This window comes from Gigantopelta aegis, chromosome 9 (genome assembly GCF_016097555.1).
Source record: "Gigantopelta aegis isolate Gae_Host chromosome 9, Gae_host_genome, whole genome shotgun sequence".
Taxonomy (NCBI): Eukaryota; Metazoa; Mollusca; class Gastropoda; order Neomphalida; family Peltospiridae; genus Gigantopelta; species Gigantopelta aegis.
The window spans coordinates 57,112,165-57,184,253 of record NC_054707.1 but is presented as its reverse complement, the minus strand read 5'-3'; the positions used below and the strand labels follow the sequence as shown (position 1 = coordinate 57,184,253).

The following is a 72,089-nucleotide window of genomic DNA, read 5'->3' as shown; positions in this document are numbered from 1 at the left end:
CCTTTTATAAAACTCGGCGTTAGATGAATTTTTTTTTAGGTTATTCGGAAATATGAGACATAACTCTCACGTTTATGCATTCGGCAGTTATCGCTTCGCAAATAAACCGACTAGGTTTTTTGTGAATGTCCGATACGATCAAATACATGCGAGATGTTCCAAATAGTTGTAACCAACGTATTATTTAACTGTATCGCACAGGAGATTAGGGTCGTTAGACGGGCTTTTAATTACGACTACCGTAGTTGCTTAGTAGAAGGGCTGTAATACTTATGTGTGTCAACCGTAAATCCTCCATAAATCACTACCATGAACCTTATCTTCGATTCGTTCGTGGAACGGGGCCATGCATTGTTTTAAATTTACTGTTTGATAAGGTCAGCATTACTTTTATTATTGAGACCTGTTAAAATTGATCGATTTTTAGGCTTTAGGTTATTCCACAAACGTATTTGGTAAAAGCTGCAATATGGGGTGGGACATAGCCCAGTGGTAAAGCGCTCGCATGACGCGCAGTCGGTTTAGGATCGTCGGTGGGCCCACTGAGCTATTTCTCGCTGCAGCAAGTGCACCACGACTGGTATACCAATGGCCGCGGCATGTGGGATGGTGCATATAAAATATCCCTTGTAAAAAGACCGAGAATACTAAATGAGTGACCCTTCGATACCATTTAACGTATAACTAATTTTCACTGGAAAAAGTCTTTGATAGTACTGGTTACTACAATAGTTGTGAGAAATTCCACGATAACACATGCGACATTTAGACATGTCTATCACCCTCTACTGAAAAATTGCGATATATCAAGGCGTTCTTGTGTGCTTTATGATAAAGTATACTGGCTACCCTAGTTACATGTCCCCAACATATTAGACATTGGTGAAGGGTTGGGCAAAAAAGTCCCAAAAAGGTCGGTAACACATGTGACGTGGAATTGGATTGTCATGGATTTCATTCAAAAACTCTGTGAAGTGTACCCTGAGCATAAGTTGATGTTAAAGTGTGTTCATAGATGGAAAGATAGTCTACCAGTACCAGCCTAAATAAATATTTATTCATAGTCTCCCTAGATTCTGAGCCTGAGTTGATGGTAGCACACGTGGCATATGGTAACACACGTGACATTGTCCGAAAATGTCAACAGAGCCACTTAAAAATGAATCCGAAGCATTCTATTATTTTTATTTTTATTTTAAAATAATATTTTCAGGGAATTTCAGACATTTTTATTCAATTCTAAAATGTTAATAAAGAGTAGTCGCTACTCTATTTTCAACTGTTCAGCGTCGGTAATCAAAATTTTAAAAACAAAATTTCCCCCGGTTTCTTCATTATAATATTTAAAGTTTTATATGCATGAAATGAGTTCTTTTTAACAAACAGTGAAAAGGGTGAAAGTCATTTTATAGGGAAGACAACAATAAATGGAAATATCTCTTTTAAGAAAGACAACAATGTTTTGTAGATATTCCGACTAACTTCCTTTAAACATTACCTCAACCCTTAAGCGTATTTTTCAAGCAACGAAAAGTTACAGTTTGTTTTGTTTAGTGACATCACTAAAGCACATTGATTTATTAATCATTGGCTATTGGACGTCAACGACTTGATAATTTTGAAATGTAGTCCTAGTGAAAACCTGCTACATTTTCCCATTATCTGCATATGATCTTTTATAGCCACTTTCAAATATACAACACATACCATGACCTTTGATATACTAGTTGTGGGAGTACTATTAGATATACATGTAGGCCCAAACAAAATCACTCAGCATTGATTAGTCCTGTATCCTCAAAGCAAATTCAAGGTGGTCCACCCAACCCTTTAGTTTCCAGATTACCCGCCAATGCAGGATTGTTTGATAAGAACCTTACCAGCATGACATCATCAAAGGGACATCAATTTAAAAAAAACAAAATACCCAAACCCATCTATTCTAAGCAGTCCAAGCATATAGCTACAATAAGAGGAACTAATGCTATTATAAATCTGGACAAGACAAATAAATGTTGTCCACAATGTCACGTGTGTTACACATTAAGTCACGTGTGTTATACGTTAAGTCACGTGTGTTACCTTGTGTGTCACGTGTGTTACCATGGGTTGTGGGAAAAGAGTTCATAATTAATTATTCATCTCTTGCACATGAAGCTTTCACCAGACGCCAACAGAGAATCCAATTTGGCACCGAATTTTCTCTTAGCTTTGTGCATGAAAAGCTGTTTATACAGTTTTGAAGACTGATATTTAGCCCATTGTTGAGCACTACTAATTTGCAATGTGCTTTTTTTCTGTCCACTCAAGATAATATTAAATAGCTGAAATTGTGGGTAACAGGTTATATTTTTAAATTATGCAATACGGTTTAGTTATCTGGGTCTTTGGCCTTGCAAAATAACAATAAACCACAATCAGAAAGTATGTTTTGGATTTCACCCTGAGGTTGCCTTTTTCGAAATGGTAAAAGGCGTATCCGAAATATTTTCTAGAAAACATTTTTGTAAACTACCTTATTAAGAAGATTCAGGATTTAGGCTGAAGCCCATAAAATAATAGCAATTAAGACAAACACAAACACCAGATTCCATGCTACTAATAGAAAATGTAGCGGGTTTCCTCTGTACAACTATATATGACCAAACGTTTGACATTTAATAGACGATGATTAAAGCCGCATACCCTAGTTCCATCCAGCGAAAATAAATTATAATTTGGTTAATCTACAAACCTGTAACACTTAGATCACGTTTTTATCAAATGGAGTGAAAAAGCAGGTTTTATATCGATAAATACCATGGGAATCCCCATGTCCCAATTGCTTGAAATAATTTTGAAAGTTAGTATTCTGATGTCACCGGTAGATGTCGCTCGAAGCACAACAATGCCTACGTCACGACAAATTTCACAGAGTGCGCACAGACTTGGGGTGCGTTCTTTTCACCTCTCCTGGACATGTTCCAACTGTTCTGTCCTGGTTGTATCCCCTCTCCAGATATCGTAAGACTTAGCAAAAGTATTGGTTTTAAGGGTTTGTAACGTTTTGTATTGAGACACTTACTTGTCTGAACTTTATTGTTACTGAAAATGTTCACGAACTGTGAAGAAAAATCTCACAAATGAACAACAACAAATCGGATGTTGATTGCGCGAACCGTGCACGAGAAAACAAACCGAACCAAAATGATAACGGTCGCGTGGTATACCAACATCTGTGACATTTACACAGGAAGATTCCCTCTAAAAATAGATTGGACCTCGCTTGCTTAACGGTTTTTTCTCGAAAGCACGTCTTGTGAAAAAATTGAAAAAATGCATTTCGTGGTTTTACAAACATCAGGATTACCAAAAAGCACTTCAGGTGAATGGAAATGTGTATTCTAAATAATAAAATGTAAGTAAAGTGCAATTTTATTTGTGAAAAATGGGGTTTAATAGCGAAAAACAACGCCGTAATGGTTAACAAATAGCCGTAACTAGGGTATGCCCCTTTAATTAGTAATCAAAACGAAACAAACTCCTTTTTTTTGTTTTCTGAGTAGTTACATGCATGGAACGTGCTGACACAAATAGCTACATATAGAAGCACATGTATTTAACAATATCTTGGTGGAGACGTGCATCAAAGATTAATACCAGTAATTATTTTGTTTTCTTCAAGTCGGGCGTTATTAGTCCTTTGAAACAGACACAATACGTTGGTTAGACACGTGTATTACAAAAATGTAATTGGGAAACGAATACCAGAGACAAATACAATTATAATTATGTTTGCTGTGGTTATTTGCACTGGCCTTTCACGAAGGATGAAGATATATTATTTTTATAAGCTGGTTTCAGCTAGCTGAATTTTCAAAGAGTGGCGGTCTTCTTTGAACCGACTGTGTTGCCCATATTAAGTAAGAACGATGTTAGCAAAGGTTGGAGTGATCTGACCTAATAGTACCAATCTGATGCTGAATCGTTTAAGGAATGGTAGCGCAAATTACTACATTTGTGTTGAAGATTCTAAATGTATGTCTAAATGATCATCAATGAAAAACTGAAGCTGCAAGTAATTATGATAGGGACTAACTAACCTGACATTTTCCAGACCTATAATAAACATCAGTAACCATACAATCAGCAGCAGCAGCAACGACAATGGTAGCATTAATAGCAGCAGCAGCAACAGCAGCAGCAGCAGCAGCAATAACACCACCACCAACAACACCCACATTTCCCCAGAACATCCAAACAACTCCAGCCTTAAATAGTGTATGGGAAAAACTGGTGTAGCATACGGGTCATGCCCTAAAATTACACAATGTTTTTCCCCCACCACCTTTTGCATTTGAGTGGCTCCACGTCAGCAATGGGAAAGATCCTCCTCCAATGTAAAAGCATGGCTACTCCAGATTAAAACCTGTTCAACCGATTCGCGCAGTCTTTTAACAGTTTGTGACCTTAACTTCACGGCCAAATAAGAGAACAAGGTAAGGTAAAGATTTATCTTGCTAATCAGAATAAGTTATTTAAGCACGCCCGTCGTGGGCTCATTCCCTGGTCTACATCAGCGTATGTGTTCAAGTCGGATCTTAAGAATTAAACCATTTAGCATAAAACAATGTAAAGTATTCGGAAAGGCATTAATATGAAGATATTTGGTTACTGAATGTCACAAAACCATGAATGATATCATGCCAGTACCCTAAAATAATTAGGAATTGCGAAATGACGCTGCGAAATGTGTATTTTAACAAAATCACGAAAATGTAAGCACACGAAAATGAAGCATTTGATACTAAGTTGCCATCTTGTGCAGTTGTAAGAACACTGAATAAAAATGTTTTCCCCTATATTCAACTGATAGTTTTTTCTCGTTCTAATCAGTGCATCACAACTGGTCAAAGTCCGTGGTATGTTACTTTTCTGTCTATGGGAAAGTAAACATAAAAGATCCTTTGCTGCAATGGGAACAATGTAGTGAGTTTTGTCTTATAACTACGTGTCAGAATTACCAAATGTTTGACATCCACTAGTCGATGATTAATTAATCAATGCGCTCTAGTGGTGTTGTTAAACAAAACAAACTTGAACTATTCAAATAAATTTCTTCTCAAAAATTTTGTCAACCAAAAAGTCACCCCACTATTTATGTTATACGAAGAATTGAGGAAGGTAGCAGCCGAATAAAGTATTCACAGAAGAATGGTTTATTACTAGGCACGCATTACTTCAGGGACACAATCAAAATGATCATTTTTAGTATACATATTTACGTTAACAGATTATGTTAGAAATGGAATTATGTGTAATTGGATCATTCTATTAAAATATTTTGGAGTATTTAGAAATGAGCGATGTTTGGATAACACATACTTATATGTAGTTAAATTGGCTCTCACAACAAATTCAAATTAGACAATACGATTAATATTTACAAACATGGACACAAAAAAACCATACAATTTTTTATCAAGAGGCTAAACTTATTAATTTTTAAAGAAAAACTTATTCAGGTTTTGGGGTATTGTTGGATATTTTGAGGATTTTTGTTTTTGTTTAGTTGGGGGGAGGGGGGCTATTATTGGGTGGGGCTCTTAGTTCTTTTGGGGGGGGGGTTGTGGGTTACCTTGTCTTTTTTTCTTGTTTAGTTGGGGGGACTGTTATTGGGTGGGGCTCTTAGTTCTTTTGGGGGGGGGGTTGTGGTTTACCGTATCATTTTTTCTTGTTTAGTTGGGGGGACTATTATTGGGTGGGGCTCTTAGTTCTTTGGGGGGGGGGGTTGTGGGTTACCTTATCTTTTTTTCTTGTTTTGATTTAAGGGTTTCTGTACATACTTGTATGAACCAGAATGTTTTTTTTTTATGTAGGACATATATTGACCCCCCCCCACCCCTCTTCTCTTTTCCCCACCACCTTTTATATCTGCTTGTCGCCCCAAAACACGATCAATAAACAGTGTGGGTGCCTCCCCCCTCCGTCACCTCCGATAAAATCCTGACTGCGCAAATGAGGACAGATCTTTTATACAATTGGTGGCTTTAATGTTATCAATCGATAATTTTCATATGAAGTAATATGTCCTCTGATATTCTTAGACATCGTGTCTTTGTGTATCGACTGTTTACAAAACACAACAATGAGCTATGAAGTATTTCAGGTAACATGTAACAAGTCCAAATTACCTGATCATCAACTAGTCTGTGTGTAGACTAATTATCGTCTGTCCATCCTTAATTAGTTGATGCACCCACGCTATTGCTGGTGAAAAAACCCACCTATATTTGTGAACTTTTGAACGATTTGGGAGGGGGGGGGGGGGGGAAGCACTGACGGATCGGGTACAAACTCTATATCAGATTTTGGTGAAAATGGCAAACATTAATGTGTAACAAAACAAAACAAAAATAGGCTCACAAGTAGGGGGGTGGGGATGGGCATGTGCTCCCCGTCCCCCTCTCTGGTTCCTACAGACCTCCTGTGAGTCAATTTCTAATAATAAAACATATTAAATTGTTTTGTTTTTAACTAAACTGGGTGAGTAATTCAATTATACCCTGTTGTTATATAAACACTAACTGATGACTTACAGGACTATTACCCATTCCAACCAGTGCATCATAACCTGTACATCAACGACAGTGCTAATTATTCATTCATTCATTCATCAGAGGAAAGCCGCAACATTTTCCCCAATGCAACAAGGGATATTTTATTTGCACTATTCCACAGAAAGGAACACACATACCACATATTAAAAAATTATCTTGTCTTGTGAACTAACGTTTTCCCGCATATTTTAGCCACAATTAGTTAAAATTACAAAACAAAATGCACTATTATACTTTAATTCAACGTATTTTCGACACAGTCATAATTTATTTATTTATTTACTGGATTTGCCATAATTGATAAAAATAATTTTAAGTTGTAAGTAATGTTTAAGTTAACGATAAAAAGCACAAATAGCCGAACATATTTTAGACTGCCAAACACGTAGATGCAGGGGCTTTAATTTTGCCGCTGTGTAATGCAGACGGATTACACACCTAGCTGCCAAAATTACCCTGCTTCGGTTATGGAGCCAAGAAATTACGGTTATGGCCCGCGAAGTCGACAACTTGTATAACTGATATTAAAATTGTATCTACTTAGCGGGACAAGCTGAAATGTACCAGTGATGATCTGTCGATTTCCCGGTACTCATTAATTGCCGTTTTACCTGGTTGACGGTGTGCGCAGTCAAAAGGTAACAACGAGAGATGATACTGTACCGCAGCTATTACTACTACTATTACTACAATTCAATTTCTGTTCAATTTATTTATTTGCCAAAGTCAGCATGACTATAAACACAAAACAGACAAGAATACAGTTATAAAACAGAAACAGTTGTGTAATAGGTTACAGTATACAAATACAGGAAAAAAAAAATTAAACGTAAGAATTAGGATAATAAAAATATAAACATATAGTTGTTATATATATGTAGTTACAAATTAAAAAGTGCGGTATTTGCGTTTTCGTGCCGGAGCTCGCCAGTGACCATCCAATTGGTGCAATTTTACTTCCATTACAGACTGCTCACGTTTTAGAGGCCCTACCACCTCAAAAATGTTCGGATGACTCTTCTGGACAATTTTGTTTATTTTATGATGCCATCCTTCCAAGTGGTTATTGGTACGGTGACTATCATTGCCAAAATGGTTCCACATTTCTGGTGACCATAGTCCTTCTATCCACGTGTTCGTAACCTAGTCCCACAGTTGTGTCATTAGTGCACCGTGGGGACTGTCGGCAATTGTGTCAGCCCAAACGTCCTCAATTTTATCCAATGGAACCATCGGAAGGGCTGAAGCACGTCTTACTACTTTTTGTATTTCATCGTTCTAAGAATATTCTGTTGCCAGGCCTACCTTTTGTGTACGGCGCCAAATACACTGAGTAGCGTTATGGGCCGATCTTTCGAAATCCATCTGAAAGGTCCTCGGATTTAAATGGAAACCCAGATCATGGCAAGCCTCTTGAAGGTATTGAAATGTCCGTACATATGTGTCTTCTGTGCTGTTTGGGAGCAGTGAATACACAAGAGAAAACATATGACCTTGGGACTCGGCATGTATGGTGTACAACTGATCGAAACAGTTTGGGTGCTGAAGAAAATGTTCCATCTGATAATACAACATTATTTGTGCTGGTTGTAATACAAATGTCGTCCGCCTCTTAACGTGTCAATAAAAGTCACTCTAACTTGTGCAGCTGCAATATTGTTAAATGTGAAATAGTTTTCCATTTTGATATAAAACTTTATATAGATTAAACCGGGAAAAGAACCAATGCACAAGCGCCTGCTCAATATAAGAGAAAGATAAATTTACTACCCAAAACAGTAATCCTTTAAATTGGTAGAGCATAATACGAGCAAATAAACAAAAAACAAAAACGCACAGGTACCTACTCAAATTAATGGAAGCGTAATTACAAATTCTACCCAGGACAGTAATCACATAACATTCTATACCGTTGAAACAAACACGGTTCATACCACAAAGCAGAACATGCAAACCAATTAGATCCGTCTACTTCAGGGTTCTCATCTCGTTGTTAACAAAAAAGGCGGCTCCAAACTGCAGCGCAGAACTTACAAACCAATTGGATATGTCTACGTCCCGGGACTTTTATTATTCTACGTCCCGGTACTAAACAAAATAGATTTGTCGACTTCCCGGGCCGACACCGAAATTACTTAGCCTATCTCATGACAGATCTGCTAATAATAGACCAACGCGGAGTGGCCGTCGTATCTGATTTCTACCAGATTGGCATATCGCAATGTATTACATGTTTCCCATGAAAATAATTTGTCATTAAGTAAATCACAGTGCAATTTGGTGTTGATAAAGATACGAAATTAAAATAGGAACCGATACATAGTATTGGTATTGTGAATTGTAATAGCAGTAGTACTGTTTTGATACTGGCCCTTAACTTTCTATGACTAGTATACGTTGTTATGTTACCTTTTTCACAAAAAGGCCACCGAAAGGATCAACAGTATAGAACTCAACTAGGGTGCGATAAATCATATTTTTTTACCCCAATTTCCAAAGCGATTATAAAATATGTTTTGCTGCTTTTCTGAGGAATAGCCTATGCAACTACAGCGAGTTTCGTCCGTCTCTCTCTCTCTCTCTCTCTCTCTCTCTCTCTCTCTCTCTCTCTCTCTCTCTCTGTCTGTCTGTCTTTCTCTCTGTCTCTTTCTCTCTCTCTCTCTCTCTGTCTTTATTTCTTTGTCTTTTTCTCTTGCTCTTTCCCTTTTTCTGTCTCTGTCTTGGGGCGAGATGTAACCCAGTGATAAAGCGCTTGCTTGATGTACGGTCAGTTTGGGATATATCACTGTCAGTGAGCCCATTGGGCTATTTCCCGCTCCAGCCAGTGCACCACGACTGGTACATCAAAAGCCGTGGTATGTGCTAACCTGTCTATGGGATGGTGCATATTAAAGATCCCTTGCTGCTGATCGAAAAGAGTAGCTCATGAAGTGGCGACAGCGAGTTTCCTCCATCCATATCTGTGTGGTCCTTAACCATATGTCCGACGCCATATAACCGTAAATAAATCATTTCCTTCCTTCCTTCCTTCCTCTCTCTCTCTCTCTCTCTCTCTCTCTCTCTCTCTCTCTCTCACACACACACACACACACACACAAACAAACCCCCCCCCCCCCACACACAAACACCCCCCCACACACACACACCTACCCCCCCCCCCCCAACACACACACAGACAGACTATATTCTACCGCAGTAGACACTAAAATAACCGTAGTGTATCTAAGGCGCGGAGATGGAGCATACAAAAGATCCCGTGCTACTAATGGAAAAATGTAGCGGGTTTCCTCTCTAAGACTATATTTTAAAATTACCAGATATTTGACATCCAATAGCTTTAAGACAAACTAATATTTATTCGTCAATTAATTTTCTGAAGAAACATATCTACGAAATATCGATACTCGACAATTCTGAAAAATATACCAATATAGAACCAAATAGCAATATTTCACGTTTTACTTAATTCTTATCTGACACCATGGGATCCATTACTGTCAAACTACAAGTGCTTAAATTGTCGCCCAAGTTTAAGATAAACTCTGTTTGAATGAACCTTTTATGAATGAAACGGTGTAACTGTGTTAGTGTGTCTGAACAACGGGCTTGTGTCGATTGAATATCGATCCCAATGGAGCAATATGCCCCATTCAGTAATTTTAACTTCATGCGTTATTTATTGACTCTCGTTATCTTAAATGGTTATGCGATTCGGAACTCAGATAGCACACTAGGGTTATCTTTTCTATTATCGACATAAATTGCAAAATCTAATTATTTGTCTGTGTTGTGGGCGAACTTAATCTTTTTTCTTCTTTTTTTAATATTTACCAAAAATGTAACGCCTGATTCTTAGTTAAGTGTTAGCTCACAGACCATTTAAACACATTGTTTAATGCATTCCCTATAGTATAGGCTTTTCTTCGGGTTTCAATTTTCATTGGGGGGGGGGGGAGGGGGGACGTAGCCCAATGGTAAAGCGCTCGTCTGATGCGCGGTCAGTCTAGGATCGATCCCAGTAAGTGGGCCCATTGGGCTATTTCTCGTTCCAACCAGTGCACCACGACTGGTATATCAAAGGCCGTGGTAAGATGCATATAAAATACCTGCTACAAATGGAAAAATGTAGCGGGTTTCCTCTCTAAAGCTATATGTTAGAATTACCAAATGACGTTAAACAAAACAAACTTTAACTTTCTTTCGGATTTCTTTTTCGTTTTATATTTTTCATGGGTTTTTTCCGTTGTTTGTTTCCTCTTCTTTTTTGTCGGAGGTTTTTCGTTGTGTTTTTTTTGCGATATTTATTATTATTATTATTATTATTATTTATTATTATTATTATTATTAACCAGTTACATTATTCACATTAATTATCTTCCAATCACACGATATAATTGTTGCATTGCTTGTGGCTATAGTCACATAATTATAGATTATTACCCATATGGTTAAAAATATCTTGGTACATATGAAAGTGATACGTCTCACTTGGCGTTACAACAAGTGGGACGTAACACTTCGACGTTATCGATTGACGCACTACAAACTTACAGGAACGTCAAACCAAAGGAGTTAGTGATATAGATTAAAGGGACATTCCTGAGTTTGATGCAAGTTTTAAGATGTTATCGACTAACAGTGACTTTTTAACGATTGTAATTACATATCAAATATATTTTTCTGCATAAAATATTAGTGGCTGTATATTAAACGTGTTTTTGATCGTTCTAATATTTGTACTAAGTTAAATTTCATTTTATTTCCTAAAATATAGTTTTTTTCGTACATACGAAATTATTTGAAGACAAAATCCAGTTTGGGCTTCTTACAAATATTAAGACGAATATACATACACTGATATTCGAAATAAGAAAATATATTTAATATGTAAGTTTAATCATAGAAATATTTTATTAGTCGGAAACATCTTACACTGCAGCAAACTCAGGAATGTCCCTTTAAAATCAATTATGGGTAATAATTAAGATATTAAACTCGCTACCATTTCTTGACATCTTTATGTCCCTCGTGAAATAATTTTCATTATCACTTGCTAAAAAGCTCGTGACAATTAAACATTATTTCACTCAGGACATAAACATGATGTGAAATGGAAGCTCGTTTAATATCCTATAATTATGGACCGAAAAAATTATATTTCTTCGATCCATAAATATACAGAACTTCACATATGTTGTTTTCGCTTCTTATTTATTGCATGAGTTTATTTTTAGCAATAATATATACCACGAGACGGCGTATGTTCTTTCGCAAAATAAACGACTGCAATAAATAGGAAGCGAAAACAACGTATGTGAAGTTCTGTATTTATTAAATATCTTCTTTTATGTTTTACAAAAACGGTTTTTCATGTAACGTTTTAAAACCACTTTGTTAAATCTATGATCAAAACTATGAATTTGCTTAACGTTAAAAACCATGCTCTGCAGCAGCCTTGTGCAATGTTTCAAATACGATGTGACGTAATTTGTAAATCATATATGACGTCAGTAAATAAAAAGCTCTAACTGCTTTAAAAATAAAAAGGGAATTCCCCCAAGTATGTGCGCTACAAACTAAATTTATCAGACGGTTTCAAAATGTCTTTATCATTTACGAATAATTGACTGATTCACTGACTGACAGACAGACAGAGTGACTGAATGCATGAATGATGAATAGATGAATGAATGAATGAATGAATGAATGAATGAATAACTGACTGATTAACTGAAGGGTGTATACTACCAAATCAAATCCCATAGACGACAAATAGTAACATATGTGGCTAAAACTCCTACCTGCAGCGTATCAATCAACATAAACACCACGGATATAAATACTACCACCCCTCACACTTAAAGTGAATCAGAAAAAATTGGGGGTCACGCTGCTCGTTTCTGAGATAACGAGAAGCGTCTGTGACTACCCTAGTTCCGCACAAAATTCGAGTACTTTTTTTTTACAGGTACCCCATACATGTTTTAAGCATAAGGCTACTTGACACATTGGTACAAGATGAAATAAAATAGCATTTTTTAAAATCCCCAGAATGAAACTATTATTTTTTTTACAACCAACACACTCACATTTATAACCAATCACAGGACTTGTGGTGTTCACTTCTCTATCAAAAGTTCGGTGCCCCTCGAACTTTGACCCAGCCGGAAGTTATTTGGTTTAATACTACCTGAACGAACGAACAACGAACGAACGAAAGAACGAACGAACGAACGAACGAACGAATGAATGTTTAACAACATCACCAATCAGATTAAAATTAGTTCTACCGGTCTACCAGTAGATCTAACAGAACTGCGTGGACTCGCATGTCCAGGCGACATTTCATCTACAATTTAAATATCGACCAATTACACTTCGCCTTTTATAGTGTTATTCGGGAGCATACAAATTCCAAAAATAGGCCTATCAGGCGAGACTATGCAATAGGCGAACTTGTTGGTCTATTTCAACATTTAAAAACAGGGGGCAAAATGCAGTAATAAACTCTGGATTGTATACTAGTATAAACAAATTTTATGGCTATACCATCACGGGTTTTTTTCGTCTTGAAACGAATTTTATATAAAAATTTATAGTGAAATTAGTTTCCGGCATACTTCGTAATTCACCCGAATCATTTCGTATACCCTCGACATGTATCCGGGTGTTCACTTCGGTAACAGACATAATCCCGAATGTTTTAAAATTCTTTTCAAATCAATAGCATGATTTTGTAAGTAAGGTTTTGATTGGTTGAATGAAAGGTCAACTGGATATGGGTTCCAACGGGGTGCTGTTAGATCCACAGTTAATAGTAATTAACCAGTGGAGCTAATTTTAATTAGATTGCAACATCGCAAAACATCTGCTATTGGGTGCCAAAAAAAGAAAAATATATGAAAAAACTCATGATGAACATCACTAAAAAAAATTTTTAAAACTTAAATGCATTAGTAACTGATGTAATAATGTTGTAAAGCGAGACTAACCTTAATATAAGTTATCTGGTAGCTACCAAATTCGTAGCTCGGAACATGTTCCCACCCTGTATGTTCGATGTTCAGTGTAGAGACACATGACCGAATTCTCTTTCTCTCACATTAGAGGGACTATCCTGAGTTTGTAGCCATTTTAAAAACGAAATTTCAAATAATTCGGTCAAGGATCATTCCAAATGTATTTGTCCGTATAATGCTTAACATTTAAAACATGATAAGGTAAGATAGTGTTTTAAAAAAAACCCCCAAAAACCAAAAAAACCCCAACCCCAAACAGGATGTGTTTTTATTTTGCTTGGGGAACAAACAGAAGTCTTGCTACGGCTCAAAATTTGGGATAGTTGAAATATCGGCATGGACCTTAAATGTTTATAAACATCAGATGCGGGTCCACCAAGGTGTGTGTGTGTGTGTGTGTGTGTGTGGTGTGTGTGTCTGTGATGTGTATGTGTGTGTGGTGTGTGCGTGTGTGTGGTATATGTGTGTGTGTGTGTGTGTGTGTGTGTGTGTGTGAAATGATACATCGGGTAAATACAAGGAAGTCTGTCGGCAGTGCAGATGAAAAGACAAGTGATCAGAACGATCAGAAACTGTAACTACTACTACTACTACTACTACTACTACTACTACTACTACTACTACTACTATTATAATTACTATTATTACTATTACTACTATTATTATTATTATTATTATTATTATTAATATTATTATTATTGTCTTTGTCTTTCACCAGGGTGAATGTGGTGGCCTTGGACACCGATGTCGACATATAACTCCCGGATCTTGTGTCCGCGCATGCGTCAATGGCCGGTTACGCCGCGTGTGTAGATTTCGTCAAAGTGGTCCAAACGACAGACGTTGTATCCTTAGAAGACTAACTTGATTGGTCGCTCGTCTGCTTCGTCGTCAGGTGGAAAGTACTACTTGTAGGAGCCTCTCATTTGTCGTGCACGCGCATGCGTGAACGACGTGAGCATGTGATATTCCGGCTGTATTGGTAAAATATCGCAATGTCTTTCACAAAAAAACAAACAAAAAAACCCCAATCAAAAACTAATAAAAAAGAAACATCTACCCCCCAAAAAAACCAACAACAAAACAAACAAACAACAACAACAAACAAACAAAACAAAACAAAACCCAACAACACCCCCACAACAATCACAACAACAACAACAAATAAACAAAATTAAACCAACCCACAAAAAGACATAAAACAAACAATTAAACAAACACAGCTACAAATAACGCTCCCCCAACCCACCCCCACCAAAAAAACCTACAATTAAATCCATAAACAACATACAAACAAAAAACAACACAAAATAAACAACAACATAACCCCGAACAAACATCAAAAAAGTTTCTTTAAACCACGTATTATTTGATGGGTTTGTTTGTTATCTATTACTTTATGTCTATATTATAATATGCTATTAATTCATTGATCAACAGTGACTCTTTATTTTTGTTGCTAATGCGCTGAGTGTGTATGTATGTGTGTGTGCGTGTGTGTGCGTGCGCGCGCATGTGCGCGCGTGTGTGTCTATGTGCATGAATGTTTGTAGAAAGTGGGGGAAATATTCAACAGAAATATTTGGTAACCATGTGGACGAAGCAACTAGAAGTTCATTGTCGTTAAAAAGAAGCTGATTTTAAACAACGGGCCATTTTGACTAGCCAAACTTTAATTAATATTTTAATAAGAAAAACATAATATATTGTCCGTCTCTTAGTGGCACCCTTGACGTATGCCCATTAACCATGTTCCCTGTAGGGGTTAAGCTTTCGTACCGAAGGCTGGCAGGTGGTGGGTTCGCATCTTAGTTGTTACGGCTCAATAATTGGGTGCAAGACTACTGCATCAACGTGTCTCCCACTAACAGCTAAACATTAACCTACGGTCCGGATATGATATAAGCAGGCTTCCATTTTCTATCAGGTGTGTGTACCGAGTTAGACATACTTGATTTGCCACCCTCTTTAACTAGGATAATTAGTTTACGAAGGACATAAACTTTAAATGAAATGTTAGCGAGTTTAATATCATGTTTATTGCCTAGTGTTCCCCAATTGAGGACGAACATGTGCGTTTTTTGTTTTGATCTACTCTGTACAGCTAAAGATACAAACTTTGCTGCTGGCTCGTGCCCCCCGCCCACTCCTGATATCGTTCCTTCGGGACCGAAACTGCTTTCCTTAGGACAGTGTTAAAATTAAAACGAACGTGACGTAGGAATAGCGACGAAGCCGGTTTTAATGTGGGTCAAACCGACAAGCTTGTAATATGATCGAGTATTGATTGGGACTACTTTCAGACCTGTGCTACCCAGTCCTCGCAGTGGGTACTGACGGTAGCACTAAACCAAATGACGTCTCTCCCAGTTGAAAAGTTCAAACATATAATAAAGCAGTTAAAACTACCAGTTCTGCAATTGGTGGTAAATGAGACAAGTTCAAGTTCAAGTTCTTTATTGCGTTACGTTTTCCAACTTATCAGCATTATAACAATGAAATACAATATTATGTACAATAGTGCGGAACAATGGTGGAGAATGACTTACAGAAATACATACACATATACCGATAAAACAATCCATCTATATCTATATATAAACAATCGGCAATATGGGTTAAACAAATATAGATATATTAAGTTGTTTGTAGTAATAGCATATCCCTCATTTTGTTCGCCTGTATTAAGTATTTGCCAAGGTTATTTATCTCCTTATTGTTTGTAGACGAATGCTGGTTTTTTTTATTTGAGTAATAAATGTATGCAATTGTATTCCATCCAGTACCACTGTGTCAAGTAATCATGTGCTTAAAACATGTATGTGGTACCTGTAAAAATTATACCTGTTACAATTTTGTGCGAAACTAGTGGTGTTGTAAAAACATCCGGTTATATCTAAAATGAGTCATGAAAAATTCCGCTTTTTAAAATTAATTCGTTTGCGGAGGGTTGGTAGTATTCGTATTTATAGGACATAATGTGATTGATTTCTTGCGTTAACATTGTCGCCTATGGGATTTTATTTGGTTTAGTCCAACAAGAAGAGTGGGGGAATCATCTTTATTCCCCATCTTTCAGTAGGCTCAAACTAAAGTAGCAAGCCGTGTTCAGTATGGCTGACTTTGTTCTTGAAATTGTTACGTCTTTACGTTTTTAACCGCACAATTCCTAAACAAAGATGAACTTTCTAAAACATTTACGACACAATCGATTGCTATTACCGATACACCGACCACACAACTGAACATCTTGTCAGTGCTAAAGGGTCGAGTCAGCCAGGTCACGTGACAAGCTATGGTCTGCTAATAACAGTTTGGGACTGCTTTAAATATAAAATGACAGGAACGGATCCAGGATTTTCTAAAGGGGGGGGGGGGGTGTCCACAAAATTCCAAAAACGGCAAGTTTGAGTTTGTCGAAGGCAAAAAGCCAAATTGTCAAACAATGCGAGATTTGTATGGTGGGGTGGGGGTGGGGGAGTTCGAGGCCATGCTTCCCTCTGGATCCGCCAATGGGTGACTATAACTGGTAAATACAAACGGTGGTTGTAGGATAAAATAGTGGTTGTCACGTTCTTGACCTCTCCATGAAGACATTTCATTAGCTTCACGCTACCTAACAAATAGTAATGATACCATACCAACGCACACGATACCGTTTACGTAATATTAATAGTGCACCGTGAAGACGTATAACCTATGATCACGTGGGTCGTGAAACGACCTCACGCTCTTCAGCTTCAGATTGGGTAATCACACACTGCGTGGGGATATTGAACTGATTCCTGAGCTAATTACATTAATCATAATCTGTCGGTGTAATTACGCACAGCCAATCCATATCTTTACTGTCATTTGAAACAAGTATGCTTTCTATTTCATTCATTCATTTATACTTACATCCTTGCTTATAGTCAACTAAGGTTCAAGTACGCTATCTTGGGCATACACCTCGGCTATCTAGACTGTCGTTCCATGATAGAGAGTTAGAGGTTAGTTAGTGGTTAGTGGTTAGTGAGAGAGAAGTCGGTGTAGTGGCCGAACAGCTGGGTACTCACTCTGGATTAGAGGAAAGTACCGAGATACGAACCCAGCACCCATCAGTCTTAATTAGTGAATGTAACATGTCTTCAGCCAATATCACATTTTTTTCAAATTATCAACAACAACAAAACAACAACAACAACAACAACAACAGCAATAAACTGATATTTCCTGGCTTAGAATATAACAATGTATAGATTGATTACCATTTCGAATGTTCCATTACTATTGCTCACCACAGCTCATCAAGAGCGAATACATATTTAACGACAGCCCAGCATAAAAATACACACCAGCCATTGAGTGTCACAACAAGATGGAAATAGTAAATATGTGTTGCATATTAACTAATTCCCATCAATATCGAAGCAGTGTGCTGTACATGTCAACAATTTGTTCACCTTTTTATGTCTTTGATCCATTTTCTTCTTCTAGAAATTATTTGTAATCCGTAACATAAGTAATAATAATCTTCCATTAACTAAATTTGATGTTCATGCCAAAATAGTGCTATTAATATGTTATTCATTGACTTACAAATGTCTAGGTAATATTCTTATACCCAAATGAATGCACTTTTTGTAATATTAAGGCATTAAAACTCGTTCGAAAGAAAGAAGTACCTAACATTAAGCAATAGTAATGGAACCCTCGCAATAGTAATTTCTCTACGACGTATCACCTTATATACCTTGATATAAATGTCTGTGTATCCAATGTATTTCATATTAATAATACGTATAGTATAGTAGCTCAATACACATATTTGCCTCCAGCAATTCCATACGAAATTTTTTTCTTTCTAAACACAATTGGAATTAATAGGGTCAAATGGAACCCTCAAATGTATTTATCGATGTGTTACCTAGGAGATGAACACTCTACTGTTACTTTTGAGGTAGGTTATCATGGTTGTTCACACCACTAAATTATAGTTAACACGGAACGCGTTAGCGTGAACATTTAGGCGATTAAATCCTCGTTAATCTGAAAATGAAAGCAGAGTGGGCCGAATTTACGAAGCCTCATTTTCGTAAAAGGTGGTGTTTAAGCATTGTCACTGAGTGTAGTTACACACGTGTAAGCCATAGATAGGTGTTTAAGCATTGTCACTGAGTGTAGTTACACACGTGTAAGACATAGACAGGTGTTTAAGCATTGTCACCGAGTGTAGTTACACACGTGTAAGACACAGACAGGTGTTTAAGCATTGTCACTGAGTATAGTTACACACGTGTAAGACATAGACAGGTGTTTAAGCATGGTCACTGAGTGTAGTTACACACGTGTAAGACATAGACAGGTGTTTAAGCATTGTTACTGAGTGTAGTTACACACGTGTAAGACATAAGCAGGCTTTACAAATTCCGCCCATTATGTTTATCTCCATTCTACCGTGTCTAAACCTTCTTCTAATATGAGGCTATGTTAAACCGCGGACGAATACGAGTGAATAGGCAGGACATTCCCACTTTTTGGAGTACATAAGGTTCAAATGCCAATGGCAAATGAGAAAAAAAAAGAACCTACCAAAAACAAGTTCCCCCTCTCAAACAGACAAAAACATTTGCTACTCCTTTCGATTATGTGTAAAAAAAAGAGTGTCTTTCTGGGAACTCGACCGTACCTGGAAAAAAAAGAAGAGCCAACCCTAACTTTTTTCAATGCATTATATTTTATTGTTTTCGATTATTTATTAATATGTAGGTGAAAAGAGTAAAAATGTAATAAAAAGGTTTTAAAACAACCAACCTACCCCACTTTTTCGACACGTTCCAGGAAACACACACTGTTTTTTACACTTTAGTAGCAAGGGATAATTTATAAACATTTATCCACATTCAAGCACTTTTAGCCGTGGTTTAGTTTTAGTTTAGTGCTCACGCTGGGGATTATTCTATAAACACTTTTTTTCTTTACTTTTAATATGTATTATTTGTAGTTGCAAATTATTTTATTTTACTTTTTGGGCGTGGTATTAAAATAAAATTGCCCCCTACCTCATCGGTTCCGTATAAGATAATTTCTGAAATACCCTTGTAATCCAGTTCAATGAGAAGTGAAAAACAAAATAAGTGGTAAACAATGACACGACTTTAGTACTGCACCAGTGAATGGCATACATAGAGCAAGGGTAGGGGTGCAACTTTAAAATAAGGCACCTACATTACATGCATCCATTAAACATTAGATTTTCTTAACACTTTGGAGTTAACAACTGGATTGTGGAATTTTACTATTACAAAATGGTTTATTTATTTACAAGTATTTTAAAATTTAAAATTTTATTTATTTAATTTTTAAATCAAGTTTTATCGACATCTGTTTGGTTTTCGGCATCTATGTCTAAATGGAGACTGACGTAGAAAGACGCAGACGTTGTATTAAGGAACTAAATTCAATAAATGTAACTAGCTGTCATCAGCAAAGGGAAATGGAAATTGGTTTTAGCATAGCTCGAGTGTTATCCAGCCTGCCCTGTGTGGGCATCTACTGCTGACATCACTCAAACTTCACTCTAGTGAACGTAAAACATTGCTGTTTACTTGTCAGTGTGATTATTGTTTTAAACAAAAATTGGTGCATTAAATACATACACTATTAGCTTTATATGTATAATGTAGTTGTTAATGCAAAGCTTCGGTGGTTTCAGATTTTAGAACTGTTTAAAAAATTAAATTCAACACACATAAATCTAATGATACGTTTTTGTACAGTAATAATTAATGATATAACAAGACGATGACAAAAACACACAGAGAAAACAAAAACATATTTAGAAACAAATATTTAGATTTGTGAATTAGGTTTTTAAGTGACTGTCCTCAGATTGCAGCCATTGTAAGGTATTTCCGGAAAAAAAACCCCAACAATCTTTAGATGATTAAACTTAAAATTACGCATTAAATACATTTTCTTGTTTAAAATATTAGTGTCTGTATAGCCAATGTATTGGCGGTCGTATGTCAATGTTTGTAGAAGTCGTTTTTCATTTAACTTCGTAACATATATGTTTTTGTACATACGGTATTATTGGAAGATAAAATCCGGTTTAGGCTACAACAGCCATTAGGATGACAACAAACACCTTGTTTATACTCATACTGATATTCTAAACAAGAAACTATTTTTAATAAACAAAACAATAACAAAAACAACAAAACAAACATATTTAGTATTTATTTGCCCATTATTGAATGTTTTAGTTCTTATATTTGTTACCATGACATCCATATATAGAATTAACGTTAAGAATGACAATAATGCTATGTACATGTAGTAGTATAATATACACACTGTTTCACAGGCAATTTCATGACATTTTGTCGTGCCCTATTCAAATATCACTGGAGTATATTCTGGGCCATACTTTGTACCGTGTACTATAACTAATGTATACTGACCAACAACAGAAACGTGAATATATATATATATATATAGGCGTGATGTAGCATATATATATATATATTTCTTTTTTCCTTTTCTTAAGAGAATTAATTCTGTAAATAGACTGTCAAATTGGTCTATAATAATGTTCACAAAACATTGAGAATTTTAATGAACACAAAAACTAATGGAATTTAAACTGAATAATTTTAAATAAATTAAAGAAAACTAAATTAATACATAAGTTCCTTTTGTTGTTCAGTATAACGTGCTGTAGCTGACAATGTCTTGTTTCTTTTGTCCGTCGTCACCTGTGTGACGCGACCCGTGTGGTGGTATAATTACACTTGTGCTTTTCCAATCATAGTTTATTGTGTATTGCTACATCACGCCTATAATGTTGAAGCTGTTGATGTAATTTCACAATTTGTTGTTTTAAATCAAGAGTCGTACGGCAGCACGGTTCGTCTAACTGTGGAATATAAATGAAAATAATATTCTCTCTAGTACAGTATTTCGATATTCTAGGGCGAACACGGAACATCCGTGTATCCGTCCTTGTTATTTATTTTAGCAGCCAACACTGCAGCGTGATTCCAAAATCGGCGTCCTGAATTATTTTACATGACTTAAAACTTACACTGTAAAAGTTCCTCCTAGGCTACCATAAGCCATTTCTTTACGGCTACATATTAAAAAAGCCACAATACAATTTTAATAATATCCTAAAATATCGATAACATGTTATATACAATTAGAAAGTATCTGGTTGATTAACGTATCTTTCGGGACAGATTAATTGTTGATGATACATTCAACGGCGTGTTCAAGAGGCCGAACGCTCGCGAATAATTTGACCGTTACCATCGTCTTTTTTGAAATCACAATTATCTCAAGTTACGAGGAAAAAAACAACCAATCCCAGTCTAGTGAGCAACTGCGATCGCTCGCCATCCTGAAGATGCTGCTGGGTCATTTAGTGTATGACGGCCCGTACGACTCTTTGATAAATTTGCTAAATCATGTGTTGGTGTAGGATGGTGGTGGTGGGCGTAGTGCTAGCAGTAGCCGCTTTAAGGTAGCACACCTATAGCCATATTATGTAGTAAATACTAGTGACAAATCTTATGATTATATATGCCGGTCGTGATCCTTCTGTGTTGTTCAAATGCCTGTTATGTCAACCTGTATGCAAAGGTCACTTAACACACAGACCACGTTTGTCCACCTTTCATGTGGCCTTTGGTTACAAGTTTAATGGTGTGAAGATTTATTTTCTCGTGTAGTACCTTTCCTCGTCCTCGTGAGTGGCATATTGTATCATTGTTAAAACTACTGGCATATCGGGTCTTACCTAATCGGTATTTTCTTCAAATATTGTACAAAATGTACATTATTATGTATATGATCTTAAATTGTATATAGATATATTTTTATCTGTTTATCGTCATTACTGTTTCAAATATGAAAATAAAACATGCACGATGCTTTTGCTGGTGCCTTATTAATAACTATTTGTTTTGTTGTAATTCAGTGTATTATTATTACCATAATTATTTCCAGGTTAACTACGTATCACACTGACGGACACAGAGGGGGTCACCGAGGTCCCGTCACCCTCCCCCGCCCGTTTGAAGCACTCTTTTTTTTTAATGACTTTGTTTTTCTTAAATTCATCATCTACAATATACAAGACTAAATTGCACAGAGAAATCCTCTCTGAGAATCTTTCTGAAGTTTTTCTGGAGAGTATGTCCCCTGAGCTCCCTATAGAACTCGTTCCCTTTGGGAACTCGACTCATTTGCCTGAAATTGGCCTTTTGAGAATTTCGGGATCCCCTCCTTTACAAAATCATAGATCTGCCCTTGTAAGTAGACCGCGGCCTCAGACCACAATTAATTTCGCTATATGTTTCTATATAGCCTTAGTGGCTATAACATTTTTATTAATATCAGCAGGTCCGTGGAATTTTGAATGTACCTTTGCCTGCCTGGGGGACACATACTCTGAAAAGGACAACCCCTGTTGTCCAGCTCTTTCTCCCAGCATATTGGTTTAAACAAATACACCCTCTAAACCAGGCCGGAGTACTCCCATTTTACACAAAAATGACTACTTTTGCATGAACCGGAATTACCACAAACAAGTCTTCAATGTCAACAAGTTACACATGTTTACAAACTACATGATCTCCCCTGTCACATCAGTCAAATAGTTGCCACTTCATAGCTGTCTGCCATGAAATAAACAGCAGACTACTTGCGCGGTCAAATTTCCGGATGTAATCTGAGGCCAGCTTGGGAATGACAGGAGGCGAGACCTAGACTGGTTGCTCATGATTCTAGCCTCTCGAGATGCAGCGTTGTCCGAGATTCCCTGGTGACTGTGTCCACGACAGGGGGATAATAAAGCTATGAAATTTACAATTTGAATTAGACGAAAAAGAAAAAAAAATTAAAAGAAAGAAAACACTATTTTTAATGCATAATATCATACCACCAAAACTAATTTTTAAAACAAAAATAGTAACAATCCTCTATGACAAGTCCTGTTGAGTGAGTCACCAATTGGCAATAGCAGACATGGTAGTTATCAGTGCGCCATGTAAAGTTCGGAACTCATTTTCATTTCAACTTATTTTTGTGCTTATATTAAGGTTTGTTTAAACCAATATCCTGGGAGAAAGGAAGGAAATGGTTTATTTAACGACGCACTCAACACATTTTATTTACGGTTATATGGCGTCAGATATGTAGTTAAGGACCACACAGATATTGAGAGAGGAAACCCGCTGTCGCCACTTCACGAGCTATTCTTTTCGATTAGCAGCAAGGAATCTTTTATATGCACCTTCTCACAGACAGGATAGAAAATACTACGGCATTTGATGTACAGTCGTGGTGCACTGGCTTGAACGTGAAATAGCCCTATGGGCCCACCGACGGGGATCGATCCCAGACCGACCGCGCATCGAGCGAGCGCTTTAACACTGGGCTAAGTCCCGCCCTCCCTGGGAGAAAGAGCTGGACAACAGAGGTTGTCCATTTCAAATATGTTGCCCCCAGGCAGGCAAAGGTATATACAAAATTCATGGGCCTACTGATATTAATAAAAGTGCTATAGCTATATAGAATAACGCTATTATTATAGCGTAAATAATTGTGGTCTATGACCTGATCTATCGCGGGTTAGCCAAAACCTAACCGTGCGCCTAAGCAGCTAATGTTTGTTTAACTACACCTCAGCACATTTTAAACTGTGGTTATTTGGTGTGTAAAATGGTAACTTCGACATGTTATCAACAGAGGACACCCGCTGCCGCAGCTTAGACATTAGCGGTACATATTATGATCTTTGATGTACACCGTGGGGCACTGGTCGGGGCGGAAAAGTCCCGAGTCCATTGAGGGCAATCGAAACTGCGATCCATCGCACCTAAGGCGAACACTCTGCCACTGACGGGGAGGGACGTAGCCAAGTGGTAAAGATATTGCCTGATGCGCGATCAGTCTAGGATCGATCCCCGTCGGTGGTCCCATTGGACTTTTTCTCGTTCCAGCCTGTGCACCACGACTGGAGAACCAAAGGCCGTGGTATGTACTGTTCTGTGTGGGATGGTGCATATAAAAGATATCTTGATACTAATGGAAAAAATTTGCGGTTTCCTCTCTATATGTCAGAATTACCAAATATTTGACATCCAACAGATGATGATTAATACATCACTGTGCTCTAGTGGTGTCATTAAACAAAACGTTTTTTTTTCTACCACTGATCTACATCCCTGTCCCGAGCGCCCACGTTCCACATTGTCAGATAAAGGTACGTCAATTCATTTCCCGAGCCCGTGTCCCGACTCACCTTTGATCCCGCTGCTTCCGCAGAGACACGTGGCCACAGACCACGATTATTTACTCTGTGTTTTTATACTACAAGGCAAAAGTTATTGTGACACACAAAAGACAAAGATAATTGATGATAACTTTTTACTGCCGTGTATGAAACGTTATAACATGGAAAGAGAAATGTCCGAACGTATGGAAACGAGCAATAGTCCACGAAAAGGGCGCACCTGCCATATGCAAATGAGCTACACCACTAGAGAGAGAGTCCTGAGCGAAATTCACACAGTCAGTAGCGAAGTGTGTCCACCTCGAGCATTGATACAGGTTTTGCACAAAGCATGCAATCGCTGCAACTGCTTGCATTTTTTTTAATGTACCTTTGCCTGCCTGAGGGAAACATACCCTGAAAAGTACAATCCCGATATTGGTTTAAACAAACACACCCACTAAACCTGGCAGGAGTACACCCATTTTACACAAAAAGCACTACTTGTGCATGGGCCGGAATTACCACAAACAAGTCTTCAGTGTCAACAAGTTACACATGTAACATTGTTTACAAACTACACGCTCTCCCCTGTCAACTTCAGTCAAATAGTTGCCACTTCGTAGCTGTCTGCCATGAAATAATCACAGTCAAATAGCAAACTACTTGCGCGGACAAATTTCCGGAAATGGGAAGATAACTGTAATCTGAGGCCACGTCAAGTCGTGCACGTTTTACGGACATACGAATCTACAATATGTGAGGTTCTACCAATTGAGTCCTCCACCGTGGACACTGATGCGTGGTCAGTGGAAACTGTCACGTACTAAATCTATTTTCATTGATCTACTTGGTTTCCATAAAACGTGTCTGTCTTCGTATGTAGTTATACATCAGAATGATTGGATAAACCAGTTAGAATCATTCATAGTTTTTCTTATTTACTGCCTACCCCCAAAACCCCCACAAAAAAGACAAAAACAAAAACAAAAAACAAGTCCACCAACAAAAAACCCCAATAAACAAACAAATGCCATATCTGACACAAACTTACACTGAATTATGTAATCAAGGTATTTAATATTTTTCAGATCACATATTTTCTTAATTTGCAAATTAGATGTAAATTAATCGAGGTCTCGGCACTATGTATTGACATTTAAGCAAACGTACTCCATAATTGACACTTCATAATTGACATATTCATTCATAGTCATCGGGTCGGAATTTAACTCGGTTGAGTGCTCGGCTCAGGTGCTTACGTCCCAGGATCGAACCACCTCGTTGGATCCATTCAACTGATTTTTCCCCCTCGTTACAAAACCAGTGCACCACAACTGGTCAAACTTCGTGGTATGTGCTTTGCTGTCTGTGGAAAAGTGCATATAAAAATCCTTTGCTACTAATGGAAAAATGTAGCAGGTTTCCTCTCTACGACTATATGCCAAAATTACCACATGTTTGACATCCAATAGCCAATGATTAATAAATCAATGTGCTCTAGTGGTGTCGTTAAACAAAACACTTTTTGTTATGGCACCACACCACCACTTTGCTTGTTGTTACTTGTTACAGCAGATAGAACCCACGTGACTACTAATTTTAGGGTGTGCAAGTACCGTGTAAAAAAATCAACATGGGTTGACCACGAAATATATATACATGTATATACAGAGAGAGAGAGAGAGAGAGAGAGAGAGAGAGAGAGAGAGAGAGAGAGAGAGAGAGAGAGAGAGAGAGAGAGAGAGAGAGAGAGAGGGAGGGAGGGAGGGAGGAAGTGAAACAGAGAGACAGAAACAGAGAGACAGAAACAGAGAGAGAGAGAGAGAGAGAGAGAGAGAGAGAGAGAGAGAGAGAGAGAGAGAGAGAGAGAGAGAGAGAGAGGGAGGGAGAGAGGAGAGAGAGAGAGAGAGAGAGAGAGAGAGAGAGAGAGAGAGAGAGAGAGAGAGAGAGAGAGAGAGAGAGGAGAGAGAGCGAGAGAGAGAGGAAGTGAAACAGAGAGGTAGAGCTAGGATAGTGAAACAGAGAGAGAGAGAGAGAGAGATAGAGATAGATGAGAGAGAGAGAGAGAGATAGAGAGAGGAGAGAGAGAGAGGGAGAGAGAGAGAAAGAAAAAGCGAAACAGAGATAAAAAAAATTGAATTTGGAAGCGGAACAGGGTCTATCAGTGCGATGGCTCGAGGTCCTGATAGCTTAATATGCCGATGTTTTGTTCAACTAAATACCCCTTCCCTTTTCTACCGACTATCAGCGTGGATTGTTTTGACCTTACTCTCATACTCTTTGACTTTGTTTTGTCCTTACTTTCATACTCTTTGATTTTTCATACGTCTTGACTTTTGACAGGGAGAGAGGGAGGGAGTACTAACTAATAAGTAATTAATGGTGGCGTTGTTTGATATAGCCTTGAGACATTAATAGATAATAAACCGTCCTCGGTGGCGTCGTGGTTAGGCCATCGGTCTACAGGCTGGTAGGTACTGGGTTCGGATCCCAGTCGAGGCGTGGGATTTTTAATCCAGATACCGACTCCAAACCCTGAGTGAGTGCTCCGCAAGGCTCAATGGGTAGGTGTAAACCACTTGCACCGACCATTGATCCATAACTGGTTCAACAAAGGCCATGGTTTGTGCTATCCTGCCTGTGGGAAGTGCAAATAAAAGATCCCTTGCTGCTAATCGGAAAGAGTAGCCCATGTAGTGGCGACAGCGGGTTTCCTCTCAAAATAAAATAATCTGTGTGGTCCTTAACCATATGTCTGACGCCATATAACCGTAATTAAAATGTGTTGAGTACGTCTTTAAATAAAACATTTCTTTCTTTAATAGATAATAAGTATTCACACGCAGCAGCTAATGTATTATTAGCAGGGGCGTAGCCAAAATGGTTTTTAGCATTACGAACGCCGAAGGCGTGGCTGAGCGGGAGGATTAGAGGGCCCTCCCCCGTGAAAATGTTGAAACTCATGACGCCTGTAGATGCATTCTGAGCCTTTTCTGAGGCATTTTTTTTCTATCTTTTTTTTAGTTAAGAGGATATTTTATAGAACAATTACAGAAAGGCAGATAGATAGAGAGAGAGAGAGAGAAGAGAGAGAGAGAGAGAGAGAGAGAGAGAGAGAGAGAGAGAGAGAGAGAGAGAGAGAGAGAGAGAGAGAGAGAGACACACACACACACATATATACACACACACACGCACACACACAAGTACATACATATACACATACACATACACATGCATGCATACATGCATGCATACATACATACACATACATACATACATACATACACATACACACATACACATACACATACACATACATACATACATACATACATACATACATACACACATACATACATACATGTATATATATATGTGGATAAATAGAGATAGACAGTTTAAAAAAAAGTTTGTTTTTGTTTAACGACACCACTAGAGCACATTGATTTATTAATCATCGGCTATTGGATGTCAAACATTTGGTAATTTTGACATGTAGTCTTAGAGACATTTTACGCTTCCTACAGACCTGCACAGAGAGGCATTGTCCGGTTCCTACTGACCTGCACAGAGAGGCATTGTCCGGATCCTACTGAACTGCACATAGAGGCATTGTCCGGTTCCTACAAACCTGCACAGAGAGGCATTGTCCCGTCCCTACTTACCTGCACAGAGAGGCATTGTCCGGTTCCTACATACCTGCACAGACAAGCATTGTCCAGTTCCTACTGACCTGCACAGAGAGGCATTGTCCAGTTCCTACAGATCTGCACAGAGAAACATTATCCGGTTCCTACTGACCTGCACAGTGAGGCATTTTACGGTTCCTACAGACCTGCACAGAGGCATTGTCCAGTTCCTACATACCTGCACAGAGAGGCATTGTCCAGTTCCTACAGATCTGCACAGAGAAACATTGTCCGGTTCCTACAGATCTGCACAGAGAGGCAGTGTACGGTTCCTACAGATCTGCACAGAGAGGCATTGTCCGGTTCCTACAGACCTGCACAGAGAAGCATTGTCCAGTTCCTACAGATCTGCACAGAGAAACATTGTCCGGTTCCTACATACCTGCACAGAGAGGCATTGTCCGGTTCCTACTGACCTGCACAGAGAGGCATTGTCCGGATCCTACTGAACTGCACATAGAGGCATTGTCCCGTCCCTACTTACCTGCACAGAGAGGCATTGTCCGGTTCCTACATACCTGCACAGACAAGCATTGTCCAGTTCCTACTGACCTGCACAGAGAGGCATTGTCCAGTTCCTACATATCTGCACAGAGAAACATTGTCCGGTTCCTACTGACCTGCACAGTGAGGCATTTTACGGTTCCTACAGACCTGCACAGAGGCAGTTGTCCCTGCACAGTTGTCCTTCCTACAGACCTGCACAGAGAGGCATTGTCCAGTTCCTACAGATCTGCACAGAGAAACATTGTCCGGTTCCTACAGATCTGCACAGAGAGGCAGTGTACGGTTCCTACAGATCTGCACAGAGAGGCATTGTCCGGTTCCTACAGACCTGCACAGAGAAGCATTGTCCAGTTCCTACAGATCTGCACAGAGAAACATTGTCCGGTTCCTACATACCTGCACAGAGAGGCATTGCACGGTTCCTTCAAACCTGCACAGAGAGGCATTGTCCGGTTCCTACTGACCTGCACAGAGAGGCATTGTACGGTTCTTACAAACCTGCACAGAGAGGCATTGTCCAGTTCCTACTGACCTGCACAGAGAGGCATTGTCCAGTTCCTACATACCTGCACAGAGAGGCATTGTACGGTTCCTTCAAACCTGCACAGAGAGGCATTGTCCGGTTCCTACTGACCTGCACAGAGAGGCATTGCACGGTTATTACAAACCTGCACAGAGAGGCATTGTCCGGTTTCTACTGACCTGCACAGAGAGGCATTGTCCTCCTGATAAAAGGAAAGAGACAATCCCAAAACAAGTGTTATAATTTCGTTATACAATTGTACGACCACATGCCTACAAAAACTCCCAAAAGACTGACTCTACGTATTTTTGGACGTTATTGTCCCTGTTGTGTTCTTAAATGATCACATGTTTAAAATGTCTGATGTGGGCGACCAATTTTGTTATTCGGGAAAAAATGTGCCACAATTCAGCGGGATCTTTCAAGGCAAATCTCGTTAAAATTCGGGGCATTCTCGACCATTATAATGTGCTTCTGTGTCGTTGATGGCCTAGTGGGCACGTTCTTCACCTTGATTTTTTTTTTTTTCAAAGTTACGGATTGACCAAAAATAAATATTTTTTTTTTCTTGTAAAATATAAATATTATATTTTGAATTACGTACAAAAAAGGGTCCAACAATTTTATTTACTACAATTTTTAAAATTTATATTATTGCAAAACCTGACACGGGTGACAAATAGATTAGCACGTGACGCCACAGTTTGAATTTGAATGGCATCTCTATTTAATTGATCTCTATTACACCACCGCACAAAAAGTAAAAAAGAATAAAATAAAAACAACATAATAATAGAAACAAATAAATTAACACGTAACGTCAGTTTGAATTTGAATGGTATCTCTATTAGCCTCCCCCACCAAAAAGAAAAGAAAAAAAGAAGAAAAAAAAAAGAAGAATAAAAGAAAAAAGAGAATATAATAGAAAAAAAAGTAGATTAACACGTTTAACGACACCCCAGCACGAAAAATACATCGGCTATTGAGTGTCACACTATGTTAATTATAAAAAATAAGGTGATGATCAACATCAATATAAAAATTCAAGATTTAAATAAAAACAGTGTAAAGAACTGTGCAAAAATACAAATATCACAGATAGATACTGACTTTTACTCAACATTTCAATTTGTGCCGTATTGGCTATTCTCAAAGAGAATGTTACACCCCTGCACCACGGTGAGGTTACAGCACGCGCAGGGGATTAACTCGTGGCGTCACAGTTTGAATTTGAACTTGCATCTCTATTTAAATGCATCTCTTTTACCCACGAACGAGTAATTCCATCAATTAATACATCATGCATCATGGTCATTATCGTCACCATCAATGTGACCACGCCATGAAACTATTTGAAAGAGTACTTCAATCAATTAATAGTTACCGTCACCAGCTATGGGACCATGTCATTAAAAGGTATGAACGAGTAATTCAATCAATTAATACATCATGCAGCATTGTCATTGCCCTTATAAAAGAGAACATTTGGTTTGGTAAAGAGTGTAGAATAACAAGGTTTCATTTTCACAAAGCAAGACTTAAGTTTAATCACAGTAAATGTAATATAGATCATCTCTCGAAGATGGTTTTGGGCCAGCAATATAGGAAAACTGTCAATTTTTACAAACGTAAACACGATAAATCATCTGAACAAAACATACGCAAAATGCAAACTTAAAATCCCAAGGAATTTTGGAAAATATTAAATTCAATAAATGAAAAAAAAAAAACACCCACTAATATAGAAATGGATAAATTGTTTGAATATTTCAAAGAAATAAATGAAACAGACCCTAATGATGTTGAAAGAATCAACAGATAGATATTCCCTTTGAAAACAATATCCTAAATAATGAAATCAGTATCGATGAAATACTGAAAGCTATTAGATGCCTTCAAAACAATAAAGCAATGGGATCAGATGCAATTTCAAATGAATACTTTAAATATGGAGAAAGCAAACTCGCCCCAATCTTAGTAAAACTATTTAATATCATATTCAACACAGGCATACTACCAGAAGATTGACTAACTGGAATTATTAAGCCAATTTATAAAAAGAAAGGTAGCCCAAAAGATCCCGAATCTTACAAACCCATTACAATAGTAAGTTGTTTTGTAAAGCTATTTACATCAATTTTAAATAAGAGAATAAATAATTTCCTCGAATCCACAGAACAACTAAACGAAAGTCAAGCGGGCTTTCGCAAAGGTTATAGTATTAATGATCATATTTTTCTTTGCATGTTGTATGTTAAATTATCAAACAAAGAAAAAAGAAAATTTATTGTGCCTTTATAGATTTCTCGAAAGCATTTGACACTGTTTGGCGAACAGGTTTATGACAAAATATTTTAAGTCTAGGTGTAAATGGTAAATTTCTTAGAATTGTTTATAATATGTATCAAGGTATCAAATCATGTATAAACCACAATGATGAATATTCGGCTTATTTCCTATGTTAAAATGGAGTACGTCAGGACGAAAATCTGTCCCCCAAATTATTCGCTATATTTTTAAATGATCTAGAAAATATATTACAAGAGAAACAATGTAATGGTATAATAATAGACTATGAAAACAACAAAACTAGACCTACTGTTTATAATTACCCTGCTACTTTATGCTGATGACACTGTGATTTTGGCAGATTACCAGAAGACCTACCGAAGTCTTTAAATGTTTTCTCGGAATATTGTGAAACTTGGAAACTAAAAGTAAATATAGTATAAGTCTAAAATATATATTAATATTTGGTGCAAAACAACCCCAAAATAAATCATTCTACATTAAGGACATTAAATTAGACATTGTTGATAGCTACAAATACTTAGGCTTTATATTAACTAGAACAGAATTCTTTATTCAAGCAAAACAAAATCTTTTATAGCACAGGCTAATAAAGGTATGACCTTACTGAAAATGAGAATGAGAAATCTTAACTTGCCAATAGACTGCCAACTACACTTTTTTGATAGTACCATTGTCCGTATCCTGTTATATTCCTCTGAAATTTGGGGTTTCGATAATAATCAAAATATGGAAAGGATATAGCTAAAGTTTTAAGAGACTTATTGAGGCTAAGAAGGAGTACCCTACTGCCCATGCGTATTCCCACTAGATATTAAGATACAAATTAGAATGCTCAATTTTTGGCCATGGTAACGGTCAATATCCATCAATATCCACCACACCCAGGCCCATTACAACCACAACCACTGTATTATCCACAACAAGTAGTCAATCATGCCCCACATGGACCCACTGCTCCTCCCCTACCCCAACAGATCAGCTATCAGTTTGGCTTGTGGTGTCAAATGTTTTGTCAGCCATTCATTTATAACCAAGCTAATAGTTACTGTTACCAAAACGACTTCAACTCGTGTCAGCTTGCGCATACTGTGTTCAGTAGTCAACTTCTGTTGATCAGCGCTGTGTGACACATCGAACTCCCAACCATGTAGTCGTCACAGAATATATAACGGCTGGAACAAACAACTTCCATGATATGACTATACCGTGTGAGGTTATTCATGGCAACATTGTATATAACCCTATAACAAATGACGTTATAAATGGAAAGTATGTGTCGTACCGCCGTATTATCGATTATTTTGTTGATAAAGATGGTACAGTCAGTAATTATAGTAAACATGTACATAATATCAATATGAAACGTGATGCTTCTTACTGTGACAGCACATTATATAATGCCTTGTTAGACGAAGTTGCAAATCGTAATGATTTGTCACAGCACTATGTTTAAAATAATGCTTCTAGAACTTTATTTTATGATCGAAACAATCATGCAGCACATAACATAACGGACACATCAAATATAAACGGCACTAATGCAATCCCGAATAATGAAAAAATATACAGTATCAGTGAAGAGACCAATGCTAAGCAAGCATATCTAAAGATTGCAACATTAAATGTTTGTGGTCTTTGACAAAAATTACATTTTCCAGAAATGTTTGATTTTATTAATAATTATGACATTGTGTGTTTCCTAGAGACTTGTTTATTGTAAATAGTCGCCTTGGCAACGACAAATATATAGGAAAATTTACATGTAAAGACGCATCTGTAGTTGACTATAATATTGCTTCTCTATCGCTTCTAAAGCATATAAACGAATTGCAGATTAACGATTTCAATCCTATACTTTCTGATATCCATTGCCCAATTTATCTCGAACTGGCATTCTTAGCTGATACTAATTCGAAAGTACATCAAGTTACTAACAAATGTAAAAGGAAACACAAAATAAGAAACCTTTATATCAATTCGGCAAATACATACTGTAATAACATTGATGACGAAGACATAGAACTGTTTTTATCTGATATCGAAAATTAATCTATAAATAGTGTTGCAATTAATGGAGAAACAATAAACAGATTAGTAAACAATTTGGCAAACATTATGAAAACAGGTGCCAAAAAAACTGTTGGTATTTCTGATCATTCTAATGCAGTAAAAGTTTGGTTTGGTAAGGAATGTAGAATAGCAAGATACCATTTTCACAAAGCACGACTTAAATTTAAACCATTCCAAATGTAATATTAATCGCTTGTCTATGTTAAATCTCAGCAAGAAATATCGAAAAATTGTGAAATTTTATAAACGGAAACAGTCACCGGAAGAAAAAATAAGAAACAAGCAAATAAATAAAGCTAAAGAATTTTGGAAATTACTTAAGGGACATTCCCGAGTTTGCTGCATTGTAAGAAAGAAAGAAAGAAATGTTTTATTTAACGACGCACTCAACACATTTTATTTACGGTTATATTGCGTCAGACATATAGTTAAGGACCACACAGATTTTGAGAGGAAACCCGCTGTCGCCACTACATGGGCTACTCTTCCGATTAGCAGCAAGGAATCTTTTATTTGCGCTTCCCACAGGCAGGATAGCAAAAACCATGGCCTTTGTTGAACCGGTTATGGATCAATGGTCGGTGCAAGTGGTTTACACCTACCCATTGAGCCTTGCGGAGCACTCCCTCAGGGTTTGGAGTCGGTATCTGGATTAAAAATCCCATGCCTCGACTGGGATCCGAACCCAGTACCTAACAGCCTGTAGACCGATGGCCTGCCACGACGCCACCGAGGCCGGTCCATTGTAAGATGTTTCCGACTAATAAAATAGTTCTACGATTAAACTTACATATTAAATACATTTTCTTGTTTAGAATATCAGTCTCTGTATATTCAATGTGTTTCTGGTCATCTCAATATTTGTAAGAAGCCCAAACTGGATTTTGTCTTCAAATAATTTCGTACGTTCCAATAAATAGTTTTTAGGAAATAAAATGAAATTTAACCTCGGTTAGTCGATAACATAACCTGAGGACCTACAAAAATCATTAAATGTTTTTTTCAGAATATTGTGAAAAATGGAGATTAAAAATAAATATTGAGAAATCTAAAATACTTATATTTGGTTCAAAACCACCAATAAATAATTAATTTTATATTAAAGACATCAAATTGAACATTGTTGATACAATATTATTAGGCATTATATTTTCTAGAACTGGATATATCATTTCTTGAAGCCAAAATAACTCTTATATTGCAGGCTAAAAAAACAATGACGTTTCTAAACATTAGAATTAGAAATTTAAATCTACCTATAGATTGCCAGCTGCGTATATTTGATAGTACTATTGTCAATTATCTATTATAAAGAAACAATAATGATTGTCACGGGGATCCTATAATACCCGTAACTGAATCAAACACGATTATCCAAATATCTCTCCTAACTGTATATCTATTAGATCTCTCTGTATCGGGCAGGCTACTACCCGAGTGGCCCGGCTCTAGGAGTAATCAGAGATAAGATCTGATATAAATATATATGTAGCACGTTTAGTTCACTAGAAAACACAACAAAACACAATACACTTTGGAATCTGTATTAACTCTAACGCTGACAAATGTACTTGCCGCAGTAGTTAATTAGCAACAACAATATAATAACAACCCAGAGCTAATCACTTAATTAGTTAATCACTAGGTGTCTAGTTTACACAATATTCTAATCATTTCACCGTGATACAACACATCCACGTGTGGATAATTGAGAAACGCTGCCAGGGGAATTTAATTAATAAAGGAATTACAACTCTATTCCTAACTGGTTAATTTTTAATTAACCCTTAAATACTCATTCAGTAACCTTGTAATACACAATTAATACTGGTACATATCACAATAAAGACAATAACCTACAGTTTACCTAGGTCCTCTAGGATGACCGGCTAAGCTTTATTTTACCAAATACTCGTATAAAAAATATTAGAAAAGTGAAGCCTACAATTTACTTCGTCAGATTACCGGAGACACTGTCTAAAGAATATTGGTATAATACAGTATTAAAATATTTAAGGTCACATCAATCACATCAAGGTTATACAACAGAGCAGAAATATATATTTACCATGTCCGGTCTGAACTAATATAGTTCGTTCAGTTGGACCACGTCCGTTCCCCTGGATACTTCCAATGTTTCTCCCCGATATATTTAAAATCCTATCTATTTATTCAAAAATCTCAGACTAGTCCGGAGACAGCGAATATCGCCTGGGGGCACAACGCGGTACCCCTATCATGTGATATTTCCACAACTCCCAGGGACGGTACATTTTCTTAGATGGCCAGACAGACCGTCGCCAGTTCGCTAGAAATACCCCGGTCGTAAACCGAACTACCGGAGGTATTACGTAACCACTGTGCCCAACTGGTCTAAGTGCATATGTGGACGCAGGACTACCACCGTCACGCGGGGGTATTACGTAACCAAGCTGCACACGTCCCTCTAAAACAATTAACATCGCCACAGGCGAAAAGATAAGAGCATGTACCGTCACAATGATCATTACCATCACCATCAATATGACGTATAGGATAACGTCATGAAACTGTATGAACGAGTAATTCCGTTAATTATTACCGTCTGCATCATGATTATTACCGTCACCACCAATATGACGTCCGAAATCTCACGATTAGTTGCGCGTGTGAATCTCGTTTGAGGCCGTTACGCCGAAAAGAGATTCCCGAGCGCAACTAATCGTGAGATTGAGGACATTATGCTACTTAAAGGAAAGGACAATTAAGGCATTTGGCCTGGTATGCATATTCAACGATATATATTGCTTAATATCAACAAGTATAATCGTATAGTTAATTAATTAAACGGTTAAATGTGACGGCTATTATGTATAACGGGCGCAGCCATTTTGTACCATCTCACTGAGTACGCCCTCTGGCGAGCTGGTGGTTACGTAATACTTAACGCGTAACGTCAGGAATGAGCCTTAGAACTAGAGAAACACAATCTACCTGGTTTTTGCGGGATGATAAATAGTTATACATTGCAATGTTCTGTAATAATACACATCCCAGTCAGCCAGCAATAAATATATTCAGCACTATATATATCTTATTTTTGAATACAAAGTAAAATACCATTGTCAAGTGACTACACAAGTCGAAATGTTTTGTCCATGCATTAACATACGTACTAAAATGATACACGGAGTGTTTTCTTAGTTAATTAGTCTATGCTGATAGTTGCTTCTACCTGTGATTCCCGATTGTCAGGTATGTATTTGATTGGTAACCAGACGAGCCAATTAATTGACGCTGTCTAGACACAAAAATACATACCGGTATTATGGCATATTACCTGTCGCCCCTAAAATGGTAATGGACATGGTTTATTACTGTAAATAGTTCTGTAAAACTATTGATTAAGTAGACTGTTCCATCTAAAACCACAGAACTGATCAATTACGTAGTCCCAAAGAAAAGAAAATTATCATTTGGGTATCGTGGGTTGTCGTTTTTGCTCCAACGTAGCATATCAATAGGCCTAATAGTGTATATTTTTCCTTTGGATTATTTAACAGAGAAAAATACTAGAACCCCATTTTGTTCCGTTAATGCAACTTGAAATATATTTAGTTAAATAGTTTATTATATTATTATGTCATTTAGGCTGTTTTACAAGTCAGGTTGATCAAAGAGAAGCGCCTTGTCGAAAATTACTGCTATTGTTTACACTGTACATACAGGAGATGGTCAGGAGCTGACGTCACTTCGCCCCGAGCTATACCACCGGACGTCACAAAAACGAAAACAAAATTCTCCTACAGTTAGCAGGAATAATCATGTTTTTTTATGAACTCTAAAATTATGCATTTTTCATTTGTTAAAGTGTCAGTATGTGTTGGTGGTCCGGGTATGCATCTTTCCAACACATAAGGCTCTTGTTTGGGTTGACCCTACCTTTAAAACAAAATACCCTAACAAAATTCTCCTACTAACTAATGTGCACCCAAATATTAGATAGCCTACTGGTGACTGAAATTGACAAGAATTTACGTCACTCGAAAGCCACCGTTACGTCGTAGTCCGTGCAATACTATTTGAGGATTAGACACGTGTAGTTGACACATGCACATTATTTGAGTTGTTGAGTGGAAACTACACCAGTACACGCTTATGAGATTGGTGAATTGAAAATGACCGAAACAAAAAGTGATGATGATTTGTTTTTAACACTTTCTTTAATTTACCTAAAATAAATTTGGATCCAGAATTTGATATTGTGCCTTTTTCACATTTAGGAAAAATACAGAATTTCAATGTAGGAAGTTTAAGTGCTGTTAATTTCGACCGTGAATTAGGTAATTGTAAAAGCGCCGATGAAAGGAATGAAATAAGTTTCGCCAACACGGATACGACAAATTCTGATGACTAGGTATTGCAGGCAGAGAACGGGACACAAGTCAGTGACTATTCGGGCATACAAGGTAATTGTGTTAATATATACTCTTATTATTTATCCATTTCAGGTTATCGGGTTATTAAGTTAAACCTGCTTATTTTCTTTCAAATGATATAAAGGGGCGGGACGTAGCCCAGTGGTAAAGCGCTCGCTTGATGCGTGGTCGGTTTAGGTTCAATCCTCGTCGGTGACCCCATTGGGCTATTTCTCGATCCAGCCAGTGCTCCACAACCGGTGTAACAAAGGCCGTGTACTATCCTGTTTGTGGGATGGTGTATATAACGGATCCATTGCTGCTAATCGAAAAGAGTAGCCCATGAAGTGGCGACAGCGGGTTTCCTCTATATATCTGTGTGGTCCTTAACCATATGCCTGACGCCCTATAACCGTAAATAATATGTACTGAGTGCGTCGTTATATAAAACATTTCCTTCCTTCTAATGATATAACTTATAGTCATTAACGGCCATCTGTTCTAAGAGGCCGTTTTGTGTTCTTCCCCTGTAGTTATATTGTGCAAATAGATAACTGATTATGAACATTTGAAACACTAGTGTGATCAGCTTGCTTGTTTGTTTTATAGTTGTGTTTTTGTTGTCTTTTTTAGGTGTTTAAACATTATTTATTTATACATTATTTTTAAAATTCTTCGCCTTCTTCTCAATAATATTATTATTATTATTATTATTATTATTATTATTATTATTTGTCTTAACAGAGAACTTCAGCAGAAATGGCTTCTAAAGAGGATAGCATCATCCAGAGGAAAACCCCACATATGCAGCACTCCAAGGCCTCAGCAACAACTTTGACATCTCATGACGAAAAAACATGTGATCAACCTCGCGACTTCCGTCTGGAACTCAGTGACGGCACCACAATTTCATTCAAGTTTTAATGGGGAAATTAAAGAAAAAATCTATTTTGTGTATGAGTGTGTTGTTATTGTTGAACCTTTGCTGTCACGTGGTACTTACAAGCCTCACACAGTTCAATCTCAGATAGTGCTGAACTAGTTGAGGGTTTCTATACATTATTCAACTAACTGAGGGTTCTGAAACTATTTGAGATGTGGCAATACCTACTAATGTTCACCTAACTTTGTTGTAACATGTGATGAAATTGTATGCATGAATAATGACAGTGTGACCATTTATCTTAAATTGAGTTTTACGAAATCGAGTTTTAAATAATGGCATCTAACAGATACGAATGTAGCATTCTATTTTATACATATCCAAAAGACAAAAGGTATAAAATAAATTTAAATGTATCGCTTACAGTTAACGTTATTTATTATTATTATTATTTTTATCCCACTTCCCCCTTTTTTTTGCTCCTTTGGATTCCATCTTCCGGCTGGGTCAAAGTTCGAGGTGCACCCAACTTGTGATAGAGAAGTTAACACCACAAGTCCTGTGATTGGTTATAAATGTGTTGGTTGTAAAAAAAAAAAGTTTCATCTGGGCAAAATATGTATGCAATTTTATTTCATCTAGTACCACTGTATCAATTAGCCTTGTGCGTGAAACATTTGAGGGGTACCTGTAAAAAGGTACTGAAAGTTTGTGCGGAACTAGGGTAGTCATAGACGCTACCCGTTATCTCTGACATGAGCAGCTTCACCCCAATGTTTTTCTGATTCACTTTAAGAGTGAGGAGTGGTAGTATTTATACATGTTATGTTTATGTCGATTGATACGCTTTAGGTAGGAGTTTTAGCCACATATGTTACTTTTGTCTTCTATGGGATTTGATTTGGTAGTATAAACCCTATAGACAAGATACTAGATAGAAATTCATGGAATCAACTGCTATTTTGTTAAATGTCCATTCGACTGCATTGTGCAGATATTACGGATTTGTTGTTCAGATTTGTTTTGTTGAAATAAGTAAAACCACCATACGCCAAAAACTACAGGCCAACAAGATCACGTGGTAAACCAAAGCAGATTTATTCCGTATGGGCTGACGTCATGGAATGAGTCTGTCGTGCGTAGCTAGGAATGTGAGACAAGTTAATTAACTAGACATACAACGATACGTCGTGCATGTTACATGCTGATATTCGCAATTGATGAAAATTTTCAAATTTACAAAATATAAATAAAACAAACGATACTAATATCACAACACAAAAATTACTTTATTTAACAGAAACACAAAACAAATAATCTTCCAACAAGATGCAGAGCAAGAACGATAACTGGTTGATATTATTCGGTGAATTGACATTCACGTCATATATCCAATGAAGAACGTTAGTTTTCTATTGATACATGGAGTATGCAGCATATATGGTTATGACTAACAGAAGACAGTCACAGACACATGTATGTCCCTACTACGTGTAGAGGTGTTGGGAAAGAAGCCTCTGTAGGGTGTGGCAAACAGGTGAGAATCAAAACTTGAGGTAAGACAGGAACAGACCCGCTACCAGAATCACGACCGATGATTTCAGTGCTTCCGTGCCGCAGACAGAACCTAAAATAAATACAATAAAAAATTATGATATTCATAAAGTTGGATATTATACTTCTATAACTGACATAGACAGACATAAAATAGGATATTATACTTATATAACTGACACAGACAGACATAAAGTAGGATATTATACTTCTATAACGGACATAGACAAACATATGGGGCGGGGCGTATCCCAGTGATAAAGGGCTCGTCTGATGTGCGGTCAGTCAGGGATCAATCCCCGTCGGTGGGCTCATCGCGCTATTTCTTATTCCAGCCAGTGCACAACGATTGATATGTCAAAAGGCATCGGTATGTGTTATCCTGTCTGGGGTGATCCATATAAAAAATCCCTTGCTACTAATAGATAACATGTAGCGGGCTCCCTTTCTAAGACTATAATTGTCAAAATTATCAAATGTTTGATATCCAATAGCCGATGATTAATATAACAAATCAATGTAGTGATGCCGTTAACTTATTTTGACGTCTGTTACGTGTTATCAATATATATTGACTGCGTTCATATCTTTAGATATATTTTGTTCTATAAACACCAACAATAATTATGAGAATGCAACTTTGATTGATATAATATTATTAAGAACCCCCTCCCCCCCCCCCCCCCCCCCCATTAAAATATGACTCGCACAGGCTACAGCTGCCAGTCTGGTAGTGTGACAGTATAGCGCATGTTCTGTGTCGTCTGTTGCCCGATCTGTAGTACACGCCAGCACAGACGCTGTGTGTTTTGTCACATTTGGTATGGTGCGTTTCATTTTCGACTGGTACCATACTCGCCAGACCCAGACACAGCTTGTTGAAGCCCAAAGAGGTCCCAATTCTACAAATTATGTACCAAGTCGATCCAAAATGTCCCAACTGCTGCATACACGTATGTTTATATGCATGCGTTCATGTATGTTTATATGCATGCGTTCATGTATGCATACATGTATGCATGTTAAAGTTTGATATACTAGTCGTGGTGCACTGGCTGGAACGACTATGTATGTATGCATGTATGTATCCATGTATGGATGTATGGATGTATGCATGTATGTATCTATGGATGCATGGATGTATGGATGGATGCATGCATGCTTTGTGCAAGAAACATGGAATATTCGAGAGAAATCCTGTCCAGTGTTCACCATAAAAGGCCAGACATTCGGTCGCAAATCATTGCCACTCTGTGCAGCCTTCAGAAGTCCAGAAGTCAGAAAAACACCATTAGTGAACTGTTTGATGCAATTTCGTCATGTCACGCCTCAGAGAAATAACAGATGGCGAGTCATAGGGATGCTTGAATCTGGGACCTTGCAGCGTGACGTCGCACGTCAATTCAACGTCTACAGAAACACCATATGACACTTATGGCAACGATGTCAACAAAACAACCAGGTCAGGGACCGTCCCCGTAGCGGCCGACCACCCGTGACAACCCCTCGCCAAGATACATGGATCCTACCCACGCATCTGCGAAAACAGGCATTCCCAGAAACTTTCTCCAGCGTTTAGTGGCCTCAATGCGACGACGGTGCCAGGCCTGTATCAATGCTCATGGTGGACGCACTCGCTACTAACTGTGTGAACTTCGCTCTGGACCCCATCTAGTAATGTGAGATCTTTTATATGCACCATCCCACAGGCAGGATTGCACATACCACAGTCTTTGCTATACCAGTCGTGTTACACTGGCTGAAACGAGAAATAGCCCAATGGGCCCACCGACGGCGATCGATCCCAAACCGACCGCGCATCAAACGAGCGCTTTACCATAATCTTCCAATTGAAACGGGCAGATGGAAAAATGTACCACTACAAAATAGTTCACCACTGGGTTACGTCCCGCCCCTTAATGATAACAAATACTCACAGTCGGCTATTGCTGCTGCCTGAGCGGTTATGGTAAGTGCTGCCTGGGTGGTTACTCCGTCACAAGCCTTGAATGTAGTAGTGGAATCGGCCACACAACCGGCGTATGTAAACGCTTCCCTGAAACATAACCATTGTAAGCTTAGCCAAGGCCGCACTTAGCAGTAGACAGACAGGCAGACAGACGGACAGTCAGACAAATTGTTTATTAAAGTCAGTTATAAACATAGTAAACAAAGTACAATTTAAAAATCTAAAACACCACTGAGTTATTAGAGTCTATATTTGAAAACAAAAACCAAACAACTGACACCTACAGTATTGTATAAATATTAAAATCGTTCAAGCAGCGGTCACTTGCGTCATGAGAGGTATTCCTAAAACCGTATGACTGTGATATGTATGTGTTTGTAAACTATCAATGTTTTATAAAAGTAATAACTGAATAAATAAATCTTGAAATAAATCAATCTAGAAATTTAGAAATAAATAAATAAAAATGGCTTACTTGCAGTCGTTTACGGCTTTGGAACTGGAACGAGCCAGTTTGGCGGTTTGGTACGTCATTTGACACCCAGAACACAGAGCATCAAACGCTGTAGTGGTAAAAAGAAACAGTCATGTTTAAGACAACAACAAACAACAAATCCCCCCGCCCCCCAAAAAAATTAATTAAAAGAAAGAAACAAAAAGACCCCCCCCCAAAAAAAAAAAACAAAGGAAAAAAAAAAGAAGGAAAAAAAGAAAGAAACATAGGACAAACAAAAACAAAAGGAAAACAAAACAAAAAGAAAGAAACAAAACATAAAGACAACAACAAATAAATAAATAAATGTATAAATAAATATGTTGCTGTCTATTTAGCAGTACAATTAAAAAACTAAACCCAACAACAACAGAACAACAACAGCAAGAAAAACAAATCACGTGAATAATGCTACTGTCCCCATACTTTGTTATACGATTTCATATCCACGACAACCCCACCCCCAAAAAAATAATTAAAAAAATAAAAATAAATAAAACAACAACAACAACAACAACAACAACAAAAAACCCCACTAAAACCCCCAAAAACCCCAACAACAATAAAAAGAATAAAAATACAATCGATTACACAAAGCAGACTACTTATCCTATTTGATTTATCGCAATATTACTAACAGGATTTAAGAAACAACCTTCGAGGTAGAGACACCTGTATGGTGATGACATGGACGACAAAACCACGTCATCCAAAGGAATTAACAGTTAGGAAATTGATTGTCCTGTGGCGTGTAAGTTAATGTTGATAGCACAAGCTCCGTAAATGCGTTTTAACTTTTAGATGAAACAATCGATTACATTTCCTTTAAACCTGATGTACATGTATAAGGGTTTGTAACAAATTAAATATTTCATAACAGTATATCTTACATCTAGTTGCTTAAAAACGTATCCAACTCATATTCGCTCGTTAAATACATTTTCAAACAACTCGTTAGTCCGATAAATGCAATCTAACAGCCACTGATGTACAATTTCCTATTTCTTACCACAACATCAACATCAATGTCAAAGTGTTCAATATACTGTTAATTTTTTTCTCCATATATTACAGTTTGGATTCTTGAATATTTGCATACATCATTAGACTATTATGCATTTAACAATATATAATAAAAAAAACCCAGAAGAAAACTTACTGCAGCTGGTTAAAGCCCCAGCATCTGTGGCGATGGTACCAGCAAACTGTGTGGCTGGAACATTAGCCCCAGACGCGCACCCGGCACCACTTGCTACCGCAAGACACTGGGCATACTTCTTCACCGCTCTGTCAACAAAGATTCATTCATACAGAATACTGCATTTAAAGAAACTGACCCTAATTTTTACATAGACTGAACAATGTTTGGCTTTTGGTAAGGTACTGAATTAATATTGCAACTCAAGCGATAATGTTCAACTAGTCTCTCTCTCTCTCTCTCTCTCTCTCTCTCTCTCTCTCTCTCTCTCTCTCTCTCTCTCTCTCTCTCTCTCTCTCTCTCTCTCTTTAAGACTACAAGTATATGTCACAATTACCAAATATTTGACGTCTAATACATTGTAGCTGATGATTAATAAATCAATGTGCTCTAGTTTGAGAAAATAATACACAAAGCTGCAATACATTTCACGTGTCATACATACAAAAGGTACACAGCCTTGATTTGATGAAACAAACTGTAATGACTTTTACACAGCCACACAACCTAATCTTTTGATATGCAAAGAGCTTTATGAATCGACAGCTGAAACACAAATCACATTCAAAGCATACAGACATTTGTTTCAAACAGAAACAATTTAACTTTTGTGACTTTTTAATTAAAATATTATACAGAATAAGAATTAAATGTAGTATTAGTTAAAAACGTAGGCTTTAAATAATTGAATAGGACAATAGTTAATTATACTCACGTGCACAATAAAGCATTGTCAGACCCTCCCGCGGTTTTTTCCGAAGCATAAGTAGTTGTACACACATCGCACGTATCGGCGGTGATGGTATGAATAACACCTGGAATATCAATGTTATACCTTAAACTATTTGCCCATAACAAAATTGCAGCCAAATAATATAATTTGCTAGGCATGTAGGTAAAATATTGTTAAAATCGCAACCGATTCGAAACTGTAAGCAAACAATGCGACGCAAGAAAGGAGGGCAATAAGCGTCGCATTGTTCTTACTTACAGTTTTAATCGGTTGATTCTTTTGGAATAAAATGTTCACTGTAATTTGACAAATATCCATATAGTAGTGGGTGTGAAATATCAAAATTACAGTCCCTATATTTTTTTTTATACGATTGCATATTCAGTACGGTCATCGGTTTTTTTTTTATTGTTGTATATACATTTATATTAATATAATTCCACTAAAGTTTTCAGTTCCAATGAACTTCTTCAAGTGGAAATATTGCCACCGGAAGAAGTTCATTGGAACTGAAAACGTTAGTGGAATATATTAATATAAATATACATTTATATACACTTTAACATGTTCTATTTCTCGACTTTATCTATCTGTCTGTCCGTCTGTCCGTCCGTCTGTCCGTCCATCCACATATATCTATCTATCTATCTATCTATCTATACTCTTTAAAAAAGTAGGGGAACCTGAAATATTAATGTTAATCTCAACTATTAGACATCCTAGTAAAGAACGTTCAGGTCTGTTTATCAACACACCGAAACACATTCCATAGTTTGCACATGCATCACCCAGTTGCCCCGTACACGTGCGTGGGGTGTCATTCTCAATTTTGACAATTTCCAGGAAGGTCTATTAATCACTGTGGAACATTATTTCTGTCAATCTTTTTCATTCTGTTGAGCATACAGTTGTTACTGTTTTGTTTTTAGTCATTTTTATTGTTTGAATTTGCGATTTACTGATAAAAAACGTCAACTTTCAAATTTCACTTCTGACCCCAATCGTGCTTCAAGATCTTTGGTGGTCATAAAACCTACTGTAATACTGAAATACTGGTTGTAATGTTTTCCCAATTAATTCACTATTATCATATAACCATTCCCCACAGCTAATATACCTTATAATTATCATATAACCATTCCCCACAGCTAATATACCTTACAATTATCATATAACCATTTCCCACAGCTAATATATCTTACAATTATCATATAACCATTCCCCACAGCTAATATACCGTATAATTTTGGCAATTGTAAATTCTTATTAGAGTTACCCTACTTTTTTTTGAAGAGTATATATATATATATATATATCTTTAGAGGATGTCCGACGGGATTGCGTGCGTTCCATTGAGGCGAAGACTTGGTAACGTTATACCAAGAGGATGTTACCGGTACTAATAATGATTTGAAGAGCAGAGGCATCGCAATGCTCTAAGGGAAAATATATTTGTAGTATGTGTAAAGGTGTAAATATAGACGCATTTCAGTTTGTATTTAAATGTTCGTTTTATCATAATATTAGGATTTTATACTTTAATATTATTATTACCAGACTATCTGTTTATATTTATATTTATATTGTGTATTTATATTTTGTTTATTGCATACATGTTTATGATCCTAATTTTGTTTACGTAATTGTCAGTACTTGTATGTTGTAACTCTCAAAAGAGCTGTTGGTATGTTTGTCTGTTCTGTGCCTATAATCATGCTAGCTTTGACGAATAAATGGATTCTGATTCTGGTACGTTTGGTGTCTTAGTAAAAACAATTTGTCGCCTTTAATATTACTTGCTCAACTCAGCTTAGGATTGCCAGCCGAGCAAGATCCCGTGCGCTCTAGTTAGTGAAATACACCACCTTAAAACTAGTTGTACGTCTCCATTTATCTTTATTGCAAAACGGAAAACCTTTATATCGAATTTTCGTTTGTCATGTGATCGTAGCTGTCCTTAGCTGTAACGCTGAAACCTGTTTCGCTGTACATTCATCTTCCAAAGTACAGGTTAAAATAGTAATTAATGATTAACAAACAAAACCGTAAAACACGATTCTAATTATCCAGTAATTCTGGATAAGGCAAAGAAACAAAATATATAAAATACATTTTGTTTTTAAAATACATTTACAAAATAGCCTTTACAAAAAGTTATATATATATATGTTAATATTAAAACTAATGTATTTTCTATCAGTAAAAGACATACCTGCCAAAGCTATGAGTATGCACAGTGCGTTCATCTTAAGTGTGTTTTATTGGTCCTGGAAACTGTGCAATCACTGACTTGACTGGAGGGGGGAAAGCTGAAGGATGGCTGTTGGTGGATACCACATCTAACTTATACAGATCTGTTTCCATGGTGTGTGTGTTGTGTTGTTGTCTGTATCTATACATAACGTTGCCATGGTTCAGCATTTGTGTAGAGCTGTAGTGACCGCTATGATGGCCGGTCATTCATTTATTTATTTGTTATTAACAGTGTGGGTAGTGGCTACGGGTGACTGAATTGACAAGGACGTGCACTTGATCAAACTGCTGGACACAACTGAACAAATATCGTTCGAAACTTTGTTTTATTCAAAACCTAAACCGTAAACGGCTTAAAATAACGAATGGGAGTAGGAGGGTAGGGTGGGGAATGGGTGGAGGTGGGGATAGTAAAACAAAACCACCAGGATGCAGTAAGAAATATACGCTTTTCTGCAGCTAGTAGCTATGTAAAAAGTACAAGTTCGATGAAAATAACAAGAGAATATTAGAATATTTTTCTGTAGTTTGAATTGCATAGTGAACTTTTAACCCCACAAAATCTGAACGACAAAACTTTAATACATGATCAGGACCGTATATCTGCATAATGCTGTCGAATCGGCATTTGGAAACATCTTGGTTGATTCTATGAATCTCTATTTAGTGCCGCTCCCAAGGAAATCCTTTACTGGACAATTCATACATCCGTCTTTTACCGCCACTCCAAGACTAGTTTATTAAATCAAAATTAGCACGGACAGAGCTCATTAGAATAAGTACAGCTCAAGAATCACTGTCAAAACTGACGATATCAGTTGTTAGCTAAACATCAGTGTATCCTGCCCCACCGGTTGCATCCGTCATAAGTACCGCAACCACAGCTGTCGTTTGTTACTTCGCCTAAAACGATGAAAAATAAATTTGCAAGAGTTTTACCAAAGAGACGAAAAGGTAGGCAGACGTTCAAAATATGGAATAGCATCAGCCATCATTTTGGTCAGTGATGCATCGTATTTAGTAAATATAGCTTCCAAATGTCTACCACAAACCGTTGTGAATGGCATCAGGAGTCCCTGAACATCATAACTTTGATGGAACAACATCTATGCTAGAATAATATGGCATTGTTTGAAATATGCATACAATGCCTTAAGGTTTCTTAGAAATTAAGACATGTAGACACCAAACTCTGGAGCAGAAGGTATATTGCTTGACATAAAGGGAAAATTACTATTGGAAAATTGAAGTCATCCAGCTTAGTTTGGAGATCAGAGTCGTTTTGAATATCTATGCATAGATAGAAGTAGGAAATTGATTTAATACCTTAAGATGTTTCTTTTATTTCTAACTATTGTGGGAAAATCAATGGAAGGTAATCCTGCTGTTATTGAATGATATCAAATCATCAATATAGAGGAAAGTAAAATTTAACGTTTTAGCCCTATTCCTTTGTTTTAATTGATCCAGATTAGTCAGGAATTCTTATTCATATGCAAAGAGAAACAAGTAATGTAACGCTGTTGGTCCCCATGGAGATTGCTATTTCCTGTCTATGTTTCGGACTGTCCTATTTAACCTATATGTTGTTACGAGAGAAGACAAATTAAAAAATATATATATAATGCAGGAGTGACTGGTAGCTAAAATAGCTATATAGTTTGATGTCTCGTCTAGTATTAATGAATTATCAATATCAAATTATGAAAAATACTACAACTGTATAACCGAAAACAAATATATGGCAGAAACTTATCAGATCAGTGCATATGGTTTTGTTTTGGTAAAGTGTCAGAAAATGTACCATTATGTCAAAGCTCAGCTTTAAACTAACCACTAACCCACTGTCCCGGAAAGACGGCTAAGATAGCTGAAATGTGTGTGCCCAGGACAGCGTGCTTGAATTTCAATTGGATGTAAGCACGAAAATGTGTATACGTACATGAATGAATAAGGCATGTAAAATGCATCCTGTTCTATATAAATGAAATTGATATTTGTTTAGTGACACCTCAGCATATTTTACAATATGGGAATTTGTTATTGAACATATTATGGTTTTATGTTGACATCTGGGCGACAGAGAGGACTAGATTTACCTATCGGCCCAGACAGCTTAGCTATTTAATTTTCAATTTTGTCAATAGCAGATGATAATTCATCAATTTGTAGAAAAAAAAACCCAACCCCCCCCCCCCAAAAAAAAACAACCCCAAAAACCCCCCCCAAAAAACCCCAACCCTAACAACAAACAAACAGCACCAACAACAACAAACAAAAAAAGAAGAAGAAGAAAAAAGACAAAACTTTTAGGAGAATATAGACGGTCCCTTAAATGTTTAGCTAAATTTTAAAAATTAAAAACAAAATTTTACAACTTGAAATATCCAAAATATCTCTCTATTGGTTTACCGGCCTCGGTGGCGTCATGGTTAGGCCATCGGTCTACAGGCTGGTAGGTACTGGGTTCGGATCCCAGTCGAGGCATGGAATTTTTAATCCAGATACCGACTCCAAACCCTGAGTGAGTGTTCCGCAAGGCTCAATGGGTAGGTGTAAACCACTTGCACCGACCAGTGATCCATAACTGGTTCAACAAAGGCCATAATTTGTGCTATCCTGCCTGTGGGAAGTGCAAATAAAAGATCCCTTGCTGCCTGTCGTAAAAGAGTAGCCAATGTGGCGACAGCTGGTTTCCTCTAAAAAAAAACCACAGTGTCAGAATGACCATATGTTTGACGTCCAATAGCCGATGATAACATAAAAAAATCAATGTGCTCTAGTGGCGTCGTTAAATAAAACAAACTTTACTTTACTTTTACTCTCTATTGGTTTGTGAACACTGACTCTGAGAATCTTCATACCGAGTGACAGAACTAATCATTAGAAAACATTCTAGGAGAAAAAATGCTTTGAAATTTTCCATGTTAAATGTCTATTTACATATGTATTTAATAAAAATTAACAAATTCAAATATTCATAATACCTATCTATTAATTTGTGAAAACTGAACTAAGGAATCATTGTACTGAGTTTCTGACTACTCTAATCAAAACTTTAGCAGAAGATATAGACGTTTCAAATTTTAAAAGATAAATTTATATTTAAATTTAACAAGTTTTAGAATTACCCAATAAAAACTCTAGGAAAATGCAGACGTTCTAAAAATATTTTTATTACATACCTATTCTATCTTACTATAGTGATAAAGGCAGTTTCAAACCGTGTCATATATATCTGGACCGAAATTTTTATTTTCACTGCATTTAGCGCTTTTATTTACTGACGTCATATATGATTTACAAATTACTTCATAACGTATTTGAAACATTAGACAAGGCTGCCGCAGAATATGATTCTTGACGTTAAGTAAATCCATGAAAGGAGTTTTGATCATAGATTTAACAAAGTGTTGTTATAACGTTAAATTAAAAACTGTTTTGTAAAACATAAAAGAAGGTATATATATTAAATAAAAATTAAAATTTTCGAAATTTCTAAAATATCTATTATCAGTTCGAAACTTCCAAAATATCTCACTATTTGTGACAATCATTGTACCGGAAGTTTCAGAACTATCCGATGCAAAGTCAAGAAATATATGTTAACAAAATTTAATTTTAAAATATTTTTGAAATATCATTTACTGTATGGAGAATGCCCATAGGGACCATTGTACATAATTTCGGAACGATCCAGTCAAGGCTCTAGGAGTAGACTTGAAACGAATGAATGAAGAAAGAAAATATTTTATTTAACGACACACTCAACACATTGTATTCACGGTTATATGGCGTCAGACATATGGTTAAGGACCACAGAGATATATAGAGAGGAAACCAACTGTGGCTACTCTTTTCAATTAGCAGCAAGGGATCTTTTATATGCATCATAGCACAGACAGGATAGTACATACCACGGCCTTTGTTACACCAGTTGTGGAGCACTGGCTGGAACGAGAAATAGCCCGCCCACTGACGGGAATTGATCCTATCCTAGATCTATCGCGCATCAGGCGAGCGCTGTACTACTGAGCTACATCCTGCCCCTGAAACGAATGAAGACGGCAGACTCTGCAGGACGCCGGACAAATGGGTATTGGAAACGCATCGCTGACGAATGTCATGGTGGAGTCCTACCATTGGTAATCAATGTGAAAGTGTTTTATGACAAAACAATTAGTTTTATCTGGTCATTAAATGAATTCCAGACATTTTAATGAATCGTATGTAAAAAGCAAAGAAACCGACATCTATTTCCGCCCCATCCGTCCCTCAAAACCCCCAATAGCAACCCCCCCCCCAAAAAAAAACAACACCCTCCCCCCTATGTTAAAAGCGAATATAAAATAAAATGACAAATGTCAAATAAAGAAAGTATACTATTTTGTCTAGCTATTTGAGCTAATCAAAGAAAAAAAGGAATAGATTCACTTAATATATTCTGATGATAGATGACAGTATGAATGGCTGAACGAAGATATTAACGTTTATTCTGACCGCCGCTCTGGTCACTCGTTGTCCATCGCCAATCAACCAAATGCTGTCCAAGATCAAACGAGCTGGAGCAAATTAAGTGTCACACGTATAATTACAAATAAACAGGTTTTTATCGGACAGGTCTGGCCCTGTTTATCACGAAATACAGGTTTACGCTTTGAACTCTGAGGCGACCTACACAATTGGTTTTCGAATTGACGTTTACTGTATTGGGATCGTAGAAAATATGTGTACGCCAGTCCCCCCCCCCCCCCCCCCCAACCTGTCCCAAACTAGAACCATTATTCAGGTGGCCATGCCACAGTGTTATATTTATATTGTTAAAATTAAAGCTTCTGAGAAAGTTGAAGAAGAGAGAGAGAGAGAGAGAGAGAGAGAGAGAGAGAGAGAGAGAGAGAGAGAGAGAGAGAGAGAGAGAGAGAGAGAGAGAGAGAGAGAGAGAGACACGGATAGACAGAAATAGAGAGAGAGAGAAGGGAGAGAGAGAGAAACAGAGATAGAACGAGAGAGACAGAAACACAGAGAGATAAAGACAGAGAAAGATAAATAGATAGAAATAGAGAGAGAGAGAGAGAGAGAGAGAGAGAGAGAGAGAGAGAGAGAGAGAGAGAGAGAGAGAGAGAGAGAGAGAGAGAGAGAGAGAGAGAGAGAGAGAGAGAGAGAGAGAGAGAGAGAGAAAGAGAGAGAGAGATGGAAATCTCAGAGGTCCTGACAGCTTAATATGCCGATGTATCGTTCATCTAAATATCATAGTTTGACATCAAATAGCCGATGTATCGTTCATTTAAATATCATAGTTTGACACCCAGTAGCCGATGTATCGTTCATCTAAATATCATAGTTTGACACCCAATAGCCGATGTATTTTTCGTGCTGGGGTGTCGTTAAACATTCATTCATTCATTCATTCATTCGTTCATCTAAATACCCCTTCCTTTTTCTACCGACTATCAGCGTGGATTGTTTTGACCTTACTTTCATGCTCTTTGACTTTTCATACGTCTTTTGACAGACAGAGAGAGAGAGAGAGAAAGGGATAGACAGAAACAAAGAGAGGGAAACAGAGATAGAATGAGAGAGATAGAAACACACAGAGATATAAAGAGAGAGAGAGAGAGAGAGAGAGAGAGAGAGAGAGAGAGAGAGAGAGAGAGAGAGAGAGAGAGAGAGAGAGAGAGAGATACACACACACACACACAGAGACAAAGAGAGCACGAGCTCCAATAATAATAATAATAATAATAATAATAAATAAAATTTATAAAAGTCTGAACCCCCCCCCCCCCCCCCCCCCCCTCACACACAGACACACAAACACAAAAAATGGACGGCGAAAAGATCATTACGAAAGATGGCAGATGTATACCCATCCTCTCCTCACCCGGCGCCTAAACAAACCGGTCCACTCCCCACCTGCTCCCTCCCCAGCTGCTCCCTGTGTAAAAAAAAAAACCCGCAATATTTTCGCTTTGGATCGGATAACATAAAGTAACTGACATTAATTGGTTGGATTTTTAAATAATTATTGCCAACACGTTGATGCCAGTATAATGGGAATATATATCTGTTGTTTTTCAATGATTAATATACCCCCGCTGTGATTTAACTACTACTTGTGGATTTGGTGTCATGACTTTGAATGTCGTACTTTATCAATCGATGTCCACGCATCGCTGACCTGACATGAATGCATTTTGGACAGTGTGTGCAAAATCTTGTTGTTGTCATAGCAACCTACTTTCCGCGCACCTCTACCGATTATATGCATGGTCCAGGTTCGTACAACATTAATCGTGATCCTTTGTATCTGGTGTACTGACGGAGTCAGAACCTGTGGCGGAAATTACAAAAGAAGAAAGATAATTGCTAAACATGCATTGGTACTCTTTGCATATCACAATAATAATATATTGGCTGTTGGATTCGCAAACATGGTCTGGAATGGTCATTCAGGACATTGCCTTAATTGAAAATCGATTATTCTTTGAAACAGTAAATAATGGGCCACGATTTAGACATCAGTAAATCCCCTTTGTGTTTGGCCCGTCAAATACCAGTTACCTAGGTGAGCGCTGTTGTTTGGTAAATATTTTTCAGCCAAGAAAATCGTATACTATAGTAGTTGCTTGGTAAATATTTTCAGCAAATCCACTGGCTGCGAAAAAACCCATAAGTCAGTTCAAGGATGTTGCAGGCCCGTAGGAATGATATATTGAGTTGGGGGGGGGGGGGGGGGGGGGGGGGGGGGGGACACAAGCCACATTTTTACATTTATTTATATATTTAACGACGCAATCAGCACATTTTATTTACGCTTATATGGCATCAGACATGTGGGTAGGGACCAAACAGATACTGAGAGAGGAAACCCGCTATCGCCTCTTCATGGGCTACTCTTTTCGATTAACAGCAAGGACTATTTTATATGCACCATCCCACAAACATGGTAGTACATACCACGGCCTTTGATATGCCAGTCGTGGTGCACTGGCTGGAATAAGAAATAACCCAATGGGCCCACCAACGGGGATCGATCCTAGACCGACCGCGCATCGAGCGAGCGCTGTACCACTGGGCTACGTCCCGCCCTTTATTTATATAGAGTAGACAACAAAACCCCGGTCAAAACATATACATAATAATGAATGCCAATTCATCGATGGTGTGAAACCATTGAAACCTCCCATCCCTTCCCCTTTCATGCGAGTTTCTGTGAAAAACCGACCATAAACGGTATACCAATTATCTCCATTCTACAAGGATAATATTGCTTTGCAAATTGCTGTAAAACTATAATTGGTGTTGTGAAAGTGTATTCATTTGAGTACCAACTAATTAAAATCCCGTGAAGAAATAATTCTTACCAGATTTGGAATAAATGTTTATTACACTGCGGTGGAAGAGATACCCATGTGCTATTTTTCGTCTCTTCACATTGTCTAATATGTCTTTTAAGAGGTCGTGACCTCAGATCAGGCGATCGACTGTGGCACACAGCGCAGCTTCGCACAGATCTTCATGCAAAACTTGTTCCAATGGTTCTTTCGATTCATGTTTTTAAATCGAAAAACTAATTCCTATAATTAATGTTCGCAGCATAATTTAACAAAATATATATTTTAATCATTTTGTTTAGTCTTGCATATGTTTATGATATTCTTTCTGTAAACTTAATTGATAGATGTGTGGCGTAGGAATGCAAAGTTTTATTTAAATAACTAAAGGAGTTGATCACAACACGTCATTTTGCTAAATGACGTGATTTGGTAAATCGCATGGCTTAACCACGACACGATGGATACAAAAATTATGAGGTGTATAATCATAATTTTTGTATATTTATTAACTCGACACACATGATTAAATATTTCTTCTAAATGTGTTTGTGCGTGTGTTGATTTGATTTTTGTGTTGTTTTTAAGTATTATTTTATTGCAAATGACGCGCGGAATGTAAGGAAATCTGTTGATAAAACGTGTCATTACTAATGGTCCTTGATATAGTATCATCTATGGTTGGTTTATTTAAAATTGGCCAAACTGGTCCTCGATGCGTTATATCATATATCTGTCTGTTTAGCTGTTTGTCTGTCAGACTGTATGTATGTATGTATGTATTGATGTATGAATATCTATATATTGTATGTATGTCGAGGTTGACTATTACATACATAGATATTAACGCACTGGCGCAGGGGATAATTAAATCCTTTCTGGCCTCACAAATTGTCCCATGCCGTTGCTGGGACTCGAACCTGTGGCACCGATTCGCCCGCAAATTGCAAGACTAACCACGATACGCTCTGAGCTATCGAAGCTTCCATAAAAAGGAAGTTTCTTTAACTCAACCATATGCATGGGGCCTACAATCTACGCGGTCGATCCCGCTTACGTGCATGAAACAGTGGGCAGACCTGGCACTGGCTAGTATGTATTGATGTATGAATATCTATGTATGTATGTATGTATGACTGTATGACTGTATGTATGTATGACTGTATGACTGTATGTATGTATGTATGACTGTATGACTGTATGTATGTATGTATGACTGTAGGACTGTATGTATGTATGTATGTATGACTGTAGGACTGTATGTATATATGTATGTATGTATGTATGACTGTATGACTGTAGGACTGTATGTATGTATGTATGTATGTATGACTGTATGACTGTATGTATGTATGTACGACTGTATGACTGTATGTATGTATGTATGACTGTATGACTGTATGTATACTACTCAAAAGAATTTAAGGGTCAAAAATTTATAACCAAATAAGTTTCAGAGTGTATTAGATTGATGATGTAAACTACAACAAATTTTTTATTTATTGTTCCATATTTACAAAACACCACAAATAAACGTCACTGTATACAAGAAAGTCACATGACATGCTGTCAAAGTTGAAGGTTGTCAAACATGGATTTTACACATTAGAACATTCGTTTAATAGTGTGTGAATCCACCCCTGGCGCGAATACACTCGACACATCGTTGCCTCATGCTGTTGATCAGACGTTTGAAGAACTCTTGGAGAATGGCCTGCCACTCTGCCATAAGAAGTTGACCCAGATCATGAAGGTTGGCCGGAGGGGCATGGTTATCCCGAACTCTCCTGCCTAATTCGTCCCAGGCGTACTCTATTGGGGCCAAGTCAGGCGAATATGCTGGCCAATCCATCCTGGCGATACCTTGTTGTCTGAGAAAGTCCGTTACCACCCTGGCGCGGTGGGGTCTGGCATTGTCATCCTGCAGAACTGCCCCGTCGCCAATCTGCTGAAGGCCTGGGAGAACCAACAGCCGGATAATCTCATTCAGATAGCGGATTCCATTCAGATTGCCATCCACCACATAGAGGGGGGTCCTGTGGTGGATAGAGATGCCGTCCCACACCATGACGCTGCCACCACCGAACCGGTGACGTTGTCTAACGTTAACGTCAGCGAAGCGCTCCCCAGGACGTCTGTAGACACGAACCCGACCGTCGTTGAACTGGAGACTAAACCTGGACTCATCAGTGTACATCACTCGACCCCACTGAACACGTTGCCACCGCAGATGAAGCGTGCACCAATGACGTCTGGCCGTTCTGTGACGTGGTAAGAGTGGTGGTCGAACAGCCTGGCGACGGCAGCGTATGGTTTGATCAGACACTCGAGTTCCAGTCGCAGTCCGCAGATTGTCACGTAATCGGCGTGCAGTGGTTGTGCGTTGACGTAGAGCCATACTGGTGATGTAGCGGTCCTCTCTATTTGTAGTGCTTCGGGGTCTTCCCGAACGTGGACGATTTCGAACAGAATTCGTTGCTTGGTACCGTTGCCACAGTCGGCCAACGACACTCTGACTGACACCAAGTCTCAGAGCAACATTTCTTTGCGTATTGTCATCCTGAAGCCAAGCAATAGCCCTTCCTCGATCTTCGATAGTCAGTTGAAGTCGTACCATTGTCGAATTTGGAGTGTGCACCGTACACGAACGCAAGCTCCAATTATACGGAAATTCAGCATTGGGAACATGGAATACACGTGCAAAGCGTGCAAATGAAGCGCTTTGTGAAAAAGCAAGTTATGCTTAGACCCACTTTCGTGTATCTCTATGTATCTCTGTCCTTTAGGGGCGGGACGTAGCCCAGTGGTAAAGCCTTGGCTTTATGTCCGGTCGGTCTAGGATCGATCCCCGTCGGTGGACCCATTGGGCCATTTCTTGTTCCAGCCAGTGCTCCACATCTGGTGTAACAAAGGCTGTGGTATGTACTATCCTGTCTGTGGGATGGTGCATATAAAATATCCCTTACTGCTAATCGAAAAGAGTAGCCCATTAAGTGGTGACAGCGGGTTTCCTCTCTCAATATCTGTGTGGTTCTTAACCATATGTCTGACGCCATATAACCGTAAATAAAATGTGTTGAGTGCGTCGTTAAATAAAACATTTCCTTTCTTCCTCTGTCCTTTATAGCTCAGTCGGTAGAGCGCTTGCCTGAGGTGCTTGGGTCGCACCTCCTCGGTGGACGTGACTTCCATTGGTGTTTTTCCGTTCCAACCAGTGTCCCACGACTGGTATATTAGAGTGTTGTCTAAGAAAAAGTGCATATAAAAAGTATTTCTTCTAATTCGGTAGGATTCGGTAGGAATAGTATATGCTCGCTTCCCATGTGTCGAAATTATTAGCACCAAAGTGTCGTAGACGACGTTTGCTGAGGGGTCATAAAACAAAAGATTCCTGCCCTATGTGTATGTGTGTATCTGTCTATGTACGATATGTAGTTGTGTGTTTGTGTGTGTGCGCGCGTATGTGTGTGTGTGAGTGTCTGCATTTGCACACACACACACACACACACACACACACACACACACACACACACGGCGGAGGTTGGGGAGGGGGTTCGAACCTAAATCACGTTCACCCTTTTCACTTAGACACTGCAGGTGTAATTCTGCTAGAACACGATTAGCCCATTCGTGCTGTTTAAAATGATTCCATATAGCAACTTAATTAGTACAATTTATTTTTTACAGAGTGTAAACACAAAATGTGCATAGAAAAATGTAAATTGTATGCACATGTACATGCATTTATCTACCCACATCGGTTAACCTACTGCTCTTTTCTCACTTCACGAAAATAAACGATTAAGAGAAAATATTGTGTTGCATATTATAATATTTAATTTAATTTAAAACTATATCTTATGTGCTATATCAAAGTTGAAAATATTATACCTTTTGCTATATGCCTATAACAAATTACAACCAAATAATTCCATTTACTAATACAAACAAAATTATTTTAGGAGGTATCTTGAGTGACACACGCATTAACTAGTGAATGAATGAATGCATGAATGTTTAACGACACCCCAGCACGAAACGTACATCGGCTGTTGGGTGTCAAACTAACATTAACTAGTGACGTCACTGTTTTATACGTACACATTCAAGACACCAAATTTACCTATAAGTCTTTGGGTTAAGTGATAAAAGAAGCAAAGATGGTGGCAATGCTATATTTAACCACAAATTATTCGGCAAACCCCTCTTGTTGTCAGTGCAAGACTTTATAAACATATTATTTTAGAGTTAATTATGGGAAGAGTATGCACTGGATCGATTAATTGGTAGTTGTTTATTACAAGTAAATGAAAAATAACGATATATTGTACTTTTAACTTTGACGTAGGACTTTTACATTTATCAAACATTTCCTTTTTTACATACACTGTATATAGTAATGAACTGTATAATCATGTTATTGCTACGATATGATAAAATGATATAATAATTATAATGATAATAATTAAAATGGTAAATTGATAATAATTGATGAACAACTATACCATAGCAGAACAAGAATCTGATTAAAATGGTAAATTGATAATAATTGATGAACAACTATACCATAACAGAACAAGAATCTGATTAAAAATTAGAGGCTCTTTGTGTTTACATTATACATTTTAAATATACTTCACAAAAAGGGTGGCGCATCGCCCTGGTTTCGAACCTGATTACCCCCTAAACAGCTCTACCAAATGTCACTAATTTTGACAGACAGATACATATTTTATTTAAATCTCACCCAGTATAAAAGATAAATACCAATATATATATGTACCATTAAAACATAGTATACAAGCTACTCTTTTTTTTTAATTATGAGAGATTAAATACAAAAAAACATACACATTCATATTAATGCATAAAACACATTAGGAATGATCAATAAAAAATATTCTTTTTTTTTAAAAATTGCCCAAAAAGATCTAACAACGTTTCTTGTAAAGTGTGGACCTGGAATGTTTTTGTCTTTAATACTTGATTTAGTATTACTTGATACGTATGAAAAATTGAAATAAAAAATAAGTTTGTTTTTGTTTAATACACGAGGTTTTAATAATCACTATTTGTCAGTAAATAAATAATGATATATATATATATATATAGAGAGAGAGAGAGAGAGAGAGAGAGAGAGAGAGAGAGAGAGAGAGAGAGAGAGAGAGAGAGAGAGAGAGAGAGAGTGAGTGAGTTTAATGCAAAAGTTGTCATACCGGGATCCATTTTATGTATTTGCACGTGTCTGTTGAAAAGGAATTCCGACCTGGATCCACTGTATGTATTTACATGAGTCTTCTGCAAAAGATGTTGTACTGGGATGCACAGTATGCATTTGCACGAATCAGCTGTAGGTTGGACTATACCAATTAAAATCTCATAGGCGACCATGTTAACGTTTGTGTTTAAAAACACTATATGCAATATATCAACCAAACTATGACCCATAAATATCAGTACTACAACCCCTACCTCAAAGTATTAACTGCAGAAAATGGTACCTTTTCATGGCTCATTTTCGGTATAACCAGATGTTTCTGCAACACCCCTAGTTTCGCACAATATTTGAGTACTTTTATTTACAGGTACCCCATACATCTTCCAAGCACAGGGCTACTTGACACGGTGGTACTACATCAAATAAAATTGCATACATTTTTAGCCCAGATGAAACTAAATTTTTTTTTTACAACCAACACACTCACATTTATAACCAGTCACAGGACTTGTGGTGTTAACTTCTCTATCAAAAGTTCGGCGCAACTCGAACTTCGACCCAGCCGGAAATTAATTGGTTTAGTGCAACCTGAAATGGAAGTAATACTAGGATCCACTGTATATATTTGCACAAGTCATAGATACATGTGATGTAGGATCCACTGTATGTATTTGCACAAGTCTGATAAAAAAATATGTCATAGTAGGATCCACTGTATGTATTTGGCACGAATCTGCTGAAATAGGCGTTATAGTAGGATCCACTACATATGCATTTGCACGAATCTGTTGAAATAGACCTCATATTAGGATCCTTTGCATATTTTTGCACGAGTCTGATAAAAATATGTCATAGTCGGATCCACTGTATGCATTTGGCACGAATCTGCTGAAATAGCGTCATAGTAGGACCCACTTTATGTATTTAGCATGAATCTGCTGAAAGAGACGTCACCTTAGTAACCGCTGTAAACCCACATCGGATGTGTCATACTGTCAGGCGGGCGTGAAGTTGTCCTACAACATTAGTACGTGGTAAAAACAGTTGCTTTAGCAAATACTATTCATGTACAGTTGATCTGTCCATGTCGCTCGTATGCTAAAGCTGTAACCCTATCTTAAAAGGTCGTGCTTATACATCTGTTTATGTGAAAGGTATTTTTTATTAGGAGATTTTGTAAAAAAAAAAAAAAAAAAAAAAAAAAATATATATATATATATATATATATATATATATATATATATATATATATATATATATATATAACACACACAAAAACACCACCACCCACAAAACGTAACAACAACAAAGAACCTTTTAGCGCGTGACAGATGTAATTCTTTTTTGTTTTGTTTTTTTGTTTGATTTGCATTTACCATAGTTTGACGCCCAATAGCCGATGTATTTTTCGTGCTGGGGTGTCGTTAAACATTCATTCATGAATTCATTGATGTAAAAATAAATCAAAACGATCTATTACCATACTCTAAAATTGTGACTTCCGTCAATACAAGTATCATAGCTATGGTTGACTTTATTGACCTGGGGCATTGTAATGGCTGAAAGACGAGACCTTTACAACCGGACTATTGTGCTATTATCATTGAGGTCAGTTTTATTAGTAGTAGTAGTAGTAATATTGATACGATTAGGTATTTTATATATATAAAAAATCAATTTCTGTATAGTTTATGGTATTATGTAATATTTTATTTTAGATACTATAATGTGTTATATGTCTAATAGGTGCATTTAGACCAGATGGCGATGTATTTTATGTTGTTAACATTGAACAGTTTTATGTGTATTGTCATAGGTCACTTTAATAAACCATTAAATCATCATTATATGATATACGAAAGTACATATCTAAAGGTTATAGATGTACATGCATTATTATATGCGAAAAATATAAATAATGTCTTTGTTACATAAGCTACTCGGAGCATCACGGGACATAGCCTAGTGGTAAAGCGCTCGCCTGATGCGCGGTCGGTCTAGGATCGATCTCCGTCGGTAGGCCTATCTAGCCAGTGCACCACGACTGCTATATCAAAGGCTATGGCATGTGCTATCCTGTCTGTGGGATAGTGCATATAAACGATCCCTTGCTACTAAAGTACTAATAAAAATTACACCCAGGTGATTTTTCAGTCTTATATATTAGTTATGTTTCATATTACATAAGTTTTGCAGTAAAATTGTAAATAAATCTCATATTTCTATCTATAACAGGTCATTTATTGTCATTTTAGGTACCGGTTGTTTCAATACTATAACGGGTCATGATAATACTGACACATTTTTATGGTTTTCATTCCAGCGATTTTCATAACTAATATATAAGACTGGAAGATCACCTGGGTATAATTTTGATTAGTACTTTAATCGAAAAATGTAGAGGATTTCCTATCTACAACTATATGTCAAAACTGTCAAATATTTGACATCCAATAGCCGATGATTAAGAAATCAATGTGCTCTAGTGGTGTCGTTAAACAAAACAAACAAACACGACATCACGGACGTGGTCATTATTTAAGTAATAAAATATTACTTAAGACCATAGACTATAGAGAAATTAAAAACATAATAATAAAAAACATAATCATGTTTATATTAGAACTGGTCAAACAATTACATTCACATCAATGATAACAGCACGATGATACAAAACTTACAAGGTACTGAATATAGCCCGACGTCAACTAAAACAATTACATTCACATCAATGATAACAGCACGATGATACAAAACTTACAAGGTACTGAATGTAACCCGACGTCAACTAAAACAATTACATTCACATCAATAATAACAGCACGATGATACAAAACTTACAAGGTACTGAATATAGCCCGACGTCAACTAAAACAATTACATTCACATCAATGATAACAGCACGATGATACAAAACTTACAAGGTACTGAATATAGCCCGACGTCAACTAAAACAATTACATTCACATCAATAATAACAGCACGATGATACAAAACTTACAAGGTACTGAATATAGCCCGACGTCAACTAAAACAATTACATTCACATCAATGATAACAGCACGATGATACAAAACTTACAAGGTACTGAATATAGCCCGACGTCAACTAAAACAATTACATTCACATCAATGATAACAGCACGATGATACAAAACTTACAAGGTACTGAATATAGCCCGACGTCAACTAAAACAATTACATTCACATCAATGATAACAGCACGATGATACAAAACTTACAAGGTACTGAATGTAACCCGACGTCAACTAAAACAATTACATTCACATCAATGATAACAGCACGATGATACAAAACTTACAAGGTACTGAATATAGCCCGACGTCAACTAAAACAATTACATTCACATCAATGATAACAGCACGATGATACAAAACTTACAAGGTACTGAATATAGCCCGACGTCAACTAAAACAATTACATTCACATCAATAATAACAGCACGATGATACAAAACTTACAAGGTACTGAATATAGCCCGACGTCAACTAAAACAATTACATTCACATCAATAATAACAGCACGATGATACAAAACTTACAAGGTACTGAATATAGCCCGACGTCAACTAAAACAATTACATTCACATCAATGATAACAGCACGATGATACAAAACTTACAAGGTACTGAATATAGCCCGACGTCAACTAAAACAATTACATTCACATCAATGATAACAGCACGATGATACAAAACTTACAAGGTACTGAATATAGCCCGACGTCAACTAAAACAATTACATTCACATCAATGATAACAGCACGATGATACAAAACTTACAAGGTACTGAATATAGCCCGACGTCAACTAAAACAATTACATTCACATCAATAATAACAGCACGATGATACAAAACTTACAAGGTACTGAATATAGCCCGACGTCAACTAAAACAATTACATTCACATCAATGATAACAGCACGATGATAGAAAACTTACAAGGTACTGAATATAGCCCGACGTCAACTAAAACAATTACATTCACATCAATGATAACAGCACGATGATAGAAAACTTACAAGGTACTGAATATAGCCCGACGTCAACTAAAACAATTACATTCACATCAATGATAACAGCACGATGATAGAAAACTTACAAGGTACTGAATATAGCCCGACGTCAACTAAAACAATTACATTCACATCAATGATAACAGCACGATGATACCAAACTTACAAGGTACTGAATATAGCCCGACGTCAACTAAAACAATTACATTCACATCAATAATAACAGCACGATGATACAAAACTTACAAGGTACTGAATATAGCCCGACGTCAACTAAAACAATTACATTCACATCAATGATAACAGCACGATGATACAAAACTTACAAGGTACTGAATGTAACCCGACGTCAACTAAAACAATTACTCCCAAACACTGGTGACAAATGAGTAGTGGATCCCAATTGTGTCACAATTACCAGTTAGTTTTATGTTTAGGACATACTAAGGTATCTTAAAACCACAATGTAGTAGAGTTGAGGGTGTGGGTGCACAAGGACCCTATGATGTTCCGAAACGATAATCAATGAATGCTTAAAGACGCAAGAGTTATTTCCCATATTGCCTTCTAACGCCAATGTGCATGGTCCGGCGGTTTCTTGGTCCAGCCATCGGGCATAAGGCTGGTAGGTACTGGGTTCGCAACCCGATTCCGGCTCCCACAGATAGCAAGTTTTAGCGTCTCAATAGGTAGGTGTAAGACCACTACACCTTTTTCTCTGTCCCTAACTACTAACAACTAATAACTAACCCACAGTCTTGGACAGACAGCCCAGATAGCCGGTGAGTGTGCCCAGGACAGCGTGATTGAACCTTAATTGTATATAAGAACGAAACTCATTTGAAATAAATAAGCATCCCAATAGGAACCGGAGGTAAGTAAAACAGACGCTCTTTGCTCTCCAATATCTTCAGCCTGCATTTATTGGACAGTTAACAGGCTGCTACTTCCATTACAGTGTATATTTTAAATAGCAATTTTCGATGCCAACCGACTGAAATTCGCCATGGAAACCTCCCACCCACCCCCAAGCCCCCACGGCAGAGTTCAGTAGTGCTGCTGAATTCATATAGAATGTTTATTGCTGGCTGAATATTCATAAGTCTTCTCTGAACTGAGCTTCCTTGTTTTGCGCAAACTTATCTTTAACCTGTAGCACATATTAAAACATTGTTACGTTCCATTTTGTTGCCGGGCCCATTTTGCCGTAACAAAGCACATAATCCAGATAAGATATTATGCATATTCTGCGAAGGTCTTGATGTAAAGGATGGTTAATAAGATCATATCTGAATGACAAAATCTTGTTCCAACATTGAAAAAACTATTAACTACTAACAGAATGAGAAATATATTCCAGAAAACATGGCAACAACCATTGGACCGTTCAATTACATTGAGGGAAATTACACTAATGTGTTAACTTTATTAAGATACTGCAGTGTCATTCTGTCCGGGGCATTGCGTTTTCCTAACATAACAGAAAAACTGGAATAACTGCATAATAATCAATTCAGGTCATTGCTATTGGTTTTGTTAAATTGCATTTAAATTTGCATGAAATTACTTCATCATATATGTCAAAACTAATGCTAGTTCTTTAAATCGAAACTGTGGGTAAACTGCACTCTTCCATTGTAGGGCAGAATTATATCCTACATAAATTGTCACAGGTAACAGGATATCACTTTCAACAATGGCATTACACATGGTAGTCACTAGTTCCAGTAAAATGGAATAGGATTTACAGTGTCCAAAGCCATTTAGGATACTGACAATTCCAATGTCTGACAGGTGTTTTGGCATTTTCCATCGACCACACTTCACAACATGGCACACACCCTTTTCTATAGATGTAACTAATCTCTCTCATGTTGGTTGAATCTTTGACACCACTGCCAGATATCATGCGTGTCTGGAGGTTTGACTTTCTGAGACAGAAGAAAATTAATAGAAGATGGCCGTGCCATTTCCTTTGAATCCCTATCTGCATATATAATGCAACAACGCAAATTGATAACAACTTCTCCAAGTCATCTCTCTATAGAAGAGACCGATTCAAATGCGTTGTCCACGGCCAGCCCATTTGGCACACCATCAGAATATACAAGGTCACTTCTGTTGCCAAAATATATTCTCTGACCAAAATACTGCTTCAGTCTGACAATAGTGTTTCCATAGTATTGTCATCTGTTCAACTTATGATCCTCTGATAATGTTAATTTGGACGTCATCACAATTATGCTCAAAGACTTTGTCGTGCGCTCTCTTATCATTAGTTTCATCTACTTTGGGGTTTCTATCATAATGTTTAAAATGGAAGCTTTTAAGTGTCGTCATACTGGTTATTTCTACATAGTTACCTGTTTACTGTAATATCATTAGATACAGTATTCAAATACATTTCTAACCATAGTCCCGGATCAGACCCCTGGCTATCCAGGAGGCGGGACTAGGGACAGACATGCTTGAAACCTTAGTGGTATATAAGCATGTTAAAATAATTCAGATCAGATCCATCCATACCTCAGTTGCTTCTAATTACCAAATATATGTTGACGACATGCACTACTATGTATTAATACCCTCATTGCTCATAACACTGGTCTTACTGAACCATAAAAGCTACACGAAAGCTACAATTCCCATATGGTAAAGAACTCAATTTTACTTTGGTATGAATTAAGCTTCCCAAACATCATTCACATAAATTCCTTCGATTGGGGAGGTTCCATGATCGGACTCACGGACAATAGCAACTAGTCCAAATAAATAAACTTTAAATGCATACACTCTCTGGAGTTCAAAACACTGTCAGAATCCCCTGAATAAGCTTACTAAAACCTTTTTTTTGCGTTAAAGTAGAGGGTGTAACCCCCTCCCCAAATCCCCTTCATGCGCAAGCACCTAGAATAAAATGTGTTTATATTGCACAGCTACCAATATTTTGACTGATCTTCATAGATGACTCCAACTCTCGTGACAAATGAAAATAATTTCACTTGGGACATACATTTGATAATAACTGGTACTGAGTTTATTATCCTCTATATTAAATATATTTTCCTGTTTAGAATATCAGTTTCTGTATTAAAAAAAGGCACAGCAGTAGTAGCAGTAGTAGTCGTGGTGGTGGCAGTAGTAGTATATGCGGTTGTTGTTGTCGTCGTTGTCACCGTTGTCTTTGGTTTTATGAAATTGTAGAATCTGATTTGTAGTGTGGGGTTTAGTTGTTTGTTTTGGGTGTGTGTGGGGTGTATATGTGGGATTTTTTGGTGGGGTTTCGTTCTTTTAATTTTTGTTCTTGTTTGTTTTGTTTTGTTTGTCTAATGTGAGATCTTTTGTTTATTTTACTGTGGTTCGGTGTGTGGATCCTAGGTAGTGTTTGCGTTGGTGTGTTTTTTAAAATGCTTTTCGTTTCCATTTTGTTTTACACCATGTGTAATTATAATTTACATCCATATTTAGGTTTTGTGTTGATATTGTTATAAATATGTGTCGTAGTGTGTTCAAGTATGCGAATGTTTGTGTGTGCGCTTATATCCGTTCATATTTGTTAACAATGAAAACAATCCTAGAAACGCTGTATCCAGGGTAGAAATATCTTAATGTGCGGTGTGCTCTGAATAATGCATTCACAGTCTCGTTGTAAACTAATGTATAGTGCATATCGTGATATTTTGAGCTATGGCCTTTCGCCTGCAATACAGATCCCGTTAGGATTATTGATTAAATAAAGGACTGTGTGTGCATGTGTCAACCTCGTTTACGAGATTGTGGCTAAGTTATTCTTATAAAGAGGAAGAAGTGTTTATTATGCATTATGGACTCTTATGCACGGTTCTGTACCTTAGGTGTGACAAACATGCCTTCTGGCAAGTCTACTTTAAACGTACATTATTAATTGTCCAAATTATATGCATTTTTTAGTAACACGTTTTCAAAACATAATGCTCTTCCATTCAATGTCAAACGTAAATCATGAGAAGATCATTTGAGAGTGCTGGATATAAACGTTTTGTATTATATTTTGTAGGTGTGTGTATCGTGTTTTGTTTGTTTGCTTTTTATTTATTATTTTTATTCTTTGGGGAGAGAAGGTTGTTTTTAATATTCTAAAAATTGAAAAGGATAAAAAATATTTTGAATCCAAAATGCTGAATATGAACAAAATGTTATAAATATAAATATGACAACTTCTAAGATGGATTAGAGCAGGCTCATTGTATGCAGATTTCAAACAACGCCATATCATTCCGACACAGAAGTTGTTCCATCAGTAGTTGTTCATGTGATATGATACCAAAAGCTGGAGCAGAATGAACATTGTTCGACATGAAGGACAACTTGACTATTGGAAAGTTGAAGTCATCCCTTTTGTCATAAAGCTTAGTTTGGATGCCAGTGTATAATATATTATGTTATATTATATTATATTATATTATATTATATTATATTATATTATATTATATTATTGTATTGTATTGTATTATGTAGTATTATGTATTGTATTGTATTGTATTGTATTTATGTATCTATCTATGTATCTATCTATGTATCATCCATCCATCCATCCATCCATCCATCTATGTATGTATCTATCTATCTACTAGTATATATACTCTCGTTATAGCGGTATTCATTATTACGGAATATTCGGGTTGCAGCACACTTTTACTGGGAACAATCTGTTTTATTTTGATCATTACAACGGAATATAAGTCTTCGGGTACCGGCAGTAATTGTTGGTAACAAACGCGTATTCCAATGCATTGTTTGTTCTTTCTTACGGCAGGTGTATATATTTTACAAACAGTACATACAACACTATTTTTGAAACAGTAATGTTTTACAAGTCGGGACACACATTTTAAGGCTTTCTAATTCATTTTAAAAGATGTTATACTAGTAGGTCTCTTTTACAAAATTTGTTTTAACATTAGTGTCACGGGGATCCTATAATACCCGTAACTGAATGAAACACGGTTATCAAAATATCTCTCCTAACTGTATATCTATTAGATATCTCTGTAACGGGCGGTTAAACCCTAGTATGGCTCGTCTAGGTATGATCAGAGATACGATCTTATATAAAGTATATATTATTATAGCACGTTTAGTTCACTAGAAAACACAACAAAAACACAATACACTTTGGAATCTGTATTAACCTACGCTGACAAATGTACTGCCGCAGTAGTTAATTAATAACAACAATAATATCAACCCAGAACTGATCACTTAATTAGTTCATCTCTAGGTGTCTAGTTTACACGATATGCTAATCACTTCACCGTGACACAACACCCACACGTGTGATAATTGAGAAACGCTAACACACACACACGTGTGATAATGGAGAAACGCTTCCAGGGGAACTTAATTAATAAAGGAATTACAACACTATTCCTAACTGGTTAATTTTTAATTAACCCTAACTACTCATTCAGTAACCTTGTAACACAGAATTAATACTGGTACCTATCGAAATAAAGACAATAACCTACAGTTTACCTAGGTCCTCTAGGATGACTGGCTAAGCTTTATATATATATATATATATATATCAGAACGGTGAGCCTACAGAATACTGCGTCAGATGAGCGGCAGCACCGTCTAAATAATATTGGTATAATACAGTATTAAAATATTAAAGTCACATCAATCACATCAAAGTTAAACACAGAGCAGAAAATATATATTTACCAAAGTCCCGTCTGAACTAATATAGATCGTTCAGTGGACGACGTCCGTGATCCCCTGTAGCCTTCCTAGTTCTCCCAGATATCTCTAAACCATAGCTATTTATTCAAAATTCTCAGAGACAGCGAATATCGCCTGGGGGTACAAGGCGGTACCTCACGTATCATGTGGATTTTCCACAACCACCACGCCGGCATATTTTTCTCTGATCGTCAGACTTACTGACGCCTTGGTCGCCAAAATCACGGTCGTCGAAACCGCACTCGCAGAGGTATTACGTAACTACTCGGCACATTGCCTCCGCATCTGGCTGGGTGTGTATTAAGCACAGAGCACGACCACCGTCGTGCAGGGGTATTACGTAACAAGTTGCCCACCTGGGCTAAGTGAAACTGGAACTGCACACGGCCTTCTAAAACAATTAATATCGCCACAGGCGAAAAGAGCATGTACCATCACACACCCCCACCTCAAAAAGGATATTTCCTCTACTCTAGGAATAGGGAAATATACTACAATAAAACAAAATGGTGCGTTAACCGACGCATACGGGCATTTATAACACATGTAATAATAAGGTGACTACCAGTAATCACACTGAGTCTCTGAGTCCCTGGTATACAAATATAATATATATAAAAACAAAACAGAAATCAAGAATGTCAACACATTATCATAACGTTCAACTTCGGGACAGGGCATCAGCCATTACATTGGATGTGCCCTTGATATGTTCAGTGGTAATTGGGTATTCTTGCAGAAGAAGACTCCATCTCAAAACTCTCTGGTTGGAGGCTTTCATTAGGATGGTCCAGTCCGTCTTCGTCTTCTTGGAACAGCACAGCTCCAGCACCCACGCCACTGGCATCCACAGCTAGCTTGAATGGCATTCGGTAGTCTGGTGCTGCCATCACGGAAGACGAGTAGCGCATCTGCTTGAGACGGTTGAATGACTTCTCGCATTCACCTGACCACTGGAACTTCGTTTCTTTCTTTTTCAGTGTCGGACGTTTTCCAGGTTTTCTCCGATAGGCATGCTGTCGAATCGGTGTAGCCTTGGGTTCCAAGCGCACGTCCTGGCTTAAGGTGTTGGTAATCGTTGGAAGGTTGTGACAAATGGAAACATTGTCTTGTTTCAACGTAGTCAACTTTGCTCGCTGGGGGTTTAAGTCTGCTAGCATCTGGATGTTGGTTAATTTGATCTTTGCAGTTTGACGTCATCACAGGAAATTTGGATCGGTAACACTGGAAGTATCGGCAGTCTGTCAAAATAACCTTTTAGCAAATTGATGTGACAATACCTACTTTTCCCAACCCTATCAGGAGTGTTTATCACATACCTGGTCTCATTAACCCGTTTGTGCACAACATAGGGCCCGAAATACCTGTTCTGCAACGAACCCCGTTTAATGGGAAGGTACAGCAGCACCTTATCCCCTGGTTTAAAATTCCGACTCCTAGCCTTCCTATCACACACTGATTTTATTTTGCTCTGAGCACGGCTCAGTTGCTTCCCAGCCTTCCTATCTCTAACTCTCTTATTCATTAATACTCCCTTGTCCATATCATAACCTGACATCTGATCCTCCATCTTACCCTCTGTTAACAATGTAGTGCGAGCTGCCAACAATTTTGGATCAGCCCCCTGCTCTAGAATTAACTCTTGTCTATTACAAGGTAAATCCTCTCTATCAAACACAACTGGTTCAATTCCCCTCTGCGGGAGATCAACAGGTTCCACCACATTTAGTTCGTCAGTTGGCTTATCTACCATTTTACTGATAACCTCATCCACTCCAATTTCATGGCTCACACCCGTATCAGACAAATCACAAATATCCTCTGGGTCTCGTGCTAACCTACTGGCCATAGCCCTAGTCTTTACACACGCAGGATATTTAATCTCATCAACCTCACACTCTTCTATTGGTAAAGTGCTGTCTTTAATTAACAGTTGGTTACATTTTGGCTGACAACACTGACTAGTCAAATCATTTCCCAACAAAACTCCTATGTTTTCAACAGGCAAGTCCTTCACAACACCCATAACGACTGGTCCCGTCACAAACTTCGAACACAAGAAAACGTTATGTAACCGAACAACCATTTTTTCTCCAGTAACCGAGGTTAAAGCCAAACTACGTCCTGTATCTGAATTTTCAATACCAGCTAAACACTCTTGCGTGATCAACGGCTGACTACACCCTGTGTCTCGATAGATTGATATTGCCTTAGGACTCAATTCTTGTTTCACATCACAAGCCATACCAGTGGACACATACGGGTTTACTTTCTCTGCCAAGGGACTAACCATTAACTCTCTCGCTAACGGA

General features: G+C 37.4%; 1 protein-coding gene across 1 annotated transcript; it reads right to left on the bottom strand.

The window, feature by feature from the left end:
• Positions 1-40,637: 40,637 nt before the first annotated feature.
• On the bottom strand, positions 40,638-47,459 carry LOC121381660. The gene is made up of 6 exons (XM_041511000.1): positions 47,426-47,459; positions 45,196-45,295; positions 44,442-44,569; positions 43,265-43,352; positions 42,758-42,876; positions 40,638-40,893 (listed from the first exon to the last, which is right to left on the bottom strand). The coding sequence occupies exons 1-6, from the start codon at positions 47,457-47,459 to the stop codon at positions 40,811-40,813; spliced, it is 552 nt and encodes a 183-aa protein (XP_041366934.1). The 3' UTR covers positions 40,638-40,810.
• Between the last annotated feature and the right edge of the window lie 24,630 nt (positions 47,460-72,089).

What these genes read in the sequence shown, in the direction of transcription:
- LOC121381660 (XM_041511000.1), bottom strand. Translation starts at nt 47,459, where the DNA reads ATGAACGCACTGTGCATACTCATAGCTTTGGCAG. An exon ending in TGGGGCTTTAACCAGCTGCA is followed by an intron (nt 43,353 to 44,441) that starts GTAAGTTTTCTT and finishes TTACCACTACAG; the next exon opens with CGTTTGATGCTCTGTGTTCT. An exon ending in GGCAGCAGCAATAGCCGACT is followed by an intron (nt 40,894 to 42,757) that starts GTGAGTATTTGT and finishes TATTTATTTTAG; the next exon opens with GTTCTGTCTGCGGCACGGAA.